This window comes from Rhinichthys klamathensis, unplaced genomic scaffold (genome assembly GCF_029890125.1).
Source record: "Rhinichthys klamathensis goyatoka isolate OS25496 unplaced genomic scaffold, OSU_Roscu_1.1 h1tg000181l_1, whole genome shotgun sequence".
NCBI lineage: Eukaryota > Metazoa > Chordata > Actinopteri > Cypriniformes > Leuciscidae > Rhinichthys > Rhinichthys klamathensis.
This window is the reverse complement of record NW_026606709.1, coordinates 1,148,210-1,220,298: the sequence shown is the minus strand read 5'-3', so window position 1 is coordinate 1,220,298 and position 72,089 is coordinate 1,148,210. Positions and strand designations below refer to the sequence as shown.

The 72,089-nt window shown below is 38.1% G+C and overlaps 2 protein-coding genes across 2 annotated transcripts; both read left to right on the top strand.

Moving 5' to 3' along the window:
* Positions 1-16,613: 16,613 nt before the first annotated feature.
* On the top strand, positions 16,614-48,021 carry lrriq1 (leucine-rich repeats and IQ motif containing 1). The gene is made up of 26 exons (XM_056261402.1): positions 16,614-16,724; positions 16,996-17,176; positions 17,300-17,400; positions 17,729-17,822; positions 17,996-18,216; positions 18,313-18,384; positions 24,315-25,637; positions 25,722-25,874; positions 26,097-26,247; positions 26,721-26,914; positions 27,403-27,530; positions 27,784-27,857; positions 28,513-28,606; positions 31,196-31,366; positions 34,894-35,205; positions 35,504-35,672; positions 36,214-36,333; positions 36,982-37,071; positions 38,122-38,249; positions 38,351-38,407; positions 38,543-38,631; positions 39,726-39,824; positions 43,801-43,900; positions 44,048-44,108; positions 44,373-44,490; positions 47,481-48,021. The coding sequence occupies exons 1-26, from the start codon at positions 16,614-16,616 to the stop codon at positions 47,612-47,614; spliced, it is 4,545 nt and encodes a 1,514-aa protein (XP_056117377.1). The 3' UTR covers positions 47,615-48,021.
* Positions 48,022-51,291: 3,270 nt separating this feature from the next.
* On the top strand, positions 51,292-56,211 carry alx1 (ALX homeobox 1). Its single transcript, XM_056261207.1, has 4 exons — positions 51,292-51,951; positions 53,075-53,367; positions 54,661-54,789; positions 55,814-56,211. The coding sequence occupies exons 1-4, from the start codon at positions 51,747-51,749 to the stop codon at positions 56,150-56,152; spliced, it is 966 nt and encodes a 321-aa protein (XP_056117182.1). The 5' UTR covers positions 51,292-51,746; the 3' UTR covers positions 56,153-56,211.
* Positions 56,212-72,089: the final 15,878 nt, after the last annotated feature.

The following is a 72,089-nucleotide window of genomic DNA, read 5'->3' as shown; positions in this document are numbered from 1 at the left end:
TACCATGATTTCCCCAGGGAGGAAACACTGAGCACAAATAGACTAAGAGTGTGCGAGAATCATTGGAACAGGGCAGCGGGACAAAAGGTTGTTGTGGCTGCGTTCAACATGTGTGTAAAAAATGTGAACAGATAATGGATGCATGACATTAGATGTCTATAGAACTTAAATTTATATGACAAGGATTGAAGTAGCAAGAAGCAATAAGCCTGTCTGTGTGAAATAGAGGGAACGGTAAGTGAGACTTGGTGGAAGAGGGAAGTGAAAAAACAAAAAGGTTGGTGTGTGAGACATGTGTGTGTGGGGATTGTTCAAACAATCATGTACTGGTTAGATAATGAAGGAGCTGGCATGTTTGAGAAAAGAAAGGAGAGGATAATGAAGGAACTGGCATGTAGGGAAAAGAAAGGAGAAATATAGTAGAAAACTATATGTGATGAAAATAGACATGGTCTGACAGAATTTATGGAAGTCAAAGTAACTGTTTAAATGATATGAAAAGTTTTAGAATAAAATAAGGCATTGTATGATTGACAGGGATTAACATGATATGAAGAATGTTTTAAGGAGAATGGGGAACAATTCTAGATTTTGATAAAATAATGATTGAAATGATGATATATCTGCCTTATTTTATTAAGGTTAAGAAAATAAGGGTATTGAAGCAAGTAGCTATAATGGTTGTCTGTGTAATTTACGGACTGAGTAATATAATCTGTTTTGGAGAAACAGTAGAGATAAGACTGAGACAATAATGTGATGGAAGGGAAAAAGGCTTCAAACCAGTGATAATGAAAAGAATGATGTACAAATTGTTACACTTTGTGAAGAGTAACTGAACAGTCCGGGAAAATAAATAAGTAAATAAATAGTGAGACAGAAGAGAGCAAATGCTGTAAACAGCTCTGCTCTGAAGATCTCACTTTGAAGAGATTTGCAGATGATGTTTTGTAAAAGATAAGCTGGGATAACAGCAACAGTACTTGTAAGGTGTAAAGACAGCTATGTCCAAAGATTCTGGAAATCAATAATGTATAATGTTCTGCCAATAATAATGATGAAGATTATGATTTGGCTATTGTGATTAAATCCGCCATTGGTGGACTGTAAAAAGAATACAGAGAACTGCTTATCAGTGGCTCTGTTTACATTCCTGAATGGGACACACACTGCTTCAAGGGCGTGTTGAAGCCCTTTGGAAGCTCACAGTGATCAAAGCAAGGTGTCTGATGCTGTAGTTGAGGCTGACACACGAACCAACCAGATGACAGAGAGTGTCTGGATTGTGGTCAGTAGGACCATTTAACACGTGACACATTTCTGATAATAATGTGGGGTTGAAAATAGATCAGTGTTTAAATGACGACAGTGACAATTTTTGGTCTGAGAAATAAGAGATAAAAAACAAGGTTAAAAGATTGGAGTCTTAAAGTGAATACTTTTGTGACTCCAACAAATGTGAGTTGCAAAATATGTAAAGGTAATATAGAGAGACAGATCTCAAAGATGATTTATAATAACTGCAAAAGATGCAGAGTAGCCTTGTCAAAGTTAGTGTGAATCCTGATTGGAGACTGATAAACTCCTAGAAGAGAAAACTTTTGAAGTCAGATATTAAGTTATGGTAATTGAGAACTTGACAACTAAAATTGAGATTGAGAAATGTGAAACGTTATTGAGAACTAGAATAATTACCATTATGTAAGAACAAATAAGCAGAAGCAGTAGGCTACTGAATTAACAGTTGCTAAATGTAAAATGTGTTGAAAGGCATCTGATTAAACAAACAGCTTGAAAAGTTGACCATGAAAGAACTAGAAGCTGATGTTTTGCTTCCAAAAGATAAGTTTGTTATGGGCTGTATTGAAACAGTTCGCTTATCTAAAATCTGATGTGTGCTGTGCCTGAAACTGCCAGTGCGACAGAGACTCAATCTGAGTGGAAATTTGTAATGTCTAAATTCCCTGAGATGGGGAAAAGACAAATATAAATAATATGTTTATTTGAAACCGTATGTAATATCTGGCAAAGATGCCTTAAGCTGGGATAGAGTTAAAAGATGGTAGATAAAAGTTTGATGTTAGAAGTATATGAGAGAGCAGTGTACCATCCAATAGAGTCTCAGAGTCTCTCTCATTCAATGAGTCAGCTAAAAGCTGGTATCTGTGATAATAAGTAAAGCACAGTGTTTCAGTTGAAGGATCATAGACACAGAGATATTTTAAAAATAAAACTGAATGACTTTAAAGAAGTATTTAAAATAATAATACAGATAGAGATGACATTTTGATTAGCTTATTTTAGGACCAGTAACTTCTTTGTCTCATTTAGTCTCCACCATTCAGGACCGATGGCTCCGGCTACAGATGAAGTACACTGAATGTACGGTTGTGATCTAAATTCACTGAGTATAATCTAAGCAGCTAGGTTTCTGCTTTTAAGATAGTTAATGGATTTAAGTGATTAAATACTGTTGTTATTGACCTGTCTCCCTGTGTGAACACTATTAGGCAATCCGAATGGCCCTGGTGACTCTTGAACGTGCCTTTCCTAAGCTCCAGAAAACAGCTGAGTTCTGTTGAAGAGAACTGATTGTGTGATTGGAAAGAGCGGTCACGAGTGGGCACGAGTGACCATCTCTATGACGGGTAAGACCTTCTTTGGCCAGACAGGGGGCAACCCAAGCCAGAGTGGATCACGTAAAGTCATTGGGCATCTCAAGATGGAGGTGTTTATGTGAGAAAGGTATGAGAGTGGAGCGGATGACTGTGAGGCCAGCAGCATCCTTTATCGTTAGGGCGGATGAGCTGTGAGGAGTTACAGGCAGTCTGACCCAGAAACGTGAGTGTTCCTCTATACCAATCACAAGAAACCGCATTCATTGTATGGCTTGTTTTTTTATTTGTGACAAGCGTGACATATTTGTGACAAATATGCCAGGGGAAAACACCCTGATGGAGATTATAGATAAAGGGCTAACAGGAGTGGGCTTTCAAGAGCCAGCTGAGGCCATGAAGTGATTCCCATTAGTTGTTGTGGAGAGAGTAGCAAAACTTTTATGTACTGGTTTGCCTTATGGGCAAGGAAAATCATAGTGTTGATTTTGAACTAATAGGTCTATGACATAGTTTTAACTCCTGAAGGTCGTTAGACATGGTGGTGGCTAAAGATGAAGACAGCTTTTGTAGATTTGAGAAAAGTCTGGATAACAAGGTGAATGGTCAAAGGTTATTGTAATTAATTTAATATTACATTTTGTCTAAGTTACAGCCTTAGAAGGCTGTTGAAAAAGATTATTTATTTATAGTGAGAGAGACTGCTTGAGCAGAGGAAGGGATGGTAACTGTCGGTCTTTCCATTATTGGCCTGCTAGAGCAAGCTGAAGCAAAATAATGATAATGAAACAAAACAACCCAGCTGACCTTGTTAAATTCTAATGAATAATGAACAAGACATGCTTTGAAACTGGTTGGGAGACCATGTAAAATTAGGTAGAAGCTACAGGAAAAATGGAAAGGTTAAAATTAGGGATGGGCGATATATTATCGTTTGCGATATATCGTTAAAATTTTTCCTCACGATAAGAATTAGTCTTCCCGCGATAATAACGATAAAGCCTATGACGGGACGCATTCGCAGCTCACGCGCATGGCGGAAGGCGGACGAGGCGCTTAGGTGAAGTTAATGGCTAAACGAGTAACTACCTCTACAATCTGGAACTGGTACACACAGATTTTCATCCGCCCATCTCGCCGAACACTGACTGAGCGCTTGAGAGTGTCGCTCTCCGTCAAGTGATCCGTAAAGCCCACTATATCAGTTCATCTCAATGAATACACAGTGTATTTGACGCGCAGTAAACACTGAGGCGCATGACGTGCTGTCACTGCTGAGAGCGCTCCGTGTTTCTCACGCACTCGATGAGAGAGAGAGAGTCTTACATACCACGCAGAATTGAAGTGTACATGACGTCTACATGTAAATTATATTATTTGTTGTATTTTCCTGTAAAAATAATGGAGTTCATTTGGAATTATTCAGCTTTGAGCAAGCAGAAACTAATGCGCAAACGCAGACGTGATGATATTCATGAACCCAGCAGCTCATCAATCCTTAATGTGGTTTATATTGTTATTAGTATCAGAATTCGTAGTAGTATTAGTATAACTATTCGTTGTTAGATTTTTTATATTTCAAACTTGTAAATGATTTGAATTATTACTGTGTGATGTTTTTCAGTATAGTTGCACTATTTAAACATTATCTGCACTTTTACAGAAGAAACGTATGCAACTTTTCCATTTCTGCAAGGGATGGTGTTTACTGTTTTACTGTTTTTTGATTATTATTTTATGTATGGTAATTGGTATTTTATAGGAGCCTATTTGGTGAAGGGTACATTTTACTTTGCATGCAGCTATCACTTGTAGCCAAAAACAGTGGTGAATATGGTATTGTATTTAGATCGTCATTGATATCGTTATCGCAATAAATGGCAGAAAATATCGTGATATATTTTTAAGTCCATATCGCCCATCCCTAGTTAAAATCTTATTTAAAATTTAAATCTTTTAGCAATAATATAAAGAAAAGTGAACATTGAGAATGAGCAGTTAACATATGTGTGTCCAGTACGAGTGTGTGTGATGGTGACAGCACTTTATGTCTTGTATGTATTAGTTTGGGGCACTAATATTGCGCCTGTAATACTTTTGTCATACATAATGTAGATTTGAAGATCAGTTTAAGTAAATTGGAATTGTGTAGTTGTAGATCACCATCTGGCATGGGCTGAGATAAATGAAAATGTTGTAGATTTGAGGGAAACAACAAAGTGACATATTGGCTAAGTCAACATGAAATTATCAAGAGAGCCCCTCACATTTATGATTATTGTGAACAAAGGGGGAGAAACGATTGACTGACATTGACCAAGTCTGCACAGCACGACCTGACCTGATAGAAACAATTGATGACTTTGGAAATGTTTGTGGATGACTGACTTGAGAGACCAAACAACAGGCCTGAAAAGCAAGATACGCTGTGAGACTGAGGGCCGTTGCCTTTCAAATACTGCGAGAAGAAGATGAGATTGTGGCTTTAAGTGAAGAATGTAATATTTTTGTTTCAGAGGCAGAGAAATTTGTCTGAAGGACAACGTTTGGGTTAGTGTTGATGGCAAACTTTATAAAAAACACTATGTTAAATGTTATGTTAAATTGATGCTCGAGTTGTGTCGTGCATCAAGAGGGAGATGGTATAACAATTGCCAAATATGGTTTATTAAGGGGTTCACAGTTGCTGAATAAATGTTGGGAGAACACTAGGGGTAAGTGGATAAAAGCCCTGAAAGAAGCCATTTTTCTGCCTAGCAAAATGGATGTCTGTGAGTGCGCACACACCAATAACAAAGATTGTTTCAACAGGAAACGCCAGGGCATCGAAGGACACGGGAGAACAGTAGACAAAAGAAACTACGTACTTTACTATCTGACAATAACCTCGAAATTTGTTTCTCTTTACAGAGAGCATGCAGGATTGGGAGACAGGGCAAAATGTGCCAATAAAATAATGGTTATGGATGAATTTGGCTAACTATCCTGGCCTGGGTTATTATTTTGGCAGAAAGGTGCTACACCTGCGCAGCGCATAACTTAAAATTTTCCTTTTACAGAATGTCAGGATGGATTGGGTCAAACAGAACTAATTCTGTTCCAAATGTATAAATATTGTGTGGACATGAGCAAAGTGGGTTGAGTGTTTTTCAGGGTAAAAGGACCCCGAGTGCTATTTAGTGAGCAAGAAATTATCCGGTGATAATATGTTTCAGGTTGTTGATTCCACAGGTCACACCAAAGGGGACGAGCTGCTAGACAAGCGGTCACTAACAAAATACTTAAGGTCTCCATTCACAGGTGACAGTTCACTCCAGTGGGGGTGCGGTCGTGATATAAGGGAAAACCTTATAAGGATCAGAAAATGGTTGGAGAGTGTGACACCTGGGTCCAAGCCTCTCACCTACACCAACAGGCCACAACCATCCCATAGTCCATGGGGCGAACGAGATGATCAACACGCCTGGAGGAGGAAGTGAACCAACTAATGGTTTAAGAATGTTTTTTTAATCAGAGATGATTTGATTAAATCAAAATAGGGCTTAGTATTGATATACAGTAGATCAAAAGATTTGATTGGTTACTTATTCATTAGGAAATATTTAAGGAAAATGTTTTTGGGAAGGGAAGATCTATTAATTAATGTAAATTGTAGGGATAATTGTAGAAGCTTATTAAGTAGAACCACAGCATGTTTTGGATTAAAAGTTAAAGGTAAAAGAACACGGAACGTCCGTGGGGCGAACGAGATGATCAACACAACTGATGGTTTAAGTTTAACAGAAGAATCTGTTTTTGTGATGATTTTGTTTGATTGAATCAAACTAGGTATTGATTTGATTGTAAATGTAGAAAATATATTGATTGTGTCTGTAATGGAAATATTAGAGTTAATATTGAACAACTGCATTGGTTAGAAGAATGGATAAAATTATACACAATATAAAACTCAAAACTAAGTATTTGAACACCATCTTTCAAGAGCAAGCGGTTCTCGAATCCTGCATTGAACTCAGAGATTTGAGAAGCAGTCGTCAGTAAAATAAATGGAACACAGCAAAAGTTTAGGATTATACTGCTGTGGTATCATGGTAAAGATAAATTTTAACCACTGATTCTTCACATGCTCGTCCTTGAGCGGTGAAAAAAAAACTGGCTTAACGGTCACATTGTAGAGCACAGCGTCTTTTCGACATGATGCTGTCCAGCATCCACAGGAATCAGCTGCAGTGTTTGAGGTTCAAGTTTTCCGTGGTGTCTGCGCGCAATAAGTGGGCGGGCAATATGCTAATGTTTCATCTTGACGTCACAATGAAACGGCTTATGACTCGTTTGAAAAACGATTCATTTCAGTGACTCAGAGTCGACTCTTACGTTTGAAAGACAATAACTTTATATATACGGTGCACTTTCAGATTTAAAACTTTGCAGGATGTTTTCATTCACTTAGAGCTGTGTCACACACTACATGAAACGTAATTTTCAAAAATCCATAATAGGGGCACTTTAATTTTCCTTGCTTTTATTTTGTGATTATTTTAATTCCTTACTGTGTAAAGCACTTTGAATTGCCAAAGTGTATGAAATGTGCTATATAAATAAAACTGCCTTGCCTAATGTTGCATCACAATGTATAAAATGGATGTAATTGATTGTGACAGTGAATAAAGAATATGCTGATGTACAAGGTCTCAAGTCACTTTTTGGGGAATTTATTAAATTCAATAGCATTCATGTAAAATATAAATTAAAGTAAATTTATTTTTTCATTCTGTAAAAATAAAGTGCAGTAATGGCAATATACTGTAAAATGAAAATGTGGTAAGGGCATCTTACTGTAAAATGAAAATGTGGTAAGGGCATCTTACTGTAAAATGAAATTACAGTAAGGGCATCCGACTGTAAAATTAAATCACGGTAAGGGCATCTTACTGTAAAATTAAATTGCAGTAAGGGCATCTTACTGTAAAATTAAATCGCGGTAATGGCATCTTACTGTAAAATTAAATCGCGGTAAGGGCATCTTACTGTAAAATGAAATTACAGTAAGGGTATCATACCGTAAAACACATTTACAGGTAAGCTACTGTAAAGGGGAACTTACAGTAACTTACTGGCAATAGTGCTGCCAGTAAGTTACCGCAAAAATACAATAAAATGTCTAACAGTGTAGATTTCCCCCATTTGAGATCAACAAAACTGGCGCAGAAAGATTTATCGAATTCCTTAGTTTCTTAGGAACTTTTTAGCAACAACCCCAGCAGCCATATCACCCTGTAGCCCAAGACTGGTTGCCCACCGAATCTAAGCAGGGCTGAGCCTGGTTAGTACCTGGATGGGAGACCTTCTGAGAAAACCAGGTTGCTGCTAGAAGAGGTGTTAGTGAGGCCAGCAGGGGGCGCTCACCCTGTGGTCTGTGTGGGTCCTAACGCCCCAGTATTAGTGACGGGGACACTATACTGTCAAAGAGCATGCCGTCCTTCGGATGAGACGTTAAACTGAGGCCCTGACTCTCTGTGGTCACAAAAAATCCCAGGATGTCTTTCGAAAAAGTAGGGGTGTAACCCTGGCATCCTGCCCAGTGGCCTCTGTCCATCATGGCCTCCTAATCATCCCCATATATATATACCAATTGGCTTCATCACTCTGTCTCCTCTCCACCAGTAAGCTGGTGTGTGGTGGGCGTTCTGGCGCAATATGGCTGCCGTCGCATCATCCAGGTGGATGCTGCACATTGGTGGTGGTTGAGGAGATCCCCCCTTCTATGTAAAGCGCTTTGAGTGCCAAGAAAAGCGCTATATAAATGTAATGAATTAATTATCAAAAACATGTTTGACTTTTGTTTCAATGTGGCTCCTCAGCGAATTAGTGTGTATATTTTGATGAAAACAAAATAACTTTTAAACAAAGTGCATGTGGCGCTATAACAGTGACAAAATTGTAGTTATAATTGTAAATAAATTGGCAGTGTTTATCAGTAAAAATATAACAACTGTTGTAGTTTAGTATAAATTAGAAAATGTAGGCTATAGGCAAATTGTAGGCTATTTAAAATAGATTTAATTTACGCAAGCCCACCTTTTTTACTTTCCAAACTCATGTTCTTTCCTAAAATTGGTTGGTAACACTTTATTTTACTGTCCTTGTTACACGTTACATGTAGCCTAGTTACTGTAGTAATAACTAAATATGCATGATTACGTGCAACGCCAACCCCTAAACCAACCCCTTATAACCCTAACCCTACAGTAAGTAGCCTACAGTACATTTAGTTTATTATTACTCAGTACTTAAAGGATTAGTTCACTTTTAAAAAAACTTTTGCTGATAATTTACTCACCCCCATGTCATCCAAGATGTCCATGTCTTTCTTTCTTCAGTCGAAAAGAAATTAAGGTTTTTGATGAAAACATTCCAGGATTTTTCTCCATATAATGGACTTCAATGGTAGCCAAACGGTTCAAGGTCCAAAAGACAGTTTCAGTGCAAACTGCAAACTGTTCAAATGGTTTTAAATGTCACCAGACGATGAATAAGGGTCTTATCAAGCGAAACGATCGCTCATTTAAAAAAAAAAAATCTCTGTTCTGTGTAACTCTCCTGTTCGAACTCGTTCATCAAAATGAACAAATCTTTTTCCGAGTCAATTCGTTCATTTCGGTCGTTAAATGAATCAAATGACTCAAAAAAAGATTAGTTCATTTTGATGAATGAGTTCGAACAGGAGAGTCACACAGAACAGAGCAAGGCGGGCATGTGAGCTTATAAAACTTAAACGTTGTTATTTATTTTTTAAATGAGCGATCGTTTCGCTTGATAAGACCCTTATTCATCGTCTGGAATCGTTTAAAGCCCTTTGAACAGTTTGCAGGTTGCACTGAAACTGTCTTTTGGACCTTGGACCGTTTGGTGCCCAGCAGTAAAGTGCATTATATGGAGAAAAATCCTGGAATGTTTTCATCAAAAACCTTAATTTCTTTTCGACTGAAGAAAGAAAGACATGGACAACTTGGATGACATGGGGGTGAGTAAATTATCAGCAAAAGTTTTTTTAAAAGTGAACTACTCCTTTAAATGTATAATTACACTGTGACAAGAACACCTTAAAGGTGACATATTATGCCACTTTTCACAAGATGTAATAGCCTATAAATCTTTGGTGTCCCCAGAATGTGTCTGTGAGATTTTAGCTCAAAATACCCCCCAGATAATTTATTTTAGCTTGTCAAAGTTGCCCCTTTTTGGGTACGAGCAAAAACGCGCCATTTTTGTGTGTGTCCCTTTAAATGCAAATGAGCTGCTGAATCACGGAATAGAGGGTATGCGCATGACGTCACCGTCGGCCGGAGTGAATGCGGTCACGCCCACAAGTGGCAAAAAGACTGAGCGGCAGCATTTGTTTTCAGCGTGAATGCCGTGAAAATCACACAAAACACATCTAAAACGGGAAAGAGCTTTGCGATTGACTGTACAACTAGATTTGACCAGAAATCTGAGGTACTGTATATTTTTACAGACTGCAAAAAGCTACAGAACAGACTATATTCTGCATAATTGGATGTTTTTAAATAAACACTGACTAAAAACTATACAAGTTTTAGGGCTGGACGATATGATGATATACAGTATAACATTAATGTAAGTGATCACTCGGATTTAGACCTATCTATATTGTATTTATATAAAACGTTTACAGGCAAATTGTCTTCATTTATTTCCCCGGCGTCGAAATCAGGCACAAATAAATGTCAGGAAAGACGATTCCTGGCTGCATGTCAATATCCATGGATCACTGGATCTTTGATAAGTTGTAAGGAACACTATATCGAGTCCAACTTTTAGTTTAAACTGATAATAGTTTGTTTTACTCGCGTTTTCGCAGTTTCCCCTATTAACTCCAGTCACGCAGCAGCTCTTCTGCCACTCAGTCCCGCTGAGGGGGGCGTGTTCCGGCGGGGAAGTGACGTTAATGCATTCCCTCTATTGTTCATGTGATTCTGCTAAAACATCCTCCGAAAGTTTCGTTTACCCACAGAGGAAACCACTGGAGCTTTGAGCATCACTTTGAGCACAGAGCAATTGTCATGATCTCCTGTTTTGCACTGGGGACCCGATTAGCACTTAAACACGGAAAAGTCCTATTGTCATGATATGTCCCCTTTAAAATAAAGTGTAACCATTATGTTTATTTGAATGTGTGTAAAAGACAAGCAAAACAGGCAATTTGATAAAACAACTTTAGAATGTGTGTGTGTTGTGGATTTGTGTCTTAAGGCATTTCTTAAAGATTTTAAGTGACTCCCAATACTGAGGTCAGTGTGAAGGATCTGGAAATAGTGACATGTGGCTGTACTGCTGATAGCTGGAGGTGATCATAATGTAGTTCCTGGAACTTTAGTGTGATGTTACATTGTGATGAGCCACAGGAGCAGTTTCCTTGTTCAAGGTTTAATCCATGACATCATTAGATGAAACATAAAGCTAATTATGCCACAGACATCTCAATAGATTTTTAGAACTACATTTAATAATGTTGAAACAACACATGGAATCATTCATTATAGGTACATACATGCAGAAACATGCATCATGCATTTCCCAGGGCATTATTTTGTGAATGGTTACAGCATGTGATGATAACCAACACAAACCAGTCAGTCACAGATGGCAGGTTGTTCTACCTACCTGTTAAATAGTTAATTTCTTAACTATGCCAGTCAAGTAACATGATGCTTTGCTGCTGTCACAAGTTGCTCTATTCGTTTTTTTTTACCCCAATACCAGATGTCCATTTTAAAATTGTGACTGTTGTAGTTTTGTAGAACAACCAAATTATAATAGTTTGAGTCAAAGAGTTGAATTAATCTATCATTATGACAATTTAAAGTATACAATAGATAATTCATAAACTGTTGCTTTCTTGGAGATAAAAATACAAATTCTAGAAAGTGGTATTTCATGCATCCAATCTCCAAGTTTGATCAGTGCTAATTTCCATTACTGAAATGATACTTAATGTAATGCGATATGATATGATTCTAAATAAATATGCATCTGAATCAAAAATATTCATTTTAAAGAGTCCTGTACTGAATGAGTGTCCAGCAAGCACAGGACGGTAAGCGGCTTTCCCCTGAGTGAATTAGCATTTAATACACTCTGACACCATTCACATACCATTGAATCCCACCCATACTGCAGAGTTACCTTTATCCTGATGAAAAAAGATGGATAATACTCTCCCCTCTGCTTTTTCTCGCTCCCTTTATCTTTATCTCCCTCTGTCCGGTACCCTTTTATTATATCTAAACTGTCCCAGGATGGAATTAAAGTGGGAATTGGAGTGGACAGCAGTGCCTTCAGAAGATCTTGGAGATGCTTGACATTGAGAGGATTAATTTCAATGTGGTCTTGAAAATCTTCTTTCTCAAGAAAATATTTATGTGCCATTGGGTTCAACTTAGTCTGTTAGTCATGGGATAATCAGAGGGTTGGGAATCCTTTAAGGAATGAAACTAATAGGAAATATAGACAAAAAAAAATTTGATATCAATAGGTTCACTTTGGGAACTGCAATATTCACATATGAAATTGAATATTGGGTCAAGAGGGCAGTGTCAGGTACTTGCATGAACCCGTGCAAACCCAGAAAAAAGACAATTAAGGTTAACATAATTAGATACTGCAGCAACAGGAATAGTCAGTCAGTAATAATAATGTGAACAGACATTTTATCAAGATCGAACTGTATGAACTGAGTTTAGCCACAACTTAGCTACTTGTGATTTTTTTCTGTTTGTTCAGTTCTTACATGCAGTGTAAAGGTAGGTGGGAAATATTTTACGTTCGATGAAAGCTAAAATAAAATAAATAAAATTACATAAATACTATTATTAAAATATATTTACTGTATTTTTTTCTTTATGCTGTACAAACAACATTATGCAAAACTAAAACATAGGGTGTGTTCACACTTGTAGTTCGGTTCGCTTGATTCGTTTGGTCCGGACCAAAAAACAACATTAGTCCTGGGACGCTTGATGCCTGCACCGAACTGTGATGGGCAACATCGCCACTATGACAAGAAAAAACAGATATACTTGAGCATTCTGTCCTTTCTAGGTTGCATCTTGTGACATCATGTCTCATTTTTGGTTCGTAAACATGTCTTTGGTCCCTGTTGCGTTCATATTTCATTCGAACCACACCAGAGTTCGTTTGGAAGCGGACCGAGACCCATCTATTCAGGGTGTGTTCACTTCATATTTGGCATGTTTGGTTCAATTGAAATGAACCCTGGTGCGATTGCTCTAGTGCGGTTCATTAGGGTAAACGCTGCCATCTGAACCCTGGTGCGCACCAAACAAGCGGACCGAGATAGCTGAAAAGATGGGTCTCGGGGTGTGTTCACACTTGTAGTTCGGTTTGCTTGGTTTGTTTGGTGCGGACAAATAATAAAAAAAAGCCTTAAGTCCTGGTCCATAGTGTTCAGGTCGGCATTACAACGAACTAAAGGCATAGGAATATGTTCACAATCTGATTGGTCGGCTTTTATTTTTACGTGACGGAACTTTCTGAACATCCAAAACAATGCTGTATGTTGGGCTAAACACGCCCGTTGTATAGCCTACATATGATGGAATTACCAGTTGAGAACTCGTAAAGAGCTTATAAAATTTGTAAAGGAGTCAAATCAGAGGCTTGAATCGCTCCGTCACACACAAACAAAGATATGCTGCGTTAAGAGGTGGTTCTGATGCCTGTACGGGCAACGCACAGCGAGAAAAAAACTGGCATGAATGAGCTTTCTGTCCTTTTAAGGGTAGAATCTTGGGACACTTCAAATGAACCGCACTAAGGGGGCTTTCACACTGGCAGTTTAGTTCGGAACGGGGCACGGTTCGCATGAAAAATCGCTAATGTGAACGCTGTCATGAGACCCGGGTGCGCACTGGGGTACCGAACCCGAGACTACCTGGAAGAGGTGGTCTGAGTTCGGTTGCTCCCGAACCGTGCCGCGGTTCGCGTGAATGTGAAAGCTTATGTGATGTATTAAGTTAAATAAAACGCTTGTAAGGGATGATAGTGTTGATGATTTACCTTGGATACGAGCGAGAGTGAGCCTGCAGTGTATTCGTGCATTGCGTGTGGAATCAGGGCAACAAAGTTGGAAATCCACTGTCTCCTAAAAAGAGTCCGTTTGCAAGCAGCAGAAGTCCATCTATGTGACACACGCACAGTAAACCTGTAGTGTTCACTCAACTGTGCATAATAGCAGCGAATTAATTAAAAAAAAAAACAATATTGACCCACGTTCTGTTTTCTATCATGTGCAGTGCACGTTTGCGATGACGTCATATGCACGCAAACGCACCAGGGTTCGATAGAATCAAGTTGTGTGTGAAACCAGACCAACGTACGCTGCGGGGGGCGCCGGGAACAAACGCGCTCGGGCTCGGACCGCAGCAAACGAGCCCAGTGTAAAAGCCCCCTCAGAGCAATCGCACCAGGGATTGTTTTAATCGAACCAAGCATGCCAAATGTGAACACACCCTCGGTCCGCTTCCAGACGAACTCTGGTGTGGTTCAAATGAAATATGAAAGCAACACGGACCAAAGACATGTAAACAAACCAAAAATGGGTCAAGATGTCACAAGGCGTGACCTAAAAAGAAAAGAAAGCTCAAACATACCTGTTTTTTCTCGTCATAGTCGCGATCTTGCCCATCACAGTTCAGTACAGGCATCAGAACCGCTTCTTCTCACTGTGTGACAGGGGGATTCTTGCCACTGTTTTGACTCCTTTACACATTTTTAGCTCTTCGCAAGTTCTCAGCTGGTAATACCATCATATGTAGGCTACCCACATACAATGGGAGCGTTTAGCCCAGCACACAGCATTGTTTTGGATGTTTGGTATCCTTATGCCTTTAGGTTCGGTGTCAAAAAATGCCAATCTGAAGTTCGCTAAGCGGACTTTTTGGTCCAGACCAAACGAACCAAGCAAAGTGAACCGAACTACAGGTGTGAACACACAAATAATTTACAAATATAGGCCTGTGTATCGTTTTTAAGGTTTTGTTTTTTAACAATATTCTGAATTCATTTTTATATTTTCAGTTCTCAAAATGTATCTTACATTTATTGAAGTAAAACAATTAAGTTTATGAAGGCCAAAAGTAGCCATGGGGTAGCTTTAATGTTTTTGTGACTAGGCATAGGCTATTTATGCATTAACATGCCCATTGAAGTATAATTGAAAACTCTTACAATGTGAATAAATTCAATGTGTCTGTCACTGTCACTTGCTTAGTGGAGAAGAGGAGAGATGTATCCTCAACTGAACAGAGCTGCTCACTGTTAAACTGAAAAGAGAGAGGAAAAAAAGACATGATTGGTAGGAAAGCAGTTACAAAATTTATGGACATCAAGAACCTGTTGAGAGTGTGTTGACAGTTTGTGTTTTAGGATGGTTGAGCTCAAGAAAATTTAAAACGAGGTGGCTTCGGAAGGGTTATTTGACAGTTGATTAAATAAAAATCAAAGAACCCTAAACTCTTAACCAAAGAGGTTTATAATAGCCTATAAGGAAGAATCTAGTCACAGTTAGCAACTCAGAGCTGAAGCCACCTTTTATTCAACAAGTTCTTTCTCTCTCTCTCTCTCACACCCACTCTGAAAGAATGAATGGAAACAATTAGCTTGAAGAGCAATGACCAGATAAAAGCAACAGACCAGTAACAGAAAACCCTTTACAGTACAAACACAGGAACACTATCCAAACTTGAGCTCTGTTCGGAGCTGACCAGGCTTTGACTGTCCTAATCTGCAGTGTAAATCTGCAGGCACTGCCTGTCTAGTCCCTGTCTGGGTTCCATACTCTCAGACAAAAGCTCCGGACACTTGCCCACTAACAAAGGGGTCGATGCCACTCTCCGCTAATTAAAGCAGACAAGGCTTGCTGATGGGGCCTTTTTGAGCAATTGAACATGGTGAATGCTTCTCCGGGATCTGATGAAACACGGACAGTTGGTTTGACTTCAAAAGCAGACTCCTGCAGCCATTCAGAGGAACATATGATCAAAATGTGTCCGGTTTCTAGGGAATAAAATGTATTTGAATGCTGGATAAAAGCAACTGCATGCCAAATGAATTAATTTAAATAAAAAACACAATCTGTCATGACTTGGCTGGTCAATAGACCCTGCAAAAATACAATTTAGACTAACAGGAACATTATCAGAACTTATCTAACGTTCTGGCAAGGTTCTTCCAGTTAATATGTTTTTTCCCCCCAAAGTTATCTGTTCTTTAATAACATTATAAAAAAGTGATCGTGTCTCTTCAGAAAATTTGGAATAAACCACTCATGGATTAGTTTTACAATCTCTAGTTTTAAAAATATCTTCATTTGTGTTCCGAAGATAAACAAAGTCTTAGGGGTTTGGAACGACATGAGAGTGAGTAAATGATGACAGAATGTACATTTTTTGGTGGGACTACTAGCCTATCCCTTTAATGAATTATGTTGCCACTAGGGGGCGCCAACGCCATATATAACAAATAATGTGTGCTGTAAATGCTGTATCTTCCCATATAATAGCTTTCCAGAGTTGGCTCAAACAGCTGTTAATTTTTAACGATACGTTTACATTAAAATATAATCCTGACTTTATTAAAAAGCAGTCCGACACTATTAGATGGGTTCTCTTCATGAAGTTTGTCCCTCATGTCACTCTGTACTTTGTTGTCCATAGCAACTGCGGTGGACGCTAAACTACAAACATGAGGAAAACAGAGAAACAGGTGCTGTGTAACACACAGTCAGGAAAATAAAGTGTTTGTTAAATACTTACGAGATCCTTGTCAATCATCATTATTAGTGTTGAATGCTGTTGTTAAGATTTTACAATTATATAGTTTACTTTAACTACAAATCTGCGCGTTTGCTGTTGCTTCGTGATACACTCGATATAGGGACTCCACCATAGCCTAGTAATGGATAACATCGAACAGGCAATAGATGAGGAGTTGTTGAAATTGAACCTCGATCCTTCTGAAAATTATTCAGAGTCAGAAGATGACATCTTTACAGTTTTGGATGGAAATGTAAGTGGCTTTTTTTTTGTAATTCAGTTCTTAAACCTCTAACTTACTTATTTTGAATTTAGTCGACTTTCCAACATTGTAGGCTATTATAACCCACTTTATTATGAAAACTTTATTTGATAATTTAAAGTTATATTTAATTTATATTATATTTAATCTTTACTGGTGAAGAAAACAATTATGGGTTAAAACAAACATAACATTTACATCGAGTATGGTAATCTATTCCACTTTTGTGACATTAAGAAGTTATAATTTATAATTCACGTAGTTCATCCAAAAAGACGTTTACTCTACCTGTCCTTTCATCACTGTCAATAACCTGTTTTCACAGAAGCTAACGTTACATGCAGAAGATAGGCTGCCTGACTCAGTACTCGCATATGTTGAAGCTTCAAGAAATCGAATGAGTGCCTTTGAACAATTAATCCTTGAAGATGTTGAAGAAAAGGGTGAGAGTGAGAAGCATTTTAAAAGATCAGATTGAAATTCTGAATGAAAACAGTTTAAAGATTATATTATAGACCGCTTACTTGAGGTATTGCAGTGTTTTTCCCTTTTCTGGTTCCCCACAGATTTGTCAAGCCAAGAGCAGTCTCACCTTAATCACAAAGATAATCCTACAACTGAACCAGCTTCAGATTGTATAGAAGACCCCATAAAGTGGAAAAATAAAGTGAGTCATGGTTATTTGTTTGTGGTTAAATGGAAATGGGATTATTATCCCTCTGAGTCATCGCAGAGGAAAGGAGTGTCTGTGTTTTGTCCTTAACTTAATCTTTAATTCAGTTTGTCCCTCACAGTAGCAAATGATCTGTTACATATCCCAGTTTTGTTTATGTTCAGTCAATATGAATTTAGGCTGTACATTCTGAGAAATGACCCTTGTTTATCCTCAGACATGCAGCATACTGATGATGTACAAACATACATCAGATGATGTATTGCATAGATCCTATTTTGTTAGTTCATGAATATTATAAAAATGCACATGTTTTTGTCAGGTAATCTCTGAATTAGAGGAACAAGTTGGACTTCTAAAAGACGTTGAGCCACAGAATGCCCAGCAGGAGATTCCAAATATGTCATGGATGGAAGGTACATTTTCTGTAATGATGTGGTTAGATGGGCCTGTATTTTAAGTTTATTAACACGCTAGTAAAAAACTAGGTTAACACTGCTGTTAAATCTGCACACATATCTTCAATGGTTTTGTAGATTGCTTATTATCTCTTTATATTCACCGAATTGTACCTTTACTCTGTTTTTAGATGTAAGTGAGTGTGATACATTGACTGAGATTGAATTGCAACTTAGTCTTGAGTGGAAAGAATTAGAGAAAAGACTCAAAGAGGAAGAGGAGCAGAAATTAGCTGCTCAGGAGGTAGAAAGACTGCTGCATTTGAACTCGGAAAGAGAAGAAGAAGAGAGGAGGAGGAGAAGACTGATGGAGTTTGAGGAGGAGCTGAGGAAGATAGAGGAGGCCACTCAGGTAGGACTGTCTAACACTTTTTTTTTAATAATCTTTTTAAAATTAGGAGAAAAGTTGATTGAATAACAAAATCTAAATTCTGTATGCCAATAACAGTTTCAAAAACCTGGAGTTAAAAACGAAGTTAACCACACAGAAGATCTTCAACTGCAAATGGATAAACATCAGGTGAGTTTAATATGCCTAAAATTGTTGAAGATGCTATTTAATAAATGAATAAATAAAATAAAATAATAAATAAATAAAATAAATAAATTCATACAGTATGTAATAAAAATAATTTTTTGTTAATATATGAATGAACTGAGTTGGTGTGTTATGTAAAAACACACAAATGAGACAATTTGTTGAGTGTATATGTCAAGTCAAGTCACCTTTATTTATATAGCACTTTATACAATACAGATTGTTTCAAAGTAGCTTTGATAGTGATAACAGGAAAATGATTCAATGATTCAAACAGAGTTAAAGCAACACCATGTGATTTTTCCTCAGCGGTCGCCCTACAGGTTGGAAGCAGAATTGTCCATTACTGCTGTCGTAAATAATTTAGCCTTCCGCAGCCGACTGTCGCACGCGCACGCTCGCTGTTTATCCAGCACCGGCTTTGGAATCAACAATGGCAGACATCCCAACCTGCAAGAAGTCATTTCAGACAGGGAGGTATATCTTGGTGACTGGATTGTTGACGTTGGGGGGCGGCTGGGGGCGGCTGGTGGCGGCTGGTGGCGGGTTGACTAGCTTTCGTGAGGCACACTCGCAAGGTCTCTCGCTCTCTCTCTCTCAGCCGTGCTCGCGCTATGTATGTTATGCGCGCAGTATGTTCTGTCTCACATGCGCGCTCTAGATTCCGGCAGATCTGAACTAATTTGCGGGCATCAGGGAGACGCAGGAGACTCCCGGGAGACTTGGGATGTCTGCAATGGCCACAGACAATTTGAGGAAGTGGTGGGGGAAGTGACGTATGCCGTAAAGCAGTCGAATTTTGTAGTTCTTTTTGTGCACGGGTTCCTACCCGAAACCCGAAGTTACATAGTGCCAGTAAAAGCGATACAGACCACGTCAGGCTATGGCAGACGTGTCATTTAACTTATTTTAAGTCGATGTACCATCACAAGGGTCTTGGAAATATATTATGAAGGTTGAAAAACTACATAGTGTTACTTTAAAGAGACCATTGGTGGCAATGGCTTTACGATCTACTTAGGCTTACGGTGCTTTTGGGAAACACAGTCCAGCTCAGTATGGTGACGAAGCTGGTCATAGATCTAATATTAGTGTGGATTCCATTCGTCTTACGATGGAAGAAGTACATCGGGTGTTATGGGAAGTGTTCCTGGTTCTGGTTGACCTCTGGAGTTGCTTTGCATCCTCTGGCACTGGAAACCTGCAGTGTGTGGAAGTCAAGATGGATTCATTTAAGTATCTGGAAATCCTTGGAGAAAACGTAATGCCCGTCAGTGAGGAAGCTGAAGCTTGGGCGTCAGTGGACCTTCCAACAGGACAATGATCCCAAGCATACCTCAAATTCCACCAAGGCTTGCTTGCGGAGGAAATCTGGAAGATTCTACAGTGGAAGAGTCACCTGACTTGAGCCCCATGGAAAATCTCTGGTGGGATTTGAAGAAGGCGGTTGCAGCACGGAAACCCAAGAATATTACTGAACTGGAGGCCATTGCTCATGAGGAATGGGCTAATATTCCTCAGAAAAGCTGCCAGAAGCTGGTGTCTGGTTATACATCTGGTTATTGCAGCAGGTCATAACAGCATAAGGGTGTTCTACTAATTACTAAAGATGCTTGCCCTGAAGGGGTTGAATAATTTTGAGACCGCAGAAGTCATTAAAAGTTGCATTTTCAGTTGAATTTGGGGAAACCAAAACATTTGTTGTGTTGAGCTATTTCAATTACTTTTGTTTGATGTGTTCATTGCAAAAAGCTGAAAGTTTGTAAATTTTGCCTATAAACCTGATTTGCAATGAGGGTTGAATAATTTCGATTACAACTGTATATCCATATAGCACAGGCCAATTTATTAGGTACACCTGGGGCATGTTCAAGATCACAACGGTGCGCAACGTTTTGCTACGGTTTCCGGGTTGAACGTCATGTTTCCTGGAAACGGCGTGCACCGGTGTGCAACGGGGTTTGAGATGCGTTTTCTCTTGTTTGGTGGGCGTGTCACAACTGCAGTCCAATCAGCAGCAACATGTATATAAAGCACACGGTATTAAAGTGAACTCGCACAATGGAAGTAATTTACAAATGTGTTCGATATGCAACAACTATGGATATTAGAAGACATGTTTGTCGTAAGTATTATTGTAAAAATATAGGATATCAACATAATGATGTAGTTGTTTATATTTTTAGCTTCATTGCAAGTGTGTGACATTTGGTATAGAAATAAACAATGCATGTAAAGTGCTTTTCCTAAAAATGAGAAAGAAAATACAGGGTATTAATAAAACATTATGAACAACAAGAATGTGAGGCTAAATAGATGTGTTTTAGTCTTTATTAGGTGAGATGTGCTTCCATTTCAGTTTCCACAAATCCCTTCACTCGATTGGGATGTTCTCTTGTGTTCTGGGCGGCAAGTGCAGTAACTGTAACATCGGGCATATTTTGAAGTATTAAACATATTTATACCGACTTCATCAGGCTCCGAAAATTCTTCACAAAGAACACAAAAAGCCTTCTCAGCTGCCGTAGTTGCAACTCTTGCGTCATCACAACAGTGCGTTCAACGCATCACCGTTTCTGTTTAAAAAACGTTCTGCAACGTTTTGTCGGCGCTGAACGCAGCCCTGATCAACTGCTCGTTAATGCAAATATCTAATCAACCAATCAATCAGATAGCAGCAACTCTATGCATTTAGCCAGAAATTGGGCATGTAGGCTACCATGATGGTAGTTGAACAAATCAGATGCTGTGTAGCAATAAAACTCAGATTCACTTCTCACAAGAGAGCCAGTGCAATTCAATTCACTCTTTAAATAAAGTTTATATATTTGATCATATAGGTATACAGAGACTTCAAAAGCTCACATGTAGTCATTTTTAAATCTTTATCTGTTGATTCCAAATCTTATTTATCTTACATAGGCTCTATTACTATTATCGTTACAATTTAATTAAATTCTTAGTAATAATTGGTAAATTGTAAAATTACTCGTGTAATGGATTAGATATATAATAATTAGCTATATAAATAATAATCATAAAATTATTATAATAAATGATTATTGCTTATTTAACCGTCTCCAGAGCGTCGGCGCACTGAAGCGTTTTTTTTTTTATTTAGTTCAAATATACTATCAGATTTAATGTTATACCTTGACAAACTATACATCATTAAAAAGATATAAGACTCAAGATTCAGTATTTGACCACTATTGTATTCTGAGAAACTTATAGTGACAGTTATGTCTTAATTTGTGTCAGGAGTTATGAAATTAAAAAATGAGTCGTTACCTTTAATATGAATTATGAGCGTCAGCTGGTCTCATTCAGAAAAAAACTCCCGTGCGATCGTCATGACAGCGCTTGACAAAACAACGTCCCTCAGGGCTTTTAGCTCAAACATGTGCAGATTTGGAGAAATATTGATAGATTCTCATAGCTTTACATCAGACTTCTATAGACAGGAATAATATTTATTGAATTTATACCCAAATGCGTCGATGTAATCATTTTGAGCGCTGTATACTCTGTACTGTGTTTCATCCTGAAAGTGAGGGCGCTGTTTGCACATAAAGTCCATATATGGATCACATGAAGAAGAGCCATAATCATGTGACATTCAGGAAGTCCTGCCACAACAAAGCTATCCGAGATCGCTGTAAAGTGCAGATAAAGATGTTTTGAAGACAATAAACATGATTGCAATGATATTTGATTTACCTGTGTTCTTCGAGTCATGTCAGGTATTTTCATAATAATTGATTATATGTATAATGTAATGCTAATCGAGATAGACTTTCAAATTGTGCAGAATACAATAAAATAATATATTTTCTATCTGATTTTTTTATCTGAAGCCAAATCAGATTACAGAAAGTTATTTAAAACACTCGACTTGCGCTATAAAGTAAGTTTGGAGAACAAACATAGTTTTATTCTCATAAATTGTCGTGTATTGATGGTGTGCTAAGCTAACATGCTAGCTAGTACTGAGCACCTGCTACCTTACTTCGGTGTAATTTTTATGATTTTTTTCTAAATAAGAATGCTTACTGAAATGTTTCGTTTTTCAAAAAGGGCATTTGATACAGTTTCACTGTGAAGTGAGAACTTTTATAAAATAAATGAGGGATTGAAACAGTGTGAATTGCTAGTCGTTAGTGATTATAATGCAGACAAAAGAAAAGCATATTTAGAGCAATAAACTGGCTGGAGAGGTATGAATATGTGCAGGGGAGACTGAGACTGAATGGGGCTCGTTTTTGCATCACAAAACAATAGAGGCAATAGACTGAATAGATGCTTATAAGAAAACAATAAACACCAGTCTAATCAAAATAAAGTCATATGACATGATCTTGAAAAACATTGAACTAAATACAGAGTTTTAGACTTATCATCTTCAGATTTTAAATATAACATGGTTAGACATGTGGCTTTAGCTGCAGTGCATTTCTAGATTGCTACAATGCCAACTTCAATTTTATTTTCATGAAGATGTTTCATAAAAATAAATGTATAATAACTTTACAAAACTTTGAAGCTATTTATAACTATTTTTTTTCATTATGACAATAATTAATTCTACATTTACAATAAACTTCCAGGTGTCAGCTTTCAAATGAGATCTTACTTGTGCTTTTAGTACAAAGGGTTCATGAACTGTATCTGTTTCAGTTTGGGAATGCCATATCTGGGGATTTTTCAAAAATGGGCTTGAAGCTTAACAGGTTAAAGCCGGACAGTTTTGTCTCAATTATTATTATTATTTTTTATATGTAGCGACCTTTAATTTGGAGCAAGAGAAACTGGAGGAGTGACTCTTTTTTTGTGTCAGACATGTGTCACTTTTCTCACAGCTGATTGGTCCAATTTTGGTTTGAAATCTCTTACTCAGAACATAACCTGCTTTGGAGCAGGTTAGCTGTGGAGTGGCGATGAACACGACTAAAAGCCAAGCCACTTTCATGGCCTAAAACCCAGGGTTGACACAAACTAAACTGAAACATACCTGACTATCCACCTAAACCGGCTTCATGTTATATGCCTATGGTCAAGATGATGTGCTAAAGTTCAAAATGAGCATCAGAATGGGAAACAAAAGGTGATTTAAGTGACTTTGAACATGGCATGGTTGTTGGTGCAAGGCGGGCTGGTCTGAGTATTTCAGAAATTGCTGATCTACTGGGATTTTTACTCACAATCATCTCCAGGGTTTAAAGAGAATGGTCCAAAAAGGAGAAAATATCCAGTGAGCTGCAGTTCTGTGGACGAAAATGCCTTGTTGATGCCAGAGGTTAGAGGAGAATGGCCAGACTGGTTCAAACTGATAGAAATGCAACAGTAACTCAAATAACCACTCATTAAAACCGGGGACCGCAGAAGAGCATCTCTGAACGCACAACACGTCAAACCTTGAAGCAGATGAGCTACAGCAGCAGAAGAACATACCGGGTGCCAATCCTGTCAGTTAAGAACATGAAATTGAGGCTGCAATTTGCATATGTTCACCAAAATTGGACAATAGAAGATTGGAAAAAATCGTTTCCTGGTCTGATGGTCTCCATTTCTGCTGTGACATTCAGATGGGATGTGGTGGAACGGGAGAGTCACATCATGGATGTGAAGCCGACAAATCTGCAGCAACTGCGTGATGCTATTATGTCAATATGGACTAAAATCTCTGAGGAATGTTTACAGCTTATTGCGCCCTGTATCTTCTTGTTGAATCTATCCTATGAATAATGAAGGCAGCTCTGAAGGCAAGACGGGTTCCAACCCGGTACTAGCAAGGTGTACCTAATAAAGTGGCCGGTGAGTGTATGCGTGTGTGTGTGTGTGTGCGCGTGCGTGTATGTGTATATATATGCTTATATATGTGTACCATTCAAGGTTTTTTTGGTTAATTTCAGAACTTAATTAGGAAACTGGAGGAGCAGATCGAGGAGGAGAAACAGGCTTTTGAGGAGGCTCAGGAGGAGGAAAGAAGGAGAACTCAGAAGCTTCACTGCAGAGCAGCCACAAAGATCCAAGCTGCTCTCAGAGGAGCATTAGCTCGTCGCTGGAGCAAAAAAGAGCTGAGGAGAAAGAGAGAGGAGGAGAATAGATATGAGGAGGAGAAGAGGGAATGGGAGAAGATGAAGAAGGAGAAGGAGGAGGAAAGAAAAAGGATCGAGGAGGAAGAGCAAGCACAGAAGGAGGAAATGGAGAGACGGAGAGCAGATTATGAAAGAGCGAAAGAACAAGATCGCCATCGTCTGGAGAGAGAGCAAAGACTTGAACAACAGAGGAGGAAGGAGGAAGAAGATAAGGAGAGGAGGAGGGAAATGAAGAGGAAGGAGGAACAGAACAACATTACAAGTGTAATAGATGATTGCAGAAGACAGGAAGTGGATGCACACAGGAAGAATAAAGAAAAGGAGAGAACAGAAGTGGAAACGAGTAGCCAGGTGGAGGATGAATTTAAAAGAGAGGAAAATGAGATCAAAGGCAATGAGGCAATTGTGAGAAAAATAGAAGATAATAATGAAATAATAAGACATGGGAAGAACATGGAAAACACATTGGATGACGACAGGAATGCGACGAAAAAACAGGACAAAACTAAAGGCATAAGCACAGAAGACACAGAAAGATTAGATGATATGAGACCGCAAACAAAGAGTGATAAAGACAGAACAAAGAGCCATGAAGTAAAAAAAAGAGTTGATGGCAACGTAGAGCTTGATTCTCAGATAAATCTCTCACAATCAAGAAAAAGCTTTAAATTGACCAAAACCACTCCAGAATCCCACATAAATGCACATCAAGGTCTTTCCAATGACCTTGGCATTAGTTTAATTGGTTCCTCAAGTGTTGCAGATCACCTAAGTGTTGAAGCGACTCCGAGCGTAGATACAGACTTGACTATGCCGGCTTCTGATTTGAATGATGTAGCACCTGAAATGAACACTAGAGGACATCAAAATACTACAGATATTGAGCTTAAGGACCATGAACCTGAAAGCCAAGAGTCAGTTTCAGTGTGTCTGCCTGACAGCACAGAGCAGAAGCGACTGGCCTGGATGCTGAGCTGCACTCCTTGGTCCAAACTATCATTGCAGAATAAAAGGAAAGTGTCTTCGGCACAACAACAGTCCCAAAAAAGAGGGCCAAGAAGAAAAAGAGTACCCGGTTTACCCCCTCTGTCTGTGAACACTATTCTCAAACCAGGAACTTGGGGCTCTCTCAAACAGGTAGAAATGAAAACCCATTTCCTGGCTGAGATATGTCTTATATGTTCCTGCTGACTTTTTTGTCATTGTGCTGGTAAAAATCAGGTTACGACAGTGATGCTGGAAGACCTGCCGGGTTGTTGCCTGTCTACACTGTCCGAGTGTAACAACCTGCAGACTTTGACACTTAGACGCTGTGGACTCACATCCTTGGATGGATTGAACCAGTGCGCTCAGATCAGATACATTGATGTACAAGTAAGAAAGAACAAACTATCTTATGCTTACCAAGGCTGCATTTATTTGATCAAAAATACAGTAAAAACAGTAATATTTTTGATTATTCCTCCAGTCTTCAGTGTCACATGATACTTCAGAAGTCATTCTAATATGCTGCATTGGTGCTCAAGAAACATTATTAATGTTATTGTATGTTATTAATGTTATTATTGTAGTGTATGTATTGTTTCTCACATTTAGGAGAACTCAATTACCCATGTGGATTGTGGAGGTCTGGTCAACCTTCAGGTCCTCCTGCTGGGCAAGAACCAGCTGATGAACACACACGGTTTTGATGGAGCTGAAAATCTGCAAATTCTTCAGCTCTCACACAACAACATCTCTCGTATCAGTGAGTATGTTCACTAGAACTGCCTTTATGCTTTATGTATTCTATTTATTTTTCATTGCAAGCACTAAAGAAAGAGAAGCTGACTGTTGGTCAGTTGGAGCTATATGGATCTAGATTGTGCCACAGAATTAGCATTAAATATGAATTGTTGTCATTGTCCAGTAGAGGGCATCATTGTTCCAGTTTGGTGACTTCAAATGGCCTTTTGCCCTCATTCTCCTTGCAAAATAAATCTTGATGTCTCATTTCGGAGTAAATGGCCTCATATTGAATAAATATGAATAAATGTATCATAAATAAGAGGATAAATGCAGTTTAGAGGTATTTGCTGTCAGTATTAGATGATGTCCTGCCAATGCTGCCTTTTTATATTAGATTATCCTTTGGCTGGTATTAGATATTGTCACCATGGCCAAGAATTATCCTCATACACTCCCCCACTCCCACTGAATGATATATCTATGCTTTCTTAGGTGGTTTAGGACCCCTGAAAATGCTTCTGCGATTATCAGTGGACCATAACCAGCTGCTCAGCACGAGAGGTTTGAAGGAAATTTATACCCTTCTGCATCTGGACTGTTCGTACAACCACCTATGTCACGTTGAGGGTTTGGAGAATTGCGCTCTTCTTAACACACTGGACCTCAGGGGAAACAGTCTGACTGAGGTAAATCTTACACAACCAAAGAAACAAACTAATTTAAACGATGATAAGTAAGATGTCTTTAGAAGTAATATGAAGATCATATTGATAATCACAGTTTTCCATTACTTTGTTGTTTTGCTAGTAATTGTGAACTGTTTAATGTTCTTACTCTAATTAGCCCAACTGAAATCATAGACTTTAACCACTTACAATTTATAAAGAGACATATTTCCAGCTCAATGTCCAGGAAATGCGTAATTTGACCGTGTTCATTACATGAAACCAGCATACGTTATACTGAAATCCTATGCTGCCGTCACTTTAATTGAATTATCGTTATCTGTTTTGCTTAATGTGTGGATATTAGTCATGTTCAGGATGAGGCTTGATCCACCCATCTCTGGTGATGGGACCGTGTTCATTGTTGGAACATAAAATATGTCTTTCTGTGTGATCAAGTGGTCAAGAAGGAATTGTTGTTGTGTGTTTTTTTCTGGCTGATGGCATAGCTGCCTGTCCTGCAGAACCATGTTCTTTTGAGGGACCTTTACCTGGATGACAATCTTATATCTTCCATTCTTGATCTGGAATCTTATTGGCTACCTTTGCTCCAAAACCTTTCTGTGGCCCAGAACAGGTAGGCCTCAATGGAGAATGGCTGTGTCTCAAAACCTATCAAGTTGCCTACCTACTCATTGGTTGGTGGCTCACAGGTTTTCAGTCTCTTCATTTTTCGAACATAACACACACAGTTTCACTGTTAAATCCTACTTAAAGGTGAAGTCTTTGCCATGTTTAAATACATTCTTATGTAAAATGTAATACAAAAATCTACAAATGTACAGTGCTAAGATGTTTTATTGTTTTAAATGACTTTTCTCTTTCTTTAGTATAACTCGTTTAATTCCATTCTTGGACTTGGTGTCTCTGAGGACACTGGATGCCAGTAATAACTGTCTGTCAGGTGAGCTTATAAAGTGGGGTGAGTCGACTTGACTCGACTGTATCGGGTCTTTAATCTTGACGATGGATGGATAACCTATGTAACGAACAAATAATGCTTTCATCTTATTTATCCTTAAAGTGATAGTTCACCCAAAAATGAAAATTCTGCCATTTACTCACCTTTATAACATGTATGCTGTTTCTTTTTCAATTACTTTTTTCAAAGACTTTTCTTCACACATAACTACAGTATTTTTAAACTTGGAATAGACAACTTGGAATATAGCGCAAGTCACATGGAACACTTATAGTGCTGGTCACTATAATGGTCACTATAAATTTTTGTTATATTGAGTAGAGCTGCATTGATTCTGCATGTGACTCTTTTGAAGAATATTTTTCAAAATTGACCTTTTCTGTTACACTGAAAAATAACAACATTAAAATTTTGAATCACATAAGGGTGAGTCAATAATGACATACATTTTTAGTGAACTGTACTTTAAAGTACCATTGTGGAAAGCAGTTCTGTGTATGCTAATTTACAGAAATGTTTAATTATAGTATCTAGGTGTTTTCATTCAGTCCAAAATGGCTAACATTTGAAATTGCAGTAAAATTATAACCATTTCTTAGAGTATTTCTGAGGGGGGACACTGTTCTGACTCTTTTAGACTTGCAGAACGTTTGTCGGAATCTTCAGAAATGCACCAGTCTCCAAGAACTTAACCTGACTGGGAGCCCATTACAGCAGGAATACAACTGGAGGTAGGTGTGATCCAAGGACCCAGTTTAGGACCTTTTACATTGACTTTTTAGTTTCTCTGTTTCTTAATGTTACCTGCAACTACTAAGCCAAAGTGCAGGAGTATATTTGTTGTTGAGAGAGAATATTAGTATATACTGTAGGAATTGAAATGTGGTTCCTCCTTTTATTATGGAGAGATTTATCTTGGATTGGGCAGAAGCTGTCATGTGTGCATTCCAGCAAAAGTCACTAAGCATTTCATAATTGTCCGAGAATGTGAAACTAATGTGAACAGGGACATTGGCTGGAAGTGCACCAAACGTTTAAAGTAGAATAAACATTCTTCTTTACCGCTGAGCTTCCGGCCCATATCACTGCACCAGCCATTGTATCTGTGTCCACTATTGGATTACCCAGTGACATCTGTACGCACGTGGACTTAAGTGCTCGTAATTCTGAAAATATTTGCTCAGTGGGGGAATATTTTTTAAGCAAATGTGCTCCTAAAGTGCAAGCAGTTTGCAGAGAGTTTTTATTGAGCAAATTATATGTTCTTATGTGGTAGAAAAAATGTGTGAGAGACAGAACAAGGAGATCAGGGAAGTATAGAAGCATGTTGGAATTTATTTCTCAAGTACCAGTCCAGTTCATTCAGTCAAAATGGAGAAAATAATATCATACATACCAAAGAGGTTCGTTGACTGTCACGACTTTATAGTTCAGAAGGCCCAGGGGTTTATTGTTGGCAACACATTAATTTTTTCTGACAGAATCTTACTTACTAAATTGACTTGCTCCTTAGTCAGCACTAAAATATTTAGTTGTTCATTTTGTTAGTTAATTTTAAAACTTCATTTACCACATTTTGCATGTGGCTTCCAAGGAGAAATCTGAGGTGAAATATATCTGTTGTGTCTTTACATCTGTTTTATTCTGTAATGACTTATAGGAAGTTCACTCAAGTCAGGCTCAGTATTGTGCTGAACTTTGTCTAACCCTCAATGCCAACAACCGAATTAGACCCAGTGTTTTTCTCGCTCTCCACTGGCCCTTTCATCCCCGTCCAGTGATAACACAGCCTAAATTAAAGCACCAAAGAATATTTCAAAGAAGTACACAGCGCACGAGCGCTCAGAGTCTGGGAGAGCTGACTTTAGCAAGATTAATCGAACTGCTGTAAGTTTCTTTGTTTACAGGGAAGTTTTCACGAGTAATGAATAGAGTCCTTTTCTTGGTAGTAATAGGAACCTGACGACTGGACACGAGATGGCCGAAAGAGCATTTGTGTATAATATGACCATTGTAAAAGTGAAGTAGCTGAACATGTCCACTTTTTAGTGACATAACAAATGCAAAAGCTATTATGATTTCTCAGATATAACGTAACTTCCTGGTAAATGCTTTTTCATAGCCCTGATTTTAGGATATGTTGGCTTTTAGCAATGTGTTCACCTATTTGATCCCCTTTTATGAAAAAATCAGCTTGAATAAAATACTTTGTGCTAGTGATAAACCATCAATGCATAGTTTCTCTCTCCCATTGCTTCCCATCTCTCCTTTAATGTCATATGCATAAAAAGAAAAAAAGAAAAAGAAAAGAAAGTGTATCTTTACTGATTAATTGAATTATTAATAACTAATATACCACACCTGAAAATCTAGTTTTGAACAAATATTTGACTGTTTTTAAAGTAAAAAAAACAACATAGAACACTTAGTAAAAATGTAATATTTTTTCTTTAATATTTAAAATTAATATTATTTTGTATAACAAAAACAAAGATATAAATCAAATATAAGATTTATTATATAAATAATAATTGATGAATGAACAAATAAATAATTAATAAAATAAAATAAGTGACTACTGTAATTCTACAGTAATTTCATTGTTATTGGTTCTTAAAAATAATTTTTCTTCTATTTTCTCATACAGTCTCGCACATTGAAACACATTGAAGACCAATAACCAAAAAAGCAATATATGCTCACTTGAATGGCTGTCACATCTCTGGATTGAGGCCAGCGAACCCTTTTCACTTCTAATCCAAGCCGAGTGTCATCATGCAGTTTCTTCCTGAGAAAGGGAGACTCTTACTAAACCTCTCGATGCACAGGCGCTCTGTTGATTCTCTCGGGTCCAGAATGTCAAAACCATTAAACGTTTTATCCCCATTTCCTAACTGATTTCGTCTGCTCAATGTAAATATTCTCCAATAGAAAGCCCATGGAGACGGAGAGAGGGAGGGACTGGAACTAAAATTTACCCGTTACTTTTTTATGGTTGCAGTGGACAGTAAATGCGGTAACCTTGCATCTGAAATACAATTGTTTTGCATAAGAAGCTGTTTAAAGCATAATTGTAAACTGATTAGCCTTTTTTGTGGCACCCTCTTTATATTTAATCTAGATTCTTTTTAGAAGATAGATTTTTTTATGTTTCTCAATTATAACCCTTTCTAAGACAGTCTAGCTTTGTTATACATTATAAAATAAACAGTCGCCAACAGTTAAACCAATCATTTCAAAGAGCTTTGAGCACATTGTGTGGTCGTTTCTCCTTACATTTTCATCAGGTAAATGTCTTAAATGCCTTTTTTCTCTCTCAGGTCCTTGCTTCTGGAGACAGTGCCTGGTTTGATTAAGCTGAATAATGAGCAGATCGCTGTAGCAGCGGCGTCCCCAAATGGTCCAGAACAGAAGTGGACTTTCCAGGCCTTCTGTCAGGCACAGCAGAAACAGCGAGATTCACTCATCCAGCAGCAAAAGATGGAGATCAGGTAGACAACCAGTATCTGTACCAGTAAATGTCTCTGGAAAGAACCAATAAAAATCCATTTGGTCAAAATGTAATTCCTATAGAATATTATAGCATATAGATCTATTTCTAAAGTGACTGATACAATGTATCAGCAGGTCCACACAAAATCTTTGCCCACAGTTTGACTCCCACAAAGTTCTTTACATCCCCCACCCATTGGGTTTATTAAATATTTTGGATAATTTGTCTATGCTTTCATCTACTAATTTGAATGAGGTTCTCTTAGCTTCACTTAATACTTTAAGTGAAGCGACAGTAGTAAAAAGAAAAATTGCTTTTAGCCCTGGTTGCTAATCCCAAATTATATGAAGTATGAATCAGGACTGTTTTAAGACTTCTATTGAAATCCATTTCAGCTATGAAAAATGCATATAATAATATTTTAACTGTAGGTAAACTACATAGTTTATGCGGAGGGTCTTTGTAGAGAATCTGAAATCCAGGCCTAAAAGACCTAAAATAGGGCTAAAATAAATAATTATTATATATACACTCACCGGCCACTTTATTAGGTACACCTGTCCAACTGCTCGTTAACACTTAATTTCTAAGCAGCCAATCACATGGCGGCAACTCAGTGCATTTAGGCATGTAGACATGGTCAAGACAATCTCCTGCAGTTCAAACCGAGCATCAGTATGGGGAAGAAAGGTGATTTGAGTGACTTTGAACGTGGCATGATTGTTGGTGCCAGAAGGGCTGGTCTGAGTATTTCAGAAACTGCTAATCTACTGGGATTTTCACGCACAACCATCTCTAGGGTTTACAGAGAATGGTCCGAAAAAGAAAAAACATCCAGTGAGCGGCAGTTCTGTGGGCGGAAATGCCTTGTTGATGCCAGAGGTCAGAGGAGAATGGCCAGACTGGTTCGAGCTGATAGAAGGGCAACAGTGACTGAAATAACCACTCGTTACAACCGAGGTATGCAGCAAAGCATTTGTGAAGCCACAACACGCACAACCTTGAGGCGGATGGGCTACAACAGCAGAAGACTCCACCGGGTACCACTCATCTCCACTACAAATAGGAAAAAGAGGCTACAATTTGCAAGAGCTCACCAAAATTGAACAGTTGAAGACTGGAAAAATGTTGCCTGGTCTGATGAGTCTCGATTTCTGTTGAGACATTCAGATGTTAGAGTCAGAATTTGGCGTAAACAGAATGAGAACATGGAACCATCATGCCTTGTTACCACTGTGCAGGCTGGTGGTGGTGGTGTAATGGTGTGGGGGATGTTTTCCTGGCACACTTTAGGCCCCTTAGTGCCAATTGGGCATCGTTTAAATGCCACGGCCTACCTGAGCATTGTTTCTGACCATGTCCATCCCTTTATGGCCACCATGTACCCATCCTCTGATGGCTACTTCCACCATGTCACAAAGCTCTAATCATTTCAAATTGGTTTCTTGAACATGACAATGAGTTCACTGTACTAAAATGGCCTCCACAGTCACCAGATCTCAACCCAATAGAGCATCTTTGGGATGTGGTGGAACGGGAGATTCGCATCATGGATGTGCAGCCGACAAATCTGCGGCAACTGTGTGATGCCATCATGTCAATATGGACCAAACTCCCTGAGGAATGCTTCCAGCACCTTGTTGAATCTATGCCACGAAGAATTGAGGCAGTTCTGAAGGCAAAAGGGGGTCCAACCCGTTACTAGCATGGGGTACCTAATAAAGTGGCCGGTGAGTGTAAATGCGGTATGGCAGAGAAAACTTAAACTGAGCATTTCATTATTTTTAAAATCTTGTGCTATTGCTGTAGAAATTTAGCATTTGTTAATTTTGGCATCAGTGCTAATTAATTCTTTGAGCTCATACATGGTGAATATCAACAAAAAATTACACTTTCACTTCTGTCATACAAAAGCCGCCTTAGACGCTGCTGCAGACCACCAGCAAATAAAGCAGAACACTCACCATGTTTCATAAAGCATGATTGGCAGAAGTCTGTGTGTCCTGTGGTTCAAGCTGAGGTCTCTCATAGCTTGGAGGACTTTAGAGAATCCCCCCCAACCCTTCCGCCGCACACTCTGCACAAAGGGTCTTTTGCACACCCGTGGGGACCGCTGCAGACGTTTAACATCTGACCTGACCCAGTGTCAGTCCCCAGCTTTGGCAAGGTGAAGACTCTGCCGTCTGACTGCGATACAATGGTAAACCAATGCCCGTGTTGATTAGAATGACAGAATGAACTGAGGGATTCATTTAATGTCATCAAACCACAGTGATAAAATGGAATTCATGACACTGAATTATAAATAGGAATGTTGTGTCACTGCAAAAGCTGTGTTAGTTCTTCAAAATAATTAAAAAACAAAACAAAAATAATAAATTTTTTCTCTGAGGTAATTTCAGTTGTCAGTAAGTAGGGGAACTGTGTAAGGTCTAGGATTGTATTTATTTTCCTTGGCACGCTTTTTACAGCTTGTAATAATGTTTGGCTTTCAGAATGTCCATTGCTGACTGTATATGCAATTTGACATTAATTTGTTTTAATGAGGTAATAAAATTAGCCACATCTCTGTGCTTGTGCTGTATTTGAACATGTTTCGACAGTAGTTTTGTTTCCCAGTACAAATGTACATTGCATTGGACTCTTGGATGGATCTTTTTACGGCTCTATTCTGGACTGAAGTGTGTGTTGGAGGGCTGCGGATGCCCCCTTAACCGTGTCAGAGGATTAGAATAGCAGGGACTCAATAGTGACAGAGCTGGTTTCTGATGTTGACAGCAGAGACGGGCTCAGGGGTCAGGGGCAGGAGGGGCAAACTAGCCATGGCTAATAGAGTAATTAAAGGGGTATTGAGACACCTTTGTAGAAACTTCCTGAAACACTTCATTATAGTTTTACATCCCTCAAGAAATGTCTAATTCATATGTTAAAGGCTAGTTTAAATCTTCATCAAGATGTTGGTAAAACATTATAATAAGTTTTCATTTAAGATGACTTAACTGCATTAGTTACCATGAACTAATAATGAAAAGTACTTCTAAAGCATTTATTAATCTTAGTTGAATGTTAATTTCAACATTTACTAATATTATAATATTAAAATCAAAATCTGAACTAATCTAACATGAACTAGCCTAACAATGAACAGTTGTATTTTTATTAACTAACATTAACAAAAATGAATAAATACTGTAATAAATGTACTGCTCATTGTTAGTTAATATTAGTTAAGGCATAATGCAGACTAATGTTATCCAATAGGACCTTGTAGTGTTACCAAGATTTCTTTTTTCCGTAAAATACTTTAAAGGGGTCATTTACACATATGCAATTTTGCCTTTAAAAATGCTGTCATGTGCAAGATGCTGCAAAAACACTAGATGCAAACACTACTTTCAAACACATTTGTCCAATGCATGTTTACAGAGAATAACAATGAAAATGCAACGTTGTGGAATGCAAAAACGCTGTGTGACTGTGAATGGTTCCTAATACGTGAAATTTGTGTGTATTTTTTTCACGCAGTTCTGCGCCCTCGCAACATGACGCCCAGCTTCTTGCCATTGGTCACCAACCAGACCTGTTCAGATTGGCAGTGGACCAGCGTTACGCCCATGAATACGGTGACAGCTGTGTCACTGAAGATTTTGCACTGGCCGCAGCTGCTTGTAGTCGTTCATGCAGGTTTTCTGAAGCATCTTTTTCACAGGGACAAAGTCCAGAGAAGCAACCTCGACATACAGCAGATTGGCAGAATTCTGACCTTGAGCTTCGATCTGCTGAGTGCATGGAGACACAAAGTGAGAAGGAACCTGTTCAGGCACTGAACCTTAAAATGTATGACTCTCTCACACACAATACCTATCTTACTTTGTCGCAGTAACGTTTACAGCAATTATTATCTGTTTGTAGAAAACACCTCCCATGATTTGAAGGTACATTTAATTTTAGCTAAAGGTAATCAAAATAAAGCTCATCTTTAAGTCATTCATATGACATCGGAGCCCTGCTGGGTCTCTCTCCAGATGTTTTAGCGCAGATGAATCATCCAAGGCTTGAGTTCAGTGACATTCATTTAGTCTCTCATGACCTTGGTGAGTCATCAGATAAAATTGTCTTTTGTGCTATCACTCAGAGAGGCAGCTGTGGTGATCCAGCAACGCTGGCGGAGGAGATGCGTATTGCGGAGACGTGAGGGCCTCCCAGGCTTAATTGAAAAAACTAACACAAAATCAAGTCTTCATAAGGTGGAAGATACCTGCATTGAGAGGCCTGAGAGGGAACGGGCTGCTGTTGTTATTCAGGTGAGACTCACAAAAATTCCAGTTCATTTTGGTTTGTTTGATCTACAGCATCATATCTCTGGAAACGTGTTTTCCATACCTCCTTTTATGAATGCAATAAATAACTTGCACAAAATTAAATCATCTTCATTACACCTATTACTGCCAAGGGCTTGTTTTGAGTCGGTAGGTAGTGCTTTTGAAAAACAGGCTATTCCTTTCACATGTAACTTCTAAGGGATATTTTCTCTCTCTCTTTGTGTTTAATGAGTCTCTAAGGACACGAACCGAGAGAAAAAAATGATTAATCAGATTCCAACGTGTCGCTGGAGTGGGAGCGCAAGGGTTCTGATCTGTTAAGTCTTTTTTTCCCCGCGGGGAATACGCAGATTTAAAGGCATCCCGGTGTTACATTTGTCTTACAAAGCCAAAGTCACAGAAAGTTCAAACTGCAGACCTCGGGGCAATTAAACAGAGGTTAACATGTTTTATCTTCCTAATGGGATAACACACAATATTTATGCTTGCATGTGATTCATGACTGTGTGTATTGCCCCTGCAGGCTGTGTGGAGAGGCTGCGTTCTGCGGAAAAGACTGGCCCGTGCTCTAGCTGCCGCTCAGATCACAGAAAGCGATGAGGACTTTGAAGAGGTGGACATGGAAGAATTCATTTTTGATGAGGTATGAGCAGATGCGTGGTGCTCCTGCCATTACGGTGAAGTCGGCAGACAGATAGCCTGGGCCACTGCGCTGACAGTCCTTTAACTAGCGCTCGTAGCCTTGAGGCGGGAGACTGTCAGCAGTGATTAGGTATTGAAAAAGAACAGTCAATGAGCGGGAAAGAGCGGAAGGAAAACCTTGTTTCTTTTTCTTATGTCACCTGCTATTTTCAGCCTGTTTGCATCACGTTTACTCAAATTAACATTGGCTTAACCTATGAATTACGCTAAGTGAGCTCATCTGTGTAGCTTATTAGGAGATTTATTATAGTGTATTACGATGTCATGTTAAATTGATCTGTATTATTGGTCTACATCTAAAAATTCGGGAGTTTTTCATAAGTTGGCTCTTCAATTTCTGCCTGTCACGACTTTGGGGGGGGGGGGGGGGGGGGTATGAGTATTGAGAATATCTGATATATTCTCAAGTGTTTGTCACACACACATGAAACGAGTTCAGTGCTTTTAACTTAATGTGATCTGCTACTTGCTTTGAAGGCATAATGAAAAAATCAAGATGCACTTTATTAACTATGCAAATCCAATCGGATGCCATTTTAGAATAGCTCAGTACCAGCTCTTTTTAATTTTGTGTGCGTCTTGTAAATAGAAAGTGCAGGAGAAAGACTGGATAACCCTGCATTCCTATTCTTCACCGGCCAGAATGATGCCATTTTCGGAACAACTGCCATTGCCAAAGGTAACAGCCCTAGGAACCCTCCTTCTGTCTGTGGGCCGGCACAATCAGAGTCTCTCTGGGTGATTAAGTGCCGAATTTATTGCCTCCAAAAACACAATTACTTTCTGGGCCGCCTCAAACTTCCTTCTCGTCAGCAGATGTCATTTTTCAGCACGGTGCTTTGTCTCCTGCGGTTTCTTTTCTTTAGCAAGAGCTGGCCTTTTCTATCACGGTAGCGGTGCTGTGATGTGATGCAGCTGCTGCTGTGGAGATGTAGAGATTGTCGAATGCACTTCAATGTTCTTAACCAAGATGAAAACTGAGCAGCAGAAATATTATCTATGCTTAAATAAAAGAATTGAAAGTTCACATCAAGAAAGTGTTTGGCCCATATCATACACCTGGCGCAATGCGGCGCAAGGCAAGTGTTTTTTGCTAGTTTCAGCCCGACACAGTTATCATTTTTACGTCATGCGCCACGTTGTTTAAATAGCAAATGTATTTGCGGCCATTTGTGCATCCATAGGCATGCTGGTCTGAAAACGAGCTGTGTTCAGGCGCATTGTTGGCGCGTTGCTATTTTGAAGCAACTGAAATAGACTGCGCCATTGACCAACTGAAACCTGGTCTAAAGTCAATAGCGCAATATGTTTTTTAAAGAGCAGGCGGGTCCACAACGCGCGTACACTTTATCCCGTAGATAATCTGCTCGCGCACTAGGGAAGCGTTCAGTTTTTCCGCTATGTAAATAGCGAATCTGCCATGGCGCGAGGCCGCGAGCGCAACTGGCTTTTAAAGGGAATGGGAGATGAGACTCTGATTGATTTATTGCACGTTATGCCCAAAACACACCCATAGCTTATTAAGAGAAAAGGGACAACCCTTTTAGACCATGCGCTGGGCGCACCGACCATTTTTCCCGTCGTTAAACTAGCAAAAGTGGATTCGGACACGCCCTAAGTGCACCTCCGCTGACCATGCGTTTAGATCGTTAAAATAGGGCCCAAAGTCTTTATGACATCGAAATGACATACTGAGGCTATCTTTGATTATCTTTTTCGGTACTTACAGTCTCAACTCCTTCTTCCGATGCCGCCAAAGACCCTATCTGTTTTTCCACGGCAACCGAAACATGCCTGGTCAGATAGTGAAGATGCAGCCTGCTTGGAGCAAAGCGTGTCGCCTCACCTTAGTACCAGGTGATCATTTGGCTTTATTTCTAATGCTCATGATTATTCAAATAAACATTTTGCTAATGTTTTCTTGCAATGTCTATTGTTTTCTGAAAAAACATTTCCAGATCAGTCCTCAAAAAGAACAACATGTCCGAGAAATCAGAAAAAATCCTCAATGAATGGTATGTTTCTATGCTCCTTAGTGCGGTCCTTTCAATAATAAATAATATTATTGGAATAAATCATAATAAATTATTTTTAATTCTACATTTAAAACAAATGGCCATTTTAGTTACTCTTGCTAACTTCTATTTCAGGGGCATTACTAATGACTCCACTGCCCTTCTCATGCTGAGAAGAGCCAAAAAAATGAAAGGCAGGAAACAGCAGGAGAAAAGATTATTGGGTAGGCATATCCATCCATCCATCCATCTTATGAGCTATACTTAAAACCATTCAATTTTTAATTCAGTAGATCCTATATTGGAAATCCTAAATCAGTGCATCTCAATCAGGGGGCCTGGGCCTACTAGGGGCCTCTGAAATCTTCATAAGGGGCCTCATCATGACTTACAATGATTTAAAATAAGTAAAAAAAAAAAAAAAAAGATTTCTAGACCTGGGAAAGTCATTTAAATCAATAAAATTGTATAATTCCATGTGCATTTTTATGAATATAATTTTTTTTAATTCTTATCCTTAATCCTTATCCAGTAAATCACAACTGGAAACAGTGATGGGGCTGTTTGAATATTGTTGTGGACAATGGGGTTTTCAAAAAGTTTGAGAACCACTGTAGATTCCTTACAGTATTAGCATCCGGCATAGTGCAAGTACATTCCTGTCACTAAAGTTACATTCCATTATAATACTGCATATTTAGTCTAATTAAAATCACTACCACTAAAAAGGCTTCTATCAATCAATCAATCAATCTGTACTGACATTCAGAAACTTCTCTGTCTTTGGTGAGCAGTTGTGCTACACTTAGCATGGATCTTGTGATTCCATGAGAAGCTTAATCTGTCATAACAGCAAGCAGCTCCACCCTGCTCCATGCCTTGTCATGTTCGATTGGCCTGTCTGCAAACATTCTCACATATATTCCATCGTGCTTTGAGTTCCAAGGGCCCAGAATCAGCTTCATTACAAGGAGTTAGGAAACATCAGCGCTCATAAGTTCAATGGGCCGTGAGTCTAAGAAGAATCCCAGACACGGTAGTCCTGGCCCTGGTCTGGATCCTAGAGGGTCGGCCTGAAGCCGGCTTTGATCAAGGTCAGGAGTGCGTGACTCTAATGCCACAAATCCAATCATGGCCCCATCAAATGAGGGCCTGTGTCAAGCTCTCAGAGCCACTGCTCCATAGGCCCTTTGGTCTCGTAATGGAAAGTGAAGCTTTGGTTTCTGTCAGTTTTCTGTTTGCGCTTGTCTGCTCGATGAATCCTGCATTCGCATGAGCTCATTTGTGGCTGCGTTCCTGTCTGTGTTATGTGTTCTAGACCCAAATCTACGTCTGGCCCTGTTCAGGAGCCACAGTAGCCAGTTTGTTTCCACAGAAACTCAAAGAACACGTTTCGCTTTCAAGGACAACTTTAAAGGTAGGACTGTATATATACACACCACTATATACATTTTAAAATGAAGCACATTTCAAATGAATTACTATATATACTGTATTTATATATACATTTTTCTCTACATAAATGAACTGATTCACCATATGAATCAATTGGTTTATTATATGAATCAGTTGTCATATAATATAAAACAATTGATGGAGTTTGCACAATTTTCAGGAATTCTGAGAGAACTGATCCATTTTTATTATTCCCCATGGGCTGGATCCATACAGTCATTTGGGACACGCTTGGATCTATCTTGTGTGTAATACACAAAAACATACACATCGCTCGATCAAATTGAATGCACATGATGGGATCGTAAATAGCTAGCTATTAGGTTGTTTGGGATGGTGGAGAATAAACAAGATGATTGTATTTCAGGAGACTTTGTAGCGGACCTGAAGTGTGAAATTGAGTTAAGTACAGGAGGTATGGCACTTAGGGGTTCCAGACTGAGAGAGAGAGTGCTGTCTGCAGCCCTTGTGCCACCTTAGGGGGGTGGGGCTTTCAGTGCGATGCTACCAAGGGGGGGGGTCGAGCATAAGAGATAAGGGATAGATGAAGGGTCACGTTAAAGAGCAGGGAAAATAAATGAAAAGATATCCTCTTTACAAGCGAACGGTTGCTTTTTTTCTTTACTTTTTTATGTTGTTGTTCCGACTCCTCCGCCAGTCCCATGGCGTATGTAAGCCGATACCCATTTTCAAGTGGGTTACTTCATGTCCAGCACATCCACAAAAGAGAGCTTGGATAAAATAAACACGAGTGAGGCGGATATCTCGGAAAGAATCTGTCACGGCTTCGGGGGGCTAATCACCTCCAGAAGGGGGCTTGGAGCGCTCGGCTGAAATGTAAGCCCCTGCTGGGGGAGAGCAGGGGAGCGGCGGCCAGCCTGTAGCCTGAGGCTTGGGGCCGTCCCTGGTGGGGTTGGGGTTGTGTTCCTGGTGCCTTCCGCAGGTCAGCGGAGGGGAAGAGCAGGTAGCCTTACCCAACCCCTAAGCCAGGACACAGTCCCATGATGCCCTGCTCATGTTGGTTTCAACATCTTTAATCTTAAGTAATGCAATCACTTTTTTTGTTAAATGCAGCGTAGTTGCTTTGCATTAACCTGCAAGTTTTTGCTGCTCTCCTGTGTTTAATGTACACCATGTGTCCTGTATTTCCAGTCTCCTGTATCTGCTGGGCTTGGCACTGTATCACTTCTCAAGTAGATGATACTTTTGGTTTGGTTGGATTCCTTTGCAAGGAAATCTAGCAAAAGAGTCCACAGAGTCCACTTTTTGAATCAGTTGAAGGAGTTTAACTGACAAATGATGTCTTACTTGGTTTATATGTGTAGCTTAACAAATGACTTGATTGTTTCTTTTTTTGCACTTTAGTAAAATAAATTCAAATAATCAGAAAGGATTTTTAAAACATCAGTTCATAAATTAAAAAAAAGTTCAGATAAACCAAGCATTTGAATCTCACATTAAGATTAATCAGATTCCCTCTATTTTGGTGTCCTTTTTTGATTGGTTTAAATTGATGTGATTGACAATGTGTGTGTATGTGTGTGTTGACCGCTGGTTGACCGCCTGTGGTCTGCTCTCTGGAGGTGAAGGTTTGACCCAGGGTAAAGGAAAGTGGGAGACAGAACCTCACGATAAAAGACCTGACCTCCCTCTTTGAGGCTACTCGGAGAACTCCCAAACAATCAAAGCCCCTTGGGTATGTCTCGTACACACACACATACACATGCACTCAAGAATCCCCCACATGCAAAGTGTGTCTTGTGGATAGCCTATGCGTGTGTGCATGGGGTGACTTCACTGCAGTGAAACAATTTAGGCATTTTGGACACCAAATTCCAGTTTATTAAGTCAGACCCAAAAATAACTAGAAAATCCATGGAAGCATTTTTGATAGACACAAGATAATTATTTTGCGAGATGGAATGTATATAAGCATCAAAATATGAAAGATCTATTGTGGATAAAATACTTCTTGTGAAAAACTTTTTTTTGGTCTTTTTTAATTTTAAAGTTCCCTCTGAGGATGCATATATAATCTTAATGTGTTTTTGTAGGCTACTTTCTCTCTCACTCTCTTGTTATTCTCGTTCTCTCAGTTGTTATCCTGGTTTTGTTATGGGCTTACCATGTGTCATTGCCTCAGTATTGGTATGAAGGAAGAGTAGGATTTCTGAAAATACCTGCGCAGTGACCTTAAGGGAATCATGTTGACCCGCTTCTCTGAACCCACCCCCAGCAGTTCGGTTCTGTAATCCTGACCCTCCATGAAAGAGCTGATTCTCTGAGTCCTGCCACCGCCATATCAGCACCACACTGCCTAATGTACTTAAGAGCCCTTCTAACAGCCGTGACTCCTGGGCCTCCTAATGTCCTGAGGGTGGGATAGATGGGGGGGATGCGAGTTCGAGAGCTACTGGATGCTACATGTGTGCATGTGTTTCTATCATATAATATCTGTGGTTAACTCTGGAGGTCCTTCCCTAAAATCTGTGTGTTCGCTGATATGACACACTTCTACCCCCTTTTTTCTTGTAGTTTTGTAACTTTTCAGCAAATAATACTACTTATTATGAACCTGTTTTAATGCACACCTTTTTATGAATCACTTTTTATGAACTCAAGTAACATTTTTATCATTGGTAAAATAAAATTATATTGAATCTATAACCAGCTAAATGCTATAATTTAAATATTAATAATATACATTATAAAAAATCTTAAATGATCATATAAACTTATGTACCAAATAGTCTATTCTATTCTATTCTATTCTATTCTATTCTATTCTATTCTATTCTAATACTTATTTTAAAATTCAGTGGCCCCAAAAGTATTTGGATACTTAAGGGACACAAAATGTATGATTATCATTGCATTAGATAAACTAGACAATATTAAACCAGTGGACATTTATTTGAAAGAAAAATAACACAAGCACCATTTTCAAGTAAAAATTACTTAAGGGCCAAATGGTTAAAGGTCATTGCAAAAGTAGGTTTTGAGAAAAGCATGATTTGTTTCCAAAGGCCATTTGGCTAAATATTTTGTTATTGAATGCAATGAAATTCATTAATTTTGTGTTCAAGTGTAAGTGTCCAAGTTCTGTGGGTGATTTACATACAATGCACACATTAAAGACCCCAGCCGTAGCGTAATCTACGTAATCTACCAAGAGCAGCGCAAATTACCGCCAGGTTTAAGACATGCTGACAAGCGCAAACCTTAGTAAATCGCGTTGCATGATTCATTTAAATACACTCCTCCCTTAAATGTTGCGTCTGAAAGGGAAACTCCTAGAAATGCATATGCAAAATCACACTAATTTGCCCTGTTTAGTAAATCTGTCCGTAAGACTTTTCAGCACCAATAAATGTGGATTGCCTTTTTCCCCGTTTTCTAGTTCAGCCCTTAGGGAGGAGTTAATCACTTGACATTTTTAGTGGATTTTCAATTAACCCATGACAACTGTAGCCCATAAACCTTGTCTGCTCTTTATTTTTTGGCAAAACCATGGAAATGACTTAAGTAAATGGCTCATTAGTTCCAGCACTTGGCCGTCAGAAGTTGTTATCAATTCATGCTAGTCTCCACCGAGAACACGTTTATTCTGAATTAAGGCTTTATATAGTGATGCCTATTGACACTGCCCATAAATGTCCCTACTTCTTACATACTCATTTGTTTTTTTTATTACTAAGATGACTTAAATATACACCACAGAAGTTGGTGAAACAAACGTCATTTGCATGTGCTCTCCAACCTCACAGACTTGTTTCTTCTGCTTCTTAGCTACAGTCCAAAAGTATTATTTTTTGATTCACTTGGTGCTTCTCAGAAATTGTCTGGCAAATTCTGTTCATTTCAGTAAATATTTAAATGGATGTGTCTGAAAAAAAAATCTTTTGGGTACTTTTCTTCTTGTTTTATGTCAAATGCAGCTCACAGAGCAGCGAATGAAGTTTACAAATCACCGAAAGCAGAGGAAAAACAAACTTACCAGTGGCTCCAACCCGACACAGACTCTACAGGCACGGGACGGTGAGACACACACACACTGCTCTGAACTAATAGTTCACAACAATGATCAGTTATAGTGGTGACTTGTAAACGTACACCATCTCACATGTTGTGAAAATGTTGTGGTGTAAATTGTGTTAGAGATAATCTATTCAATTACTTTTTTAGGGAACATTTCCTCCCTGATATTGGCCATGATATTCTTAATGGTGGGAGAGTGCAGCTTGTGGTAAGAGCCTTTTTCTTTTCTTTTCTGTACTTAAAACTGTTCACTAACATGACACTGCTCACTTTTTTTCACAAATCCTGTGCTAATTAACTGTGAAGTTACATTTAAAGTGGTACTCGTGCAAATAAAATAAAATAAAAACGTACTAACAATTGCTGCTGTTATCCCCGTTAATACGTATTTGAAGGAGGGGTGAATTTATGAATGTTTGAGTGTGTGAGAGGTTGTCTATACTTTAATGTACCTGTTTTTTTCTTTTCTTAGGCCATTGGGGACAGAGACGGTGTGGATTCGGGAGAAAAATTTTGGGCTGACTCCACTGATGTCTCTCCACCTCTTAAAAAGCATACTCAAGCTCGGAGATACTCAGCTGAAAACAGAAGTGAGTGTTTTACTTAAGTGAATCAACATAAAAAAAATTAAATAACATAAAATAAATATAAAAATATAAAAAACACATTATATCTGTTTGTCCCAGGTCTGTTTATATTTGGTAATACTGATTTTTACTCATTTTTTGTATTGCTTTAAGTTTTGCGTAAAAATATTGCTAAAGCAAACCATTTGCTTTTTAAATATTTTTTGCTGATAAAAAAGGTAATGGTAAAAGCCCATTGACATTAGAAACATCTGTGCCCTCATTGTTAATAATATCACGCAAGCAAAAAAAAGAAGAACGTTTTTAGAAAGCAGTGAAACTCCCTTGTCCACTTCTGTTATGAGTACATATAACACACTATTAAATATATATATATTTTTTTTTACTTTTATCTCTTTTTCCGCTCCAGGTTTAGGTTGTACTCAGAACATCATTGCCATATGATTTATCTCAGTAATAATTTATGAAAGGTTAAGGGATGGGATTAATTAAGGAATGATTTTAAAACACTGCGGACTTCACACAATGATGTGAGGTTAAATCATGTCAGTCAGGTGCCAAATCAAATACTGCACACAGCGCTCGATGGAAACTGACATGAATGTACACATCATCTGGCTCACTTGATAACCTATTACAACATCACACAAATCCGATTTCACACAATTGAAAACCACTTGACATCACCATGCACTTTTGTTATATGGAAAAAAGCAGGTTTGATCATTGTTTCCACTGGGGAATGTTTTTCCACTGACCAAATTTAGACAAGTGAATGCTTGATACCTTTTAGACAAACATGTTTATGTATAATATATATATATATATATATATATATATATAGTATACCATTCAAAAGTTTGTTTTCGCTAAGTTTTAAGCTTTTATGTCGCTAAGAAATGAGCTTTTATTCAGCCAAGATAAATGAAATTGAATTGAAAATTGATGCTGTTCTTCTGTTAACTTTTTATTCATCAAATGATCCTGAAAAAAAAATGCATGACAGTTTCCACAAAAACATTATGCAGCACAAATGTTTGCAACATTTATAATAAGAGAGGTTTCTTTAGCACCAAATCAGCATATTCAAAATATTTCTGTAGGATCATGTGACACTGAAAACTGGGTTATTGATGCTGAAAATTCTCCTTTGCCATCACAGAAAAAAAAAAAAAAAATTCAAATTGTAATAATATTTCACAATATTACTGTTTTACAGTATTTTTGATCAAATAAATGCAGCCTTGGTGAGCATAAGAGATTTCTTCCAAAAACATTAAGAAATTCAAAACTTTTGAATGGTAATATTATATATATATATAAAAACGGTATATAAATATAAAATATGTGTGTGTACTGTGTATGTGTGTGCACACGTGTCTCAGCTTAGCAGACAGATGCCAGGGTCGATGAGGGGACGGGGGGGGGGGGGGGGAAATAATCTCTCTTTCAGCAGGAAACGGTCAGTGAGAGACCCCTGACACCTCTCTGATTAAGTGCAAGCTCTGTCACACACTCTGTGCAACTCAGGACTCACCCTGACAAAGATCCCACTGAGTGACACAAGCAGAGCTCAGCGCATTTAACATAGTGATGTCGGGCTGTGAAGGCTTTTCACTGTCTGTCCTAATAAAGCCAAATTAGATTCCGCTGATGATTTGAAAATGAAATCCACGAGGATGCTGACAGCCTGACCGACTGAATGACTGACTGGCTGTCTAAATGACTGACTGAATCAAGCCTTTCACATAGAGGTATTTATAGGTGAATTATTCTTGGAGAAGCTTATAGTGGTATGAAGACTAATTCTACAGATCAAAGACAATGTAAATGCAAGATTCCTTTATAGATTAATTTGACAGTTTGTATGCTAGAGCTATTTCTCATCCACAAATATCAGTACTCATTTTCTGAAAGAGAATGTTTTATTCCCGTTGCGTGTTAGCCTGTTTATCAGCTAATGTAATACAAATTTTCCCAGTCCATCAAAGGCCTCTTGTGATTTGAATCGGATCAGCGTGAGCGATTAGGTCATGGGCACAAAGTTGACATGCTTAGTATATGTTCAATTATAGTAAGGACTCTATAAATACTACTTAGCTTTAATGCAACAAGATACCCTCTACTTACTGGGGCCGAGCCATAAAGAACAGTTTAGGGAGCCATAAACGTTTTCATTATGTGTGTAGAGGAAATCTCCCGGTGCCTCATTTTTTGCCCTCTTTCAAAGGTAATGGGAGCAAAATGGCTGAAAACAATTTGTTTGGTCACAGCGGTTAAGTGAGTGTGTGGCCGTTTTATTAAATATCAGCCCACAGAATTCGGGTAACAACATTTGTCTCTTTGAATATAAACGTCCTGGGTTTGAAGTGCAATTAATATCCATCGAGGGCTGACGTCTAGTTTTTTCCACTTTAATCAACACAGACAAGGAACAAATTAATACAAATGTACTAAAAGCTCAAATTTGTATTATCTCTATATTTGTAAAATGGGTTACACTTTATTTTAAGGTAATGCTGTAACAGTGTAATAGACAAATACTGAGTAATATTAATTAACTAAATGGATTCGGTTTAGGGTTAGTTACTTAAAATTATGCATAATTTACTGTAGTAATGTAAAACTGCCACCTTAAAATAAAGTGTTTGCATAAAATGTATTGAATTTATTAAGAGCCACAGTTACTTGGCTTCAGATTACATTTGATCTTTGAAATGAAATCGAATTCTGTGTAATAAAATGTGGTGCACGGTATCCTCCTGAATCTATGAAGTTTTACCTGCTGTTTCGTTTTGCCATGTATGGCTTCTTGCTGAGCGCAGCCATGGGTTCTACACGTGGAACACATCAGCTACAGAAAAAAGCTTGCATTGTTCTGTGTGTTTGAAAGAACTGTGCTTGTTAGAAACACCAGAAATGTCAGTCAAAGTCTTAACAGGCATTTGCATTATTGAAGGTGTATTTTTACAAAATGATCTTTGTCTTCACAGAAACAGAAGTGCCATCACCCACCAGAGTCAATTCAGCTCCGATCCAAAAGGAACGCATCTCGTTCCGGGACAACCCAGTGCGACACAGTGGAGGCTGGGGTGGAGGAAAAAAGAGGGCCAAAGTGAACAAGTAAAAAGATAACCACATCAGCTTGTGTTTGTTGCACTGAGACAATATTGATTCAGTTTGTTCTTTTGTTTTCACCCTTCGTATTTGCGGCCGTGTATATATTCCGAATGTGATGGATGTCTTGTTGATGTAAGCCCTTAACAAGACTTACAATGCACATTTGATCTCCTCTGAAATTCCTTGCAGCTGCTGTTTTTACTAAAATCCAGCTTCCTCTTCTACAAATGAATTAGAAGCAATGGATGAGATATAGCCCAAATATCTGCAGGCGGTCACAGGATACGTATTGCTTTCAAGTATCACTCCATTTAACATGAGCACTGCGAGCCATGGAATGGGTGGAAACCATTTACAAATGACATGCTTAATATGCAGACAATGACAGGCAATAAAAACCAGCTTGTTCCTGTATTTAATTTACTTTTTTCTTTCCTTATACTGGGAAATTTGTGTTGTTCATAAAGCTCACTATAAAATGATGCACATTTAATGAAAGTAATATATCAAAGATCACTGTCAATACAGTATTTGGTTTGTACTCAACTTTTTTTTTTTAATCTCTGATAAAATGCATCTATGGCAAACAGTCAGAAGATAGGTGAAAAGAAATGCATACATTAGAGTTAGATGTTTTTTCTTTAGTGTTAGTGTAAGATTACAGATATTATCCTTCTTTCTGTATTTTAACTTTCTGGCACCAGCTCAGAGTTCATTATGTATGCCTAGAAATGATAAAATAGCTTAAATCTTGAGAATGGGGTGTCTTATTAGTGGGAGTTTTGGCATTGTGTTTGGATACGCGTCCCATTTAGAGTACAGTACATTTCCAAGTTTCCACTTTTGCTGAATCTCAGAATAACAGACTGAATTTGCAGACTGATGCCAGCAGGTAATTCATGCCAGTTGTTACCCACAGAAAACATAAGCAAACCCTGAGAGATAATCTTTTCAACTGCCAGCAAGAGCAGATCTGCATAGGTTAGTAAAACCCTTCAGAGCCATATAAAACCTATTTGTTTGTTTGGGTTTCTAATAGACTACGTTGTATTTAACTACCCAGGAACGCATTATAGGGAAAATAAATACTCATTGAATAATCCTTCACACTAAAATGAAAAGGCCTTTCAAACCAAATTTCACATTGCAAGCTCAATGCATCTGGGCTGACCCGAGCAGCTCAATCACAGCAGCTGGAAGAAGTGACTGTGGCCACAAACCGTTTATTATCATTTTAATTACTTAAGTGACTGCAAAGGCGTATGTACACAAACCCAGCTGACACTCTCATACTGAACTCTGAGTTTCACCAGAGATTCATTCTGTCTATAGTACATAAGAAAGAGAGAGAGAAACAGAGAGAGGCAATAAACAATGGCAAACATGTCATTGGCCTGAAAGCCTCATGTGGCCTTTACAAAACCATTAAAATGATGCAAGAATGTACCTTCATAATAGAGAAAATCGTCTATGGACCAATTTGACAGATATTAGTGAGATCCCTCTGTCATTCCGGGTTATTATTATAACTAAAACTAAAACAATTTTTTTTTCCATTTTAATGTATAGTTCAACTTGATGTACTAAAATGTATAAAAACTATAGACATATAAAAAAAACTTTATTAACAAAACAAAACAAAATTACGAAACGTTTACCTGAACATTAAATTAAAAGGAAAAATATGTATATAAAAATATAAAATGTAATTCAAAATATTAATAAAAACTATCAATGATACTAAAATATCACTGCTGTCCTTATATATTTGCTTTTTACATTATATTATATTATTATGTCATAAGGAAATGCAAGGATCCTATGGTGACATTATGAATATTGTATGTTATTAAGACTTCATATATTATGTTAACACGTTTGAATTAATAAGTAGTTTTTTTTTTAAATAACGTATTTTAAAGATATGAGGACAATGCCTGGATGCTAAAATAATAAACAATAATAGTACAAAAATAAAGACTCAATTTGGAAAACATTTAGGCTACCCATAATATTGCATAATGTTGTTTTTGTATTATTATTTGGTATTGAAAGGATCAAATGACAGATCAAGTGTTTTAAATACCTCATTGCTTTAATGTTCACTTATTTTAGTTGATTTTGGAGTATCGCGTGTATTTACGCGCTTAATTGAGTGAAATTAGACCGTAAGTAATATAGCTTCTTCTGCGCTTTCATCTGCTTTGCTTCTAATGCGCAGACAAAATTTCAACAAACCACACCGAATTTCTCACATTTTCCCCTCAGCAAGAGGTCCAAATAGAAGGTCATTTCAGAGCCTTAATAAGAAACCCCCCTGCTACTTAAGAGCACCCCTATTTATTTTCATTTTTTCTCGGCGTGGCACCATCAAACCCCAAGCATTGTAAGTGACCCTTAGATATGGCTAGCCTGGCAGGTGGTAAGGTTTGCTGGCAGAGAGAAGACGGTGATCTCTTACACACACTTTGGAGTGAGGGTGGTATCGGATGACGCCTTTCCTGTTTGAGATACAAACGTTAAGGTGGTCGCAAAATCATTTTGGTGCCGAGCTTTATAATCTCGCATCCAAAAATGACTCTTGCAAGTTGCAAATGCTTTCTGCGCGTGTCACAAATGTTGCTGTCGGGAATGTGAAGCTCTTCGTAGTTTGAGTTATCAGTGGATTTTGGATAAAGCCAAGTGTGCCAACTGAGCTTAAAAGTATACCGAACAAATGACTCTAATATGATAGTTTTTAATATCACACTTTTATTGAAAATAAAAATAAAAAACTATAACTTTTATCAGGCTTGATAATTTGTGACAATTAAAGCAAATGATCAGTTATATTGGACTTTGAAAGGATATGCCTTCAAATGGTGTGGAAAAAGTGATTATTATTATTATTATTTAGTTTTTTATTCAGGTCACATAGTCTGCATTTCTTCACGGTTGAGTTATATGAGTGTGACCGTCAGCAAGCGCTGCGTGCCGTCGTGATATTATTCGTTTTTTTTCGTCGTATTATTGATTGGAAGATTCAGATTGACGTTTCATGAGACTTGCAAACGTTTGTCGTGCCGATATAAATAACTATTAGAATAATGTTATAAGAATAAAAGTTATCTTTAAAAAAGTGCTGCAGCAAATGCCTGTTTACTGGTTCTCTAAAACGTATCTTGAAAATATTTAATATAGGCCTAAATAAATAAAGACCATATGGCTAGCCTGTCATCTTACTGGATTGTAAAAACGTTTGAAATAAGTAAAAAGTATGTTATAATTTCATCGAAAATGTACATTATAATAATATAGTATATTATTATATATAGTAATAGCCTATTTGAAAAATATTTCTAGGATTGTTTTATAAATAAAACGTATGATCACCTTAAAATCATTCATATAATAATATATAGAGCAAATAAGCTTAAACAATTTAATGACATTTACAGAACTGTAAAATAAATGTTTTTATCCCAAATGCCATAATGCGTGACTAGGCCTATATTTTTCTGGCAATAGCCTATGCGCTGGAACATTTACTGAATTAAATATTAAGAAAATTAAGTGTGCTATTTGCAGTGAAATACAGTTTTTTCTACAAAAGTAGAACGTTTCGGTGTTTTCCTCGTGATGTTATTTATTAATAACTTTATTCGTTTTATTAAATAACGTAAAAATGTGTCAAGCGTACATATGCTTTATAAAGACAACTTACTTTCGGCTAGTGTTCTTTTTAGCATTCATCCAACTTTAATATGATTAGTGAAATGCTTAATATTGTTTACAAATGGTTTAACACTTTAAATATCGCGCAATATATCTCCAGTCGGATTTAAATAATCATTAGAGATATCCAAACACGAAAGCGAAAGCAAGTGTAACTGTTTCATTTCGGGTCATCGGAGAGTTTCATAAATCTTATTTAGTGCTTGTGCGCGTGGGTGGAGTTTCACCTTCTCCATATTCAGAAGCTGGGTGGTTGCTTGAATCTCCCACTCTTTGCCGTATAAAGAGTGGCCCTCGGTCTCTTTAAGACAAGACAAATTAACGACTTGCACAAATAATTGGCTGCATTGCTTCATTTTTGACATCACTAAAACATTTATGGTGTCCATTGACGCTCTTCATGCTTGAGTCGAGGCCAGAGGACCATGATGGAGTACTTGAGCGACAAGTTCTCCTTGAAAAGTCAAGCGATTAAAGGCAGTGATTACTACATGGACCAAGTTATGGAGACTTTAGACAATGTGCCGTACTACAACAAGACATCACCGAAATGCGTCCAAGCCTTCTCGATGCAGAGCAATGAGCAACACAGCACGATGGACAGATCGTCTCCGTGTGACAACCGAAACAGTAAGTCTGGCTTTGAGAAAAATAAAAAAGTCCCCCCCAAACTTTGTAAAAGCAAACATTTTGTAAAACATTTAAAGATTCTTCCGTGTTTTTTTGCAACAAGGTTCAGTAACTAAGTTGCTATGTGGTTCTTAAATTAAGTTCTTAAAAGTTTCTTCAGGTCAATGCGTTCAGATCATTATAGCACCGATTTATGTGGTGAAAAGTGAAAATGTTATTTGTGTCATAATGTCCTCATGTGGCATCAGACTATAAAATCACGTTTTGTAATAACCTTTATTTTTATGTGTAAAACAAAATAGCCAAATAGAAGATAATTACCGGTTTTGCGTATTCTAACGATACATGTTTTTATTTTATTTCTATAGGACTATGGCTATACGTAAATAGCTTTATAAAAGATTATCTAAGAATTAAATGTGAAAAATACAGATTTAACCAATATTTAAATATTATTTAGGCTATATATATTTTTTTGAAAGGTTACAACTTTTCAACAATTCAAACGTTTGAATAATGTGTTGAGTTGTAATTAAAAATATAGGCCTAGGCCTAAGTTATGAACAAAAAACAGCGACAAAGTTGTTTCTTTTGTTCTTAGATATATTTTTAAGAAACTTAAACTAATTCCTTATAATTCTAAATAAACTTTTTTTGGCCTTTAAAACTATATTCTTCTAATTATCATTGCTTATTTATTTATCTGCTTATCGGTTAATGGGCTACTTTTGGAAACACTTTTCATTAAAAAGTAATTCGAAAACAATGTTGCAGATGAGTGATTTATTTTCATTCAAATAGCAATATGAAAATGAATGTCATTTCCCCCCTGATTGTAGGCTACGTGGACTAAAAGGCCCAATAATACAGGCCTATACATTCCAGCATTATTTATATAGAAATGAATAAAGTGTATTTAAGGTCTTGTTTTTTTTCTTAATTTTTTATAAACCCTGTGAGATCATCATAGCCTACGATGTAAAAAGTTTACAGCCTACAACTTTATTCCATGCAGTTTCTCTATGCTGAAACATTTTTTTTAAATACAGTTTTAGATTTAGTTTTAGATGCTGCTGAAACTGCAATTTTATGTCAACTACCTTTATTTTAATAATGATCACAGGCGTGAATTACTGCGCTCCAAAAACGGAGGACAGCAGCCTGCACGCGATGGAGAACTGCTGCAGTGTCAGAGTCTCTCCGGCCACAACCGGACCAGACAAAACGGAGCTGGACGACATCGGCGAAAAATGCGACAGCAACGTGTCGAGCAGCAAGAAGAGACGCCATCGCACAACCTTTACCAGCGCTCAACTTGAGGAACTCGAGAAAGTCTTCCAGAAAACACATTACCCAGATGTGTATGTGAGAGAACAGCTGGCCATGAGAACAGAGCTCACGGAGGCAAGAGTTCAGGTAACGGCTCACTTTCATTTGGATTCCCTAAAACTCTTTCGCTTTTTATTGATTTATTTTAGGAACTTCTCAAGAACTTAGGCCTTGTCTGAGAAAAACGTCATTATGTTTGAGGACATTTTACTCACTATAAAACATTCAAATCAAATTTGATTGCTCTGCATTCCTCAACGTAAACAAATAAAAAACAAACTATAACTGAAAACGTAACATGGATTTCAGCCTGAAATGCTGAAGTTAAAATGAAAGTGGTGGAATAACCTGTTCATTCAACATTTGGAACTCTTGGCGCTCGGCGTCACATTGTTCGACATGCAGGATAATCCATAGGCCTACTTTCAATGAGAAACCTATGGCGTCATATATAGACGCGTTGGGTATGGGAACGTTATCTGAATGATGAACGATGTGACGAGTTGGTTGAGAATGTGTTTGTTCATTGCGCTTTTTCAACCATTTTGAATTTAATAACCGATTAACAAAATCAAATTTAACCCTTGAAAACTCATGAAAAAGAAAGAAAATGAAATTGAGACAAATGAAATTATGAAAAATAAGATGCTGTCCTGATGAAAACATATTTACAGTGCTCACTAAAATATACAAAATAAAGGTTCCAAAAGGCGGGTTCAAATAAAGGTTCTTTATTGGCATTGATGGTTCCATGAGGAACCTTTAACATCCATGGAATCTTTCTTTATTGTGGAAAAAGGTTCTTTAGATTAGAACTATTTTTGGTTCCCCAAAACTTTCAGTGAACAGTTCCTAAAATAACAATTTTTGTATTCTTTGTGTAAAGAACATTTTAATAACCTAAAGAGCCTTTTTGCACTATACAAAACCTTTTTCAAATAACCATAGATACTAATAAAGAACTGTTATGTTTAAGAGTGTTTGTGTACCATGACGTTTATTACCTTTATTTAGTTATAGATATGTATTTGTTTTCAATCTAAACTTAGTAACCCTTATGTCACAATTTATGAATTTAATGTAACAGCCCTGTAATAAATTATAACTTAACATTTAATCACATTGTCAAATATTTCAATAAAAATAAATGGTAGCACTTTATTTTACAGTGTCCTTATTACACGTTACATGTAATTACTATAGTGATAACAGTAAATTATGCATAATTACATGTAACTAACCTTAAAACACAACCTAATTTTATCCATAATCCTATAGTAAGTTGCCTACATGTAGTTAATTATTGTAACTCAGTACTTACTCAGATTCATTCAATCATTAAACATCACGGAAAAATGACGGTTCCTCTTTCTATTCAAGGTATGGTTCCAGAACAGAAGAGCCAAGTGGAGGAAGAGAGAAAGATATGGACAGATCCAACAGGCCAAAAGCCACTTTGCAGCAACCTATGACATATCAATGCTGCCCCGGACAGACAGCTACTCACAGGTGATTTACTTATTTGTATAATAATAATAATAATAATAAAAATCATCTAATGCATGGCTGTTAATTAAATATGCATCAGCATAGAATTGGCAACCCTGTATTATTGTTCTGCACTGTTTGAATTTGGTTTTGCACTATATGTCTCGGAAGTAATCACCTATTTGTCATACATTGTATAAGTAGATTTCACGATCTTTATATATATATAAAAAAATTATTCAAGGTGACAGTATTTATTGATCTGATTACAAAATATGACTGAAAAGTCACAAAACATTTGACGTAATTTCAGCAAATAGCATATGGTCCTTACTGACCCAAACACAAAGCATGAATTGTTGACATGAGGCATAGCCTTTAGAGCTTGGATCTGTTGTGACGGGTGAGGGTGGGCGGTCAGTCAGGCTGCAGAGAGCCGTCTCACGGTAACTGACAAAACCTGTTGGGAGGACAGGAGAGGAAGATTTACATGGCACCGCGGGACCTCAATTTCCTTCATCCGAGAGTAGATTCCTTACTCATGCGTTTTCCATAGTCTTATAAAAAAAAGCCTCTGCCTTAATTTGACATTACAGCAGGTCCTTATTGCACCAGGCATGTTGTAAACCACACTGCAGGGCTTGTGTTTGTCTTATGCCCATGACATGTGTACACTCAGATTTTTGTGGTGAACACAGATGCATTTTTGTGGACTGCAGGGTTTGTTTTTAAAAGCCTGGTCTGGATTCATTTAAAGTCTTGGACATAATCGTCACTGTATTTTAATGCAGATTGAGGGTGTATCTGATATGATGTCATCAGTTTATCAGAAACTTTTCCCAGGCACACAAAAATGCATTGATTTATGTTTTAAAATTTAATTAACTTTCCAAATCGGAATCTATATTGATGTGCCATGAATGTTCAAACATTTGGTTTTCTTTATTTTGATGATTATTCAAGCCTGTTGTTGTTTTTTTCCATCTCCATTTCATCACATGTACCAAACAGTGTTTTTTTTGTCTCACATTCTCCGACCACACAGATTCCCAACAACTTATGGACAGGTCCCGCTCCAGGCAGCTCCGTAGTGTCATCCTGCATGATCCCGCGAGGTTCCCCTCCCTGCGTGACATCACCCTACCCCAACTCGCCGAGGGCCGCTGAGCACGGTTACGTGGGCTTCCCCAATCACCAGCAAAATCAGTTTGGAGTTAATCACGTGTCTCTCAATAACTTCTTCGCCGATTCACTCCTGGCTCCTTCACCGAACAGTCACGCCGCGTTTGAGACCAAACCCGAGTTTGAACGGCGGTCCTCCAGCATTGCTGTACTGCGCATGAAGGCTAAAGAACATGCAGCCAACATAACTTGGGCCATGTGAACTCTGAACTTAGTCTAATAGTCATGATCGGAACTGTTTTTGCCTAATAATAATAATAATACAGTCAGTTACTTTCATGAAATAGTGGCTGCCCAGTTTATTACTTTTTATAGTTTTTATTGGAACAGCAAAGATTTCAGCCCGTGATTATAGACATTTAAAAAATAATAATTTAATTCAAAATCTCTGAATAGTGTTTTTCCTTCTTTTGTTTAAGCATCTCTTGTTGTCATGAATATGAAGGGCGCAGAACTCAACAGTATTATACTCTCATGACATTAACAGAGAGGTTATGGCTGACATACTAACAATATGTCTGTGTGCTTTGCAGCAAAGCTGTATTAAAGCTCTCTAGCTGTGGCTAGTCTGCAGTGCCACATGCAGAGGAGCACATTTTTTTATTGTATGGAAATAAAAGTTCATTCAAATAAGCAATGTGTTTCCATTTTTGTTCACTCTCTTAGCTCCTGCTCTCTTTTGATAAAACATGATTCACCAATAGATTGTCATTTTGAATCATATTAGCTGCCTTCAAAAAATGTCATGAGTACACATTTGTAACACTCTTTTGTTTTCAAAGTTCAGTCTTTTGTTGTTTTATTAATTTAACCGTTCAAAAATGAACCGTTAACACTACCGTTCAATTTAAAATCATTTTTTTATATATATATTTTTTAAAACAACAACTCAAACAGTTGTGTACGTTTTTGGCAATTGTTTGTATTACAATTATGATATTATATTCGTGTTTCTGAGTAAATTGACAAATTATGCAGTGCTAAATAATTTTCTGGTTTAGTACTGATCCTTTTTCAGCTTCTCTGTTGACAGTTACATATTTCTCCTTTTGAGACTAACACAACTTTACCAAGTTACTCAACTGTTTGTGGCTTTTGCCAAATAAACAACCTCTTCCTTTTCATTATTGTTCTCATGTTTTTTATCCAAAAGTTTGTAAGTTTGTTTTGGCTTTTTCAATTTTTTTATTTTATGACTTGATTGATAAAACTATTAGTAGCCTATTTTGTATTGACTGTTGTAGAATGAACCTTTGTTAATATTTTGTATACTTCGACCACTGGATCTCAAACCTTTTTGATTTCAAGGCAAGTTACTGCGTGTCTGTCCACAACAATGTTTGAAGGCTCCAATGACTCACATTATTTCTACCCGATAAAATATTTTAGAGCTTGGCATAACTAGGAAGATGTATGATTGTTATAAAAAATAACCAAATAATAAGAATGATCTTGATTTGTTTTGGCTTATTTTCATGTTTGTGAACGACTAAAAATGCTGTATTATGCATGCCAGGCCAGTAGTTGGTGATGTCGCTTTGTAAAGACACTGAGCGCCTCCACTTTTTTTTTCAGGTAAGAGAGCGGGCGTTATTTTAATGTGTCTGGCTTCTGGTGTCATTCGCTTCCCGTTCTTTTTAGCTGTACAAAACAGCTTGTTATGCTGCTTGAAATTGCAAACTGGTATCTTACCATATTATTTTAATGTAGTGTCTTAATTATAAACACGCTAGTTTGTTGCGCAAACGGTTTTACAGTTTACTGCACTTCGATATATTCTTCTCCTTATTTCCCTATAGCGGCTAATAAATCGGAAGTCTCGCACATTCACAGAAAGAAAACACCATGGGCCCTATTTTAACGATCTGAAACGCAAGTGTCAAAGCGCAAAGCGCAAGTAACTTTGTGGGCGGATCCCGGCGCTGTTGCTATTTTCCCGGCGGGATAAATGCCTCTTGCGCCTGGCGCAAATCTAAAAGGGGTTGGTCTGAAGTAGCTTCATTATTCATAGGTGTGGTTTGGGCGTAACGTGAAATAAACCAATCAGAGCGTCATCTCACATTCCCTTAAAGAGCAGGCGTGCTTGTTCTAAACATAGACATTATAAGAAGTGGACAGAGCCATCTCACTGGAACTCAGTTGAGACAGTTGAAGCCCATTTTTAGCGATTTTTGAGCACTTCCGTTCCTGACGCGCAGACTCAAACCGACTCAGACTAAGCTTGATGACGTGAGCAACCTGTCTGACAGACGTTAATCTTCTAGTAGCTGTGCGTGAAAATTGCCAACGTTAATCTTGCAGTGACGGGGAACTTGAGCAAAGAGTTCTTTATCGTGAGTGATTAGGAGTAAGAATTCCGTTGCTTTCATGGACTCATTATCTATGGGCTTCTCCCTTGAAGGGACGTCCCCCCGATTGCCTGCGAGCTTCTCTTCCTGTCTGTACGGTAATTTCTGTACAGCGCGACAGAGAGTCGAGTGGTTATGACGCAATCGTTAGCCTATTTTTACTAAATCTGTTTCTATGGGGCCATAATGTAACATAGAAGGTAATGGAGCCCTTTACACATTGTCGTGTTTCTTTAGAAATAAATAATGGACAAATGGAGTCTTTAAACGCCTCAGATGTAAAGTTATTCGCTGTCAAAGTGACGCCAAAATGAATGGGAGTCAATGGAAATGCTAACGCAAGTGAAGTTCTGCTACAACATGGCGGAACCCGGCCGGCTTCAACTTCCGGTCGATGGATTACCCCCTTGGTTCTAAAGCGGATTCCTATTATAACGGCGGATTTGCCAGGCGCGCGCCAGGAGTGGTTCACAGCCGAGGAGACCGACGTTCTCGTCAGGGCCGTAAAACACAGAGAAGTGACATTGGGGATGGAGAAACCCACCCAAATTAACTTCTGTTAAACAGGCGTATGATAATTTGGGTAAATGTGTAAGCTACATGTATGCTTTTATAATAAATTGTCTATCTATCTATCTATCTATATATCTATCTATCTATCTATCTATCTATCTATCTATCTATCTATCTATCTATCTATCTATCTATCTATCTATCTATCTATCTATCTATCTATCTATCTATCTATCGTAATAATGTATGATTTGCAAAAATGAAATCTGCTGCTTAGATGAGAGAATCAACGTGTATGCGCGTTGTGCACCCGCTACATTGATTATGGCCAAACATGCGCGCTTAAAATAGCATAATGAACAACGCGCAACGCGCCACTGACTTTAGACTAGTTTTTTTCTGGTCAGTGGCGCAATTGTTTTATAGAACAGCAAAATAGCATGAGGGAAAGTTTGCGCCGGAACACGCCTCCTCTTTGCGCTGAACCGCCCCGGGGAGCGCAAGTGTATTTCTTAGTTAACCGACGTGTGTCTGTGGAGGGAAAAGTCCGCTTTGCGCGGGTGCAAAATAGGAATGATACATGCGTCAGTGTACAAAGTCATTTGCGCAGGGTGCAAGATAGATCGTGTCGAAAAATAAGGTGGATAGACTAAACATGTAGTAGGCCTACGCATGCGCATGACATCACCGCTTTCGTGCGTTGTTTACTCAGAGAAATAATGGTATCGTTTTCAAAAACGTACACTTTGAAACTTACTTTAACCCTCTGGGGTCCTTCGGCCCAAATGGACCCGAAGCATTTAAATAATAATAAATAAAAAAATCATAGCTTTATCGGAATGGTCCGAAATTTGGTGACTTTGTTGGTACTTGGTATTTGAACAGGATTTGAATAGTCTAAGTGGTTGTAAAAAAAATAGTCACACTCAGGACCTTCGGGGTCCAAATGGACCCGCATAGGAAATGAATGGGAAATTGGCAAAAATGTGAAAATACAGAGTTTTTTTGTGCGTACAATCTACAAATCAGCCACAATCCAGAAAAAAAGCACACAACAGTGAAGGGGTGAATCTATAAAACATCAAGAGTGCAAAACAGACACACACACACACACACACACACACAATAAATTCAGATTACATATGGGTTTTGAATTTTTAAAATGCTCAGTTTGTCCACCAGATGGCATCCATCTCATTTCAAAAATTGCTTTCATGAGGCCTAGGCTTGACTCTAAAATGAAATACAGCTTTAAAATTTTTTTTTTTTTTAATTTAATTTATATAAGTTCTATTATATTCAATGGGGAAAAAATGGGTCATAATTATTGAATTAATATTAATTATAAATCATTTTTATTTTTGAAATGATCTCAAAACACCAAAAAAGAAAAGAAAAAATATTATAAAAAACAAGTAAAAAAAAGAAAAAAAAAGATGATTTTTTAAAAATAAATATTAATCCCACCCTTCCGGCCCATTTGGACCCGAAGGTCCTGAGTGTGACTCTGAAATGAAGGACCCCAGAGGGTTAAAAAGTTTCCGTTTTCAGGGCCCCAAAATAATAAAACACATAAAAAGTTTTTCGTTTTTGAAAACGGTATTGTGTAAACGGCCTCTTAGACTGTAATCTCTGTATCCATCTCTTGGTCACTGGTCTATAATTTCTCTGAATCCACAGCTTCACTGTAAGACTGATGGTGCACATGTGAGGCATAAGACAAGTCTGCTGCAGATGAGCTCAACCAGCAGGCCGAATGGGTTTGACCCTCCGGGGTGAGCCACGCTCATTAATAAAGACCCTCACACGCTTGGGGGAGTGAAACATGCGGAAGAGAGATGTCTCTGCTGCCCAACACTCCAGACCTGCAGATGGGAGGGGAAAAAATCCCATTTTAAAACACTATGGATTACAAAAATGTACCATGCATTAATTATTTCCCCTTTAATCAGATCAAATCAAAATATATTTCCGGTATTGTGATTGTTTTGAAAAAATGATTTGGCCATATTTACATTTGCACTCACAATTTAGTAATATAATATCATTGAAAGGATGCTTTGTAATTCACTAACCAGTGAACACATAAAGAATAGAAACGATTTGGCTTTGTACAAGCAGGCATGAATTTTGTGAAAGATATTTAAAAGATAAGCTGGCAAGAGCAATGGCAAAAACAAAAACAAGGCACACAGGACTTTGTGTGGAAAGTGATGTGATGCCTCCTGTCCAACAGTTTATGCCTTGACTTTGAATGGCTCTCCTCTAGACGACTCATAGAGTTTCCGTGCCCTGTATCCTTGATGGACATTTTTGGCCCAACTCTGCAATCAAGCACAATGTGGTCTTTATAATTACAGTATGCATGTAAACACATTTGTATTCCTTGTGGATAGTTTATTCAGTCGTCCCTGCCAACAGGCCCAACTGGTGCTGTACCAAAGGAAATAGCACATGTCAGACATGTCGCGTCACTGTCAGATGTAATCTCTAACTGTAATTCTTGACATTGATTTTTTTATTTGTATATTTGATTTAAAAGTATCAGGGGCAATTATATTCCAATGGTCATTTTTGTGCAAGCCAGTGCAATTAATCACCCACATTACACATTTCACTCTGGGCATTGTAGGGAATAATCACTCACACACCCTCACACTCACACACCCTCACACCCACACACACACACACACACACACACACTCTCTCACTCACTCTCACACACGCTCGCTCGCTCACTCTCTCACTCACTCACTCTCTCTCACACACACACACACACACACACACACACACACACACACACACACACACACACACACACACACACACACACACACACACACAGTCAAGTACTCCCTCAGTCACGTATTTACTCGCTCACTCACGTACTCACTTGCTCATGTACAGTACTCACTCACTCACTACCACACTCACTCACTCACTCACATATTTAGTCGCTCGCTCACTCACATACTCACTTGCTCATGTACTCACTCACTCACGTACTCACTCGCTCATGTACTCACTCGCTCACATAATCACTCAGTCACGTACTCCCTCGCTCATGTACTTACATCACTCACTCACTCACTCACTCACTCACTCACTCACTCACTCACTCACTCACTCACTCACTCACTCACTCACTCACTCACTCACTCACTCACTCACTCACTCACAATTAATAAACTGTATAAATGGATAAAAAACTTTAACACAATCTTGCCCTGGTCCTGAGAACACAGCTGAACCTTTTATTTCAAATCTACTTTCACTAATATAGTTGACTCTTGCTTGAGCGTAGGCCAGTGTGGTTTTATTGTGTTCTCTTGTTTACCCGACACCTATAGTAAAAATATGATGATATAGTTTAAGGTCAGTATGATTTTTTGAAAGATGAAATTAATACTTTTATCCAGCAAGGATGCATTAAAGCAGCACTAAGTAGGAATTCCGTTTTTGTCAAACAGCGACCCCTAGAGTCGCTGTGGAGTACTTGTAGTGTCGTTAATAGCACCAGAGACTATTTATATAGAGACATGCCACTTCCTCAATCCTTAATACAACTATATAGGGAAAACCCGTAACGCCAAAGATGGCGGTTGTATGCACATGTCCCGCCCCTCCCACTGGAAAGCCAATAGCCTTGACTTTTAACAGTCAAGCCGGGAAACATTTAAGCCTATTGTCCGGTTCCACTGACGCATGCGCACAGTTGAGGTTTGCGACAGCAGAAAATACGTTACTGTTTGAAAAGGCGGCAGATTTGATATGCAGTGTATGTGTGAGTTGTGTAAATATCAGACATCCCAAGTCTCCCGGAAGTTCCGGGAGTCTCCCGCAGATTGATAGCAGCTCCCTGATGCCCGCAAATTAGTTCAAATCTCCCGGAATCTAGAGCGAGCGAGCAAGAGCGAGCACATACTGTGCTTCAAACTGTGTAGCGCGTGCACGAGAGAGGGAGAGAACCCTTGCGCATGCGTAGTAAAAGTATAACCTGTGGGGAAAAAGGCGTTTTAAACCTTATTTTGGGGCCCGCCGGCCCAAAGTTGCAAGGGTGGTTTTGCGGCTCATAGGCACCAGGGGGGTGCGAGACGACCACCATTCAACACGAAATCAGTAATATAAACATTACAATGACTCCAAAGCTGTTCGGTTAAGGTACTTAGTTACTTAGTTCACCTTTAAATTGAACAAAAGTGACACTAAAGAGATTTATATTATTACAAAAGATTTCGAATTCAAATAAATGCTGTTCTTTTGGAACACGCTTTCCACAAAAATATTAAGCAACACAATTGTTTTCAACATCGATTATAATAAGAAATGTTTCTTCAGGACCAAATCAGCCTATTAGAATGATTTCTGTAGGATCATGCGACACTGAAGACTGAATTACACAGAATGTGTTTGTTAGTTTGAGTTTAAAAAAAAGAGCTTGTTTGTTGTATTGTTAGATGATGATGTGTGCTGGTCATCATATTCTCCGCTTATCTCTTATAATATTATTTTACATATATTACCATTATAAGACCTGTCTCTATTGACTCTCAGAAACAATGTAAAAACAATGAGCTCATAAAGCAAACAACAGCATAAGCTCAGATCACTGCGAAACTCATTCTCTTTATGGCACTGAATGTTCTTAAACTTAATATGAATCATTAACAACATGGATTGTTGTGAAATATTGGATAATGCAACATTAAGGACCTCTGGGACACTTATGGCCCGTGTGATACGAGTTGAAGACCATGCTAGACAAGAATACACCGCTCTTTGCTTAAGAATGTCACACTTCTTGTTTTCTTTCTGTTCAAATGCCACATACACTCTCTGATGGACATTTCAGCCGGGTCCCATCATTCACAAAAACTCCCAGCATGCAGCGGGTCGTGATGTTTTTAGCCCTGTGCCGAGCGAGGGGCCAGCGATCGCTCTTCCTGCCAGGACAGTTATGTATGTTCAGGAGCAGCGGTGCTAGACTCGGTACTGGGCTTCATGATTAATGAAAGCATTCCCTGAACCCAGTCTCCTGCGCAAAAGAAGCCCTGTGAGTTATTGTGTGCGAAGTGATTTTTTTATTACCTTTTCACACAGAGTTGGGCTGTTTCAGAGAGCAACATTAAGTCCTATAGATCAGGATGAGAAGCCGCAACGTTAACGTCTAAGATGGATGTAAATGTTAACAAATAGTAATGTTATCCCTGAGACCTGAAAACAAAGAGGACAGAAAGAATGATCAGGAGATAGAAATACAAGTAAAACTATCAACTGTCTGGAACTATTTTAAGTGTTGAGTTTTATTTGTAACTCACCCATGATCTACAGTAACATCAGATTAAGAAATAAAGCATGGGAGTCTTTTTGTCTTGTCTTTGGAGCGCAAAAATATTGTCCATTCAATCAGTGGGCAGAAAGCCTTTACCTTAATTTGTTGTGGCTGGTGAGTCATCGTGAGTGTGCCAGGCTTGATGTGTATCGTGCTCATGAATAGTCAGATGTGGTGGCACCCTGTTGAGATAACAATGTTTACTGATACCAAGACAAACAGAGGCAATAAACAGGACAATTAACCATCAGTGACAAACAAACTCAATACAGGACCAAATGACGTCAACATTAAATTACTTCAGTATATTAAACAATATAGCACTCATTAACTCACTCACACACACACACACACACACACACACTTAATAAAGACGATATATTAGGGCTGTCAAACGATTAATCACGATTAATCACATCCAAAATAAAAGTTTGTGTTTACATAATATGTGTGTAGTGTACTGTGTATAATTATTTGTAATACATAAATATCCACACATGCATGTGTATTTAAGAAATATTTGCATGTATATACTGTATATAGACTGAATGTAGCCTATATATAATGTATATTTTATATAAATATAAACATTTTATATATAAATAACATATTTTTCTTAAATATATACATGTGTGCATTTATATACAAAATAATTATACACAGTACACACAGATATATTATGTAAACACAAAATTTTATTTTGGATGCGATTAATCGTGATTAATCGTTTGACAGCCCTAATATATACACTACCGTTCAAAAGTTTGGGGTCGGTACGATTTTAAATACTTTTAAAAGAATTCTCTTCTGCTAACCATGGCTGCGCTTATTTGATTAAAAATACAACAAAAATCAGTTATAGTATAAAATATTATTCCAGTGTAAATCAGCTGTTTTCTGTGTGAATATATAGTAAAGTGTAATTTATTCCTGTGATCAAAGCTGAATTTTTAGCATCACCAGTGTCAGTGTCTTCAGTGTCAAATGATCCTTCACAAATCAGTATAATATGAGGATTTGATGCTCAAGAAACATTTATTATTATTATCAATGTTGAAACAGTTGTTGGTCTGTCAGTTGAACAGTTTTTTTTTTTTTTTTAGGATTCTTTGATGAATAGGAAGTTCAAAAGAACAGCATTTGTTTGAAATAGAATCTTTTGTAACATTATAAATGTCTTTACTGTCACTTTCGATCAAATTAAGCATTGATTTCTTTCCTCCAAAAAAAAAAAAAAAAAATTCTCACTGACCCCAAACTTTTGAACGGTAGTGTATATATATATATATATATTATTGTTCAGTTCTCTTCCAGCATGCTAAATATCCAATTAAAGATTATATTTTAGATAAAACCATAACTTTAAATAGCACATTAAATTAACACTTAATAAAAAAAATAAAAAAAACGTTGAACAAGTGGGAACCAAATTCGTTATTAGTTAAAAATTTTCAGAATCGCTCGGAAAAGATTGTTGTTAAGCTCCCTGCTTTGGGCTATAAAACAATAGTTCACCAAAAATTTTAATTCTGTCCTTGTTCAACTTCAAAACACAAATGAAAATAAATGAAATCTGTTATCATAAGCAATCGATTTAAGCATGCTAAAACCACAATCATGTATCGAATGACAAACAAGTGGCCTCTCTTCCAGTGACTGGACTCTCACTGAGTTCCCAGCAGGAGGAGAGAGCCATCTAAAACCCTGAATCTCCATCATCTGCACTGGCTCTCTATCAGCCAAAACATCCACTGAATCATGAGAAGCACTATTCCATCAGCCTCACTTCATTAAATCCTATGAGAAACCAACAGATCTGAAGAACCGCAAAAGAAGCTAACAGTGGAAATATGCCATTCATTATTCATCCCTCTCTATAATATTTTTTAGCATGATATTGGAGTTTAAATGCAACTTACATTAAATAAATGATGTCTTGAATATAGCCCAGATCCATCATGGTCACTCAAAGTAATGGCAGCAGCTGAATATCAAAGGTTTTATTCTTTAAGTTTAAAGATAAAGGTGGTGTCTTAAAAGAGAAAGTAAGTCATCCTTTGATGATAAAACACATGGATCTCAAACCCCTCCAGAAGTAATCTCTGGATTGCGGACAGTGACGTATCACCATGTCACAATCTCATGAACTAATGGCAGAAATGTTGGTTTCTTATCATGTATATTGATGTGATCTGCTGACCCTTTGGGCATTTGAAGCCACATCTCCAAAGTCAAGCCAAGTCCTCCCACGCGGCTCTTCCCTTCTCCTACCGGCTTTGAAGTTCATTCTCCTCAAGCTGAAAAATTGCAGGGCCAAGTCACCTCAAAGATTTACTCTGGAATATTAAAGATAGGACTTCATAATGCCCTCCATGCAAAGCTATTCTTGGACTTTTCTTTGACCAATAAAGACTTTGTAAACCACACATTTTCTCCCAAACATTTCCTCAAAAGATCTATGATAATAATATTAAAACATTGGTATTAATATTGAATACAACGATTTAAACCATTGAGTGAATTATTTCCTGTCACACCACTTCATACATGAATGATTAGTTTATCTTTTTTTATTTTTTCTGCACTTATGCGCCAAATGCCAGTATAATGTATCCCGATCTTCAAGCAGAAGAAGCTGGATGAAATACTTTCAGCTGAAAAATCACACTGTTGTCCTTCTGCTTTGAATTCTGAATAATTGAATTCTGTTTGCATCATTGATCATCATTTTCCTGTTCAAAGCTGCTTTGAGACATTCTGTATTATAAAGCGCTATATAAATAAAGGTGGCTTGACTTGTACCATATCATCACCTGAAGCATTTGACTGTTTTTGTCAGGAACTTCTTTTTAGCTTTTGGCTGTCTGAAAACGTTTTGGACGTTTTTGGAAATGATGCCGTTGTTTATTTGTGACGTTTAGGAATTCCCTGCTGTCCTTGTTCCCTAATGAGGAACATAATCACCTGTTGACTGACAGTGGGTTCTCGCCTCATGCTAGACCCCTCTCAGGTGACACTGCTGATCCTACAGATTTACTCTGAAGGGGGTTATGTAACAGAGCCTGACATAGCACTGTACTGTAAACACAGCTCTGCTTCTTTTGATAACCAATGAGTTCTTTTAATCAGGTCTGAGGAAAGAGCTTTAACACCCCCCTGTTGCTCTCTTTATTGGGCCAGGGTGATGGGCTAAGTAGCTAAAGTCCAATCCCACCAAAGTCCCTTTGGGATTTCACCCCATGGGGTGCACTGAATCAAGAGCCTGATGGCCTTAGAGGTAGTGCTGTTTTTATTGTGATTATTCTCTGGGAAACTGAAGGTCACGTTGCACTTTATCTAAAAGCCTCATTTGATACTTTTAAACAAATATTAAGCAGTAGCCAACTGCTCTGTGAGGTGGACTGCTCTGAACACAATAGGTCAAGCCATTAAAAAAGAATTGTGTTGAATCCTGCCACCTGCTGGTGCAGACTTGGTAATGTATAACATAAAATCTGCATTTTCGAATCTGCTTCCCTTTTGGAATTTCCTATGGGTTTTTAGAATGGTGCTGGAATGGTGCTTCAAGATGCTAAATAAAGACAGCTGTCACAAGGATGTGTATTTATTTTACATACTTTAAGACGCTTAAAGGGATAGTTCACTTTGAAATTAATTTTTGGTATGTTTTAGCTTACCTCAAGGGCATCCAAGATGTAGGTGTCTTTGTTTCCGCAGTAGTTTCAATTTTGATATTTTTAGGTCAAACCGTTCTTGTCTGTCAGTCATATAATGCAGGTCTATGGTCACCACCTCAAAGAGCATGCACAGAGAAGTCCAAATTAAACATGATTTAATGACTCGTAAATGTAAGTACACATTGATGGCCTAAGACACGAAACGAGCAGTTTGTGTGAGAAAACGAACAGTATTTATATCGTTTTTACCTCTTGTAACCACAGCCACGTCCAAGGCCCTGTCCCAAATGACACACTCCGGACTTGTGGACTTCCTCAGAGTCCACACTTCGGTGACGTCATGTAGTGCAGACCTATAGGGCCCTTAGCGCGAGTCCGCGAGGGCGCATTGAGAGGTATTTTTGGGACAGACTCGATCGTCACGCCGGAAACAGGAAGACGGTCTGATTGTTGTTATGGACAGGAGATACAGGTTCGGGGAAATATGCTGCCTATTGTTGTTGTGTTTACATATGACTCAGTAAAGCCCTGACATTCTGTTCTATTTATTTAATGAATCATGCGATCGTATTATTATGCTCGCTATTATTAGCCTTAGTCATAATGTTTGTATAAACTTGTCATAAAAACCGTAATGATAATTAGACTTAAATATTTTCTTCTCAGCCATGTTAACAATTGTCTGTGAGCGAAATCTCATCCCATTCGTTGTATGATTGGCCTTTCGCAAGGATTCCTGGGTAGTTAAAGTGCGTGGAGCCTGCATCTATGCGGGCTTCGCGGAAGACCGCTTCAAGGGTACAAAGGGGGCGCTGCTGAGCACACTTCAGAGCGTTAAAATGCTAAATGGGACGGCCTACAGACTCGTAGACTCGGCGAGCACGCGCAAATTAAGTCCACGAGACCGAAAGTCCGCATGAAGTGCGCCATTTGGGACAGGGCCCAAGTGATCTGAGGGCGCGGGCGCTTCGGTCTGCGCAAGCGCCAGAAAGCGCCGGAAGTGATCTCTCCCGCGTGTACGTCACTCATTGTTTACACAGAGATTTCGGAAGTGTTACCTTTCACTGTGAAGATCTAAACATATTTAGATATACAGGAAATCACAATGGAAGACGATTTCGATATATCAACAGACAACATTGAATTTTTTTCGCAACTGCGCGAGAGATCACTTCCGGCGCTTTCCGGCGCTTGCGCAGTCCGAAGCGCCCGCACCCTCAGATCACTTGGACGTGGCTGTGGTTACAAGAGGTAAAAAGGATATAAATACTGTTCGGTTTCTCACACAAACCGCTCGTTTCGTGTCTTAGGCCATCAATGTGTACTTACATTTACGAGTCATTAAATCATGTTTAATTTGAACTTCTCTGTGCATGCTCTTTGATCTGGTGACCATAGACCTGCATTATATGACTGACAGACAAGAACGGTTTGACCTAAAAATATCCAAATTGAAACTACTGCGGAAACAAAGACACCTACATCTTGGATGCCCTTGAGGTAAGCTAAAACATACCAAAAATTAATTTCAAAGTGAACTATCCCTTTAAGTCACTGCTACAGGGAGATAGGGAAGAGAGCTGATCGTCCAAAGCCAAACAACGTGTAACGTTGGATTGAGGTAAAAAAAAAAAAATCGGAAGGCATGTCTGAGGTGAGAATATTCACATTAAAATGTCCCACTTCTGATTTCAAAGTGTTCCAGTCATAGTGTTCCAGACAACTTGAAACTCTCCAACCTCCAGTTGAAAATAACCAATGGAATGTAGGAGCTTTAGGCACTGTCACTTTGGAAATCACAACAACGTAGCATAATTAGGCTACACTTCAGGGTTGGCCTACAAACTGACGTTATGAATAAACGATATTGAAATTGCATTTAAGAATTGGCTAATCAATTGATGATATGGAATCTAAATTCAGTTGACCACACCACACAGGATGTTGAAATGGAATTAAAATATGAATTGGAATGACAGAAAGAGGAATTAACAGTTCAAAGAAATTCCAATACAAGTCTTGAAAATGATTCGACACATGGCATTAATATGAGCATATAATGATCAATATGAAAATTACAGTAGGCCTATCTGAAAAAAATACAAATAAATCTTTATTCGAAATATAACCATGTAGGTCAAAATATGTAGCTGTAAAAGAAGGGGAATGGAGGGTGGTGGGAGGATTTATATTTTTAACTCACTTGTCACGACTTTCTTGAGCAAAATATCTTTTGATATATTTTAATAAACCTTTTGAGAAACCTAGCCTCGAGTGTGAGGATAAGATGTGGCACTCGGAGGTTGGGGAATTGCACTGGTAAATGAAAAACAATTTCATCTTTGAAAGGAAGGTGAAATTATATTAGGAAAGCTACTTGAAATCTTTGAAATACCACCCACTTGTACGGCAACCAGGTTCAAGTATACTTTTACCATTTCCCTTTACAAATCAGTGACAGCACAACTGAGGCTAAATCAAAAAAAATACTCCTCTTCCAATAAGTGGCTATAATAGAAAAAGACTCATTCACGGAGCAGAACTGCAGTGTGAGAATTGAATCACCAGTGGATGTAAAACACACAAAAGAAAACAGAAGTGCTTTTGTGAGTGTGGCTCTAATCTGCAATATGGCAAAACCCAATGCCGCAGTTTCACACTTGCATATATCGTATTATCTGCTCGGTACGATAGTGAATTTGTCTTCACATAAAAGACCTATGTTTCATGCTGGGTTTTCTCCTTCAATGTTTTCACCCAAGTAGAGTAAAGGCAGCATTGTGAGAAAGATGAATAGTATCCTTGGATGATCTCTCAAAGTCAATGGACTGAAATATCTATTCTGCCATAATGAACAAAGCCTTTGTCTTCAGCATTACTGTAATAACCACATTCCCTGTGATTCGTCTTTTTTACGCCTGAATAAGATTAATTTAAATTGGATGGTTGTGAAGTTATTTAATTGGTGTGTGTGTGTGTGTGTGTGTGTGTTTGTCTGAGTAATTTCATGTTACATACATTCAGGCCTCATGCGGTGATTCGTCATTTCTGTTAGTTCTCACCGAATAAGCAGTCCTCTATTGATTGCTTGATCAATAGTACAGTTGTAACTTGTAACGTTCAAAGTTCACTAAACAGACAAAGAGATAAAAAGGATATATCATTTGTTAAAAGTTTAAAAACAAATGCAGACATTTCTTGTTTTTTATATCTACCACTGGACACTGAAACCTGAATATTTCAAGAGTTTTTGCATAGATTATTTGTGGCCGTTTTTTATGCACCTACCAGCAGATGGCAGTCTAACACATGTTTAGCCTGAAGACATAAAGAGCCTGAAACTAAACTCACAATGAAACCCTTCAACACAGCACGAGAAAGTTGTGTTGTCCCTGACGTTCAGCAGACTCAGCACCTGTGCTGTCTGCCATTCTAATCACTAAGCATGAATTTATCCCTCATGTTCATGTGGGAGCGCCTGGTGTTTGTCTCTCATTAAAACCTCCCTAGTGATTGGAAATGAGAGGCCACACACTCTCTGCCAACCTCTTCTGCTTTTGCGTGGAGAGGGGGGTCCCAGGGGCGACTGCGTTTTTCAAATATCAGTTCATCAGTATTCAGCTGCCAGTCCGCCATACTGGTCAAACAACTCAGTGTATGTGGCTTCACTGACAACCTTAATCTCTTGACGCAAAAGTACCGGTATATACGTATAGACCTAGTCTATAAGTGAATAATAATTTCATTCATTAGTTCACCCTGACAATGCCTCAATGCTGAAAATTAATTTTGTCTTGAAATATAATACATTTTAATATATTAGTTATTATTATGAAGAAATATGCTGCTTTTCAAAAGTTTGCAAGGCTGCATTTATTGGATCAAAAATACAGTAAGAAGAGTTATTTGTTACAATGTTGGTATATGTTAATGAACAATGTTTATTTGTTCTCCATGTTATCTGAACCGATTTGTCAGCAAAACATTTGACAGCTCGATGGCTGCATCCAAAATGGCATACCCAACATATAGGCGAAAAACAGTGTGTGACAAAAGTAGCACTGATAAAAGAGTGGGCAAAAAGTACCCGGATGACCTACTACTCCCAGCGAGATTCTGAAGTGTGCACACAATGGACACTTTACTGTCCCATGAGGCCATGTGAGAGGATTTGGGTGCGCCTAAATCAACTCCCGAACTTCCTACTCACTCAAAACAGTTGGGTTAAAAATGACCCAATGGTGGGTTGATATAGCACCGACCTATCAT

What these genes read in the sequence shown, in the direction of transcription:
- alx1 (XM_056261207.1), top strand. Translation starts at nt 51,747, where the DNA reads ATGATGGAGTACTTGAGCGACAAGTTCTCCTTGAAAAGTCAAGCGATT. An exon ending in TCCGTGTGACAACCGAAACA is followed by an intron (nt 51,952 to 53,074) that starts GTAAGTCTGGCT and finishes TAATGATCACAG; the next exon opens with GCGTGAATTACTGCGCTCCA. An exon ending in TCACGGAGGCAAGAGTTCAG is followed by an intron (nt 53,368 to 54,660) that starts GTAACGGCTCAC and finishes TTTCTATTCAAG; the next exon opens with GTATGGTTCCAGAACAGAAG.
- lrriq1 (XM_056261402.1), top strand. Translation starts at nt 16,614, where the DNA reads ATGGATAACATCGAACAGGCAATAGATGAGGAGTTGTTGAAATTGAAC. An exon ending in CTTTCTGTGGCCCAGAACAG is followed by an intron (nt 27,531 to 27,783) that starts GTAGGCCTCAAT and finishes CTCTTTCTTTAG; the next exon opens with TATAACTCGTTTAATTCCAT. An exon ending in TTTCAAGGACAACTTTAAAG is followed by an intron (nt 39,825 to 43,800) that starts GTAGGACTGTAT and finishes TGTCAAATGCAG; the next exon opens with CTCACAGAGCAGCGAATGAA.